Source organism: Lynx rufus, unplaced genomic scaffold (assembly GCF_022079265.1).
Source record: "Lynx rufus isolate CCGP_SWC_20201006 ecotype Redwood Valley unplaced genomic scaffold, mLynRuf1.p SCAF_3, whole genome shotgun sequence".
NCBI lineage: Eukaryota > Metazoa > Chordata > Mammalia > Carnivora > Felidae > Lynx > Lynx rufus.
This window is the reverse complement of record NW_025814845.1, coordinates 176,942,404-177,014,492: the sequence shown is the minus strand read 5'-3', so window position 1 is coordinate 177,014,492 and position 72,089 is coordinate 176,942,404. Positions and strand designations below refer to the sequence as shown.

The window sequence follows — 72,089 nt, the reverse complement described above, 5'->3', positions numbered from 1 at the left end:
CTTCTGCAGGGATTCAGAGAGAGCCCCCATGTGTTTGGCCAAGCCCTCTCTAAGAATTTACAACACTTACAACTTGATGGGGGAACTATCCTCCAATATGTGGATGATTTGCTCATTTGCTCCCACACTCAAGCATTGGCCATCCAACATACTGTCCAAATCCTAAACTTTTTGACAAATCTAAAGCTCAATTGGTACAGCAACAGGTGTCCTACCTGGGAGTTATCATAACCCCTGGGAGACACCAGTCTTTCCCCAGAACTAATCCAAGCCATAATTAACTTATCCATGCCTACCACCCGTAAGCAAATGAGGGCCTTCCTGGGCTTTACAGGATACTGCAGAATCTGGATTCCCAACTATGGACATATTGTCCAACCTCTCTATGAGGCCCTGAAAGGCAAATCAGACTCCACTCCTCTTAATTGGGGATCTTGGCAACAGTTGGCTCTTAAGCAAGACACCTGCAATAGGTCTGCCCAACCCAGCCAAGACTATCCAACTTTATACCCATGAAAAAGAGGGCATCACTCTGGGAGTTTTAACAAAAAACTTGGGATCACTCTGCATCCCATGGCTTATGTTTCTAAATGGCTTGACCCCATAGCCAGAGGATGGCCACCCTGCCTCTGAGTCCTCAGGGCCCTACCCTTACTAACAGAAGTAGCTCTCAAAGTAACATTGGGAACACCCATATAAATCTTCACCACTCATCAAATTCCAGACCTCATAACTAATCAGGCATCAAATTGGCTCTCTGACAGCAGACTTCTAAAATACCAAATTCTACTAAAAACCCCTCAGCGTGCCTGGGTGTTTCAGTCAGTTAAGCGTCAAACTCTTGATTGCAGCCCAGGTCATGATCCCATGGTCGTGAGATGGAACCTGGTGTGGGGATCTGCACTGAGTATGGAGCCTGCTTAAGATTCTCTCTCCCCCTCCCTGTCTCTACCCCTTCCCCGCTTACATTTTCACTCTCTCTCTCCCTCTCAGAATAAATATTAAAAAAAAAAAAAACCCTCAAATATCAGTCTGCAATTGCAGGGTTGTCAACCCCACGACCTTATTACCAATCTGAAAGCATGACACAAAAGCCTTCCATTCAGGCACAAAGATCCTTTCCACGTCCACAAAGCCTCGGCCTGACCTCACCAACAACCTTTACAAAATCCTGATGAAATACGGTTCACTGATTGTAGTAGCTTCAAGGAAGAGGGCAAGAGAAAAGCTGGTTATGCCATAGTGCCTATTCTACCATAGAGGCATAAGCCCTCCCAAACAGCTCATCAGCTCAACTAACTGAACTCATTGCTCTTACTAGAGTACTAGAGCTGGCTAGGGATAAGAGGGTTACCATCTACACTGACTCCAAATATGCCTTCTTAGTCTTCCATGTCCACGCAGCCATTTGGGCAGAAAAAGGATCCCTCACATGCAAAAATATGCCCACCAAACATGCAACCCTCATAACCCACATGCTTGAGACTGTACACTAAGCCAAGGACGTGGCAGTGGTCCACTGCAAGGGTCATCAAAGAGGGGACTCAGAAATAATTCAGGGCAACCAGGCCACAGACTGGGCTGCCAAGGAGGCAGCCCAACAAGAGCCTCCCCTACAGGGGCCTTCATACCCAGCCCTCTGCCACTGCCACTGACCAAATACACAGAAAAGGACAGAGTCTGGACAAACAAAAAGGGATTTTTCCCAGACGACAGCAGATGGTATTCATTAGATGGCATCTTGGCCGTTCCTTAAAATCTTCAGTGGAAACTAGTTAAAGCCCTTCATGACCCCACTGACTTAGGGGGAGATGCTTTACAAACTCTCATTTCTAGAACATTCCCAGGTAAAGGACTCTCCCAGATGGCTCAACAAATAATCTCCTCTTGCCCCACCTGCACATATAACAACCCCCAGGGCACCCGTCGGCCTCAACTAATCCAGCCGATAGAGAGGCATGGATCCCACCCTAGGGAAGCCTGGCAGATGGAGTTCACTCAGATGCCACCCTGCAGAGGAAACAAACACCTCCTCAGGCTTGTTGACACTTCCATAGGGTTGATAGAGGCATTCCCTACATCGGCTGAAAGAGCAATTGAAGTAGTCAACAAACTTCTCCATGAAAGCATCCCTCGATTTGATCTCCTAAAGTCACTTCAGAGCGACAGCGGGCCCTCCTTTGTGGCCATCATGGTTCAATCCATCTCCAAAGCACTGAGTATCAAATACCACCTCCACTGTGCTTGGAGGCCACAGTCCTCTGGGAAGTAGAAAGGGCCAACCAATACCTAAGTGATATTATTTAAAAACTCACACAAGATACACCAGCAAACTGGAAAGAAGCCTTGCCAATCACCCTTCTCTATCATTGCATACTCCCAAGGAGGCCCTGGGTCTGAGTCCTTTTGAGGCCCTCTATGGATGACTTTTCCTAACTACAGACTTCCTGGTGGATCCAGAGACTCTAGGGATACAAACTCATGTTATCTCTCTATCCAAAGACCAACGGGCTTTAAAGGAATATGGCCTAACAGTTTCCACCACCAAACAAAAGGCACCACCTCTATATGAACCCGGTGACCAGGTTCTAATCAAGGTCTGGAAAGGTGGCTCTCTTGCACAGTTGTTCTCCAAAACAGACATGCCCCGGATCTGCTAACAGCAGCACAAGGAGGAACCTGTCCATTCTTGCACGAGGAATGTTGCTTTTATGTCAATAAACCCCTCGAAGTCCAACAAGACATACGGGAACTTGTAACCGGGGCCACCAAACTTGAAAACAAATACACACAAACCCCCTGGTGGAATCCCTCCTCTTCCACATGGCAATGGGTTATATATACCTTTTATTCCCCTCCTTCTGGGGCCTCTCTTGATATTACTCTTTGGACCCAGACTAATCAATGTATTAGTATCCTTTGTCTCCTCCAGATTACAAGCCATCAATATTCAATTGGTCCTCAATCAAGGATGTCAACCTTTAGATGCCTGCAACTCTTTCCCTTTCAGGAGTGCCTTGGATGGACACGGCCAGACACCATTGCCTTCTCTCCTCAACAGTCCGCAAGTGATGGGCTCACTAAATCTGCCCAACTCCTCCTAACAGTTCAAAGAAGTCACAGTGGTAATCTTCCCAATGCCCAATGATATGGGGTCCAGTCATTTGATGGGGGGCGGGGAACGTTAGGCAGTCAGGTGTGAGTGAGAAGGGATAAAGCAGGTGCTGGCCACACCCTCCGAGCCATCCTGTAGGGTTAACCGAACAGGAGAGGCCTAACCACAGAGCCTCTGTGCAACAGCCACAAGGGGACTTCCAAAGAGGTGAACATGTGCACAAAAAGTGCGACTCGCCCTTAGGTAACTCTGAGCCACAACAAAGCCTATTAGAAACTCATAAATATGCAATACACAAGTAAATACAATTATAACAGAATGCATCATGGGTAGGCACATGCACAGAAGCCAGTGTGTATAACCACCAGCTGTCCATCAAAAATGTCAAAGCCAAATTTACATACGCAAAAAGCTAGGGCTTCTTGGGGCCGTTGTCACCCGCGCTGTGACATTGGCCCGCTTTCTCTTTTGCAAGTGCACTATACTTATTTATTCAATAAACTCTATCTCCCTGTTACAGTCTCAGGTCCCCAATTCTTTGGTGCATCAGGGACAAGAACTGAGCGACCCAGTAACAGTTGTTAAATGGTGATTTTTGGTCTATCATTCCTTCAATATATATGAGCCGGCATTCTTCTGAAAAAAACCTTTCTATCACCAGCAACTGATGATAATTACAATTCCTCTCAAAAAGACATGGTAAAGGGTTATTTATTTTTTTCACTAAAAAATGTCAGAGTAAGATGTTTGCATAATAATAGGCTCTAGTGGTGGTAAGCACTTCGTTTTCTCCCTCCCTCCCCTCCTCCCTTCCTTCCTTTCTTCCTTCCTTTCTTCTTTCCTTCCTCCTCCCTCCCTCTCCCCTCCCTCCCTTCCTTCCTATTATTGTGGACTCATGGATTCTTATTTATTCATTGAGTTACTATTAAAGTCACAATTTTCTTGAACTTCAAAGAAGTCTAAAATGTGGCCAGTCGCAGGCCCTTCAAACTGTGTCTCTTGTATTTGTTTTACTTTTTATTTGAAATAATTTCAAACTTACAGAAAAGTTGCAAGAACAACACAAAAGGCTTTTTCATTTGTCACCTAGTCATTAACATTTTACATTTGATCTCTCATTCTCTCTCTCTTTCTGCTGTTTTTTTCCCTGAGCCATTTGAGTAAATTGTAGTCATGATACCCATTAACTATAAACACTTTAGTGTGCATTACCCTAAAACAAGGCACTGTCCTAGGTCTCTGCAGGACAGCTACCAAATCTGGAAATCAACAGTAATACAAGATTACCGTCATCTCTAACTGCTTCAGTGGCCTCCTCACTCAGAAAGAAGTTTAGTGCCCAGTTCTTGGTAGATGGGAGGCATTTAGAATGTTACAATATGCGATCTAAAAACGAAATATCTGTTTCCTATGTAGTGTTTGCACTTCTGGTAACTGTCTCTAGAAATGGAACATTATTTCACTGAAAATTCTTGGATTAAGGTCTGGTGGAAGAAGATAATTGAGAGAAGTTAGCCATAAATCCAGTTCATTACTGTTGTTCTTCTCCAGCAAAATACATTCTTTTTCCATATAAGGACATAAACAACCACAAATAGTTACAGATTTACTTAAGAGCAAGGCTTAAAAAGAAGATTCCCAAGCATATGTGGGGCCTTGCTGACTTTAAAACTGCTTTTACTGTACTTGATCTTTTGAGATGCAAACTTAGAAGTCGTGTTAAAGTTTTTGGATATTGTAAATGGGTTCCAGGTCTTGGTCTGTGCATAGCAAAAGTGACTTCTTGAGATAAGGGTGTGAGATTTTCAAAACAGTCTCGAGCTCTCAAGGGTCTGTAAAATATGAATACTGGTGCTTGCTCCCCCCGCCTTGATGCTAATGGGATTTTTATTATTTTTTTCTGTCTCCCACATGCTGTTTTAAAAAAGGGTTATTTTCTATTTAGTTTTTGGAAGTAATTTTTTAACAATGAGACCCAGTCTAAATAAACTGTGAGGTGGCTTAATTACTTATTAATATAATCTTGTGAGATTCTTAAGTTACAACTGATATATGTAGTGAAAGATACATACATATATTACGGACATGTATCACTATATGCAGTTATACTATATGTGGCATAGATAACTAATATAGATATGTAAGTGATATATACATATATAGTTATACCGTATGTGACACATTATGATGATCACTTTCAAATCAAAACATATCACATATCACTCATGGATAAAATAGTTACATGCCGTAGATTCTAGGGCCATTCTATTTTAAACCCCTCCCATGATTTGTTACCTTCGGAGCTGGTATGTTACCTTTGGAGCTGGAATAGACTTCAGGTTTAAGGATTTGTGGCTTTCGTGGTCTTCTGTTTCTAGTGGCCATAGCAGGGTTATACCAGAAGCTTGGACTATCCTCTCTTCCTTCATCCCTTCCTTTCCTTCATGTGCTTACCCAAAGATCATAAACATGTCAATTCTTGACATGTAAGAGGCAACTGTCTTGCTGGCTTTCCTCATGGGCTTCTCTCTTCAGGAGTTTGCATTCCAATACATTCCTTCCATGAATAATTAGGTCCCCAACCCTCCCGTCCCTGCACTCCCAATCAGGATCTGAGAAACAGCCTTCTTTTGGTGGCTTACTGGTTGAACTGCTTTCCATGTGAGTTTGACCTTAGTCCTTTCCTTCTGGTCCTCGGGTCATTAAGCATTTTATGATCGTTTCCCATTCTCAGGCCTGTCCGCTCTTTTTCCCCACTGTATCTGAGGTGCGAGATAAGCCACATGATTTTTCCTTTTGTAAACACTTAGAAGTATGTTCTGAACATGCACAGGGTAAACAATACCTTTGATAGAAAGTATAAATATTTTCTCAATATATGTTTACATACCTATTGCTTAGCCATATGATTTATTTGCACTCGACGAATGAGGAAGCCAGTGTGCATCTCTGTTTAAAAAGCCTCGTGAATTTTTTCTCCTGGAAATCCTACTCTTTATAAGGGACACAGGCCCATTATGAAAATGTGCTGTAAAAACCCTAACCAGTGATCTCCGGTCATTGCCAAAGTGAAGGGACAGCTCCCATTTCGTGAAATGAATTTGTTTTGATAGCAGCCGCTTGGATTACATGCTGTTTACAACCCTTTGTTAGACGGAGAAGAGGGCCATATGCGAGCAGTGTGACCCACGTGACCACAGAAGAGCGTCAGTCCTTTCCATGTGCATAAATATGTCCAGCCAGTCTGCCTGGCAGGCATGCGAACTCGCGCTTCCCCACTTCCGGACCAACCAACGACTATTTTTACTTATTTATGACAGCCTATCTCCAAAAAGAATGTGAGGCAGCTTGCAAAATTGATTAATAGCCATCAGAAAAACAGACTTCAGGGCCAAAGTCGGATTTTTTATCTGGAAGAAAGTTTCACCACACTCAGCATCACAGTTGATCAATGCCAGGAGCGAGCTAAAAATTGCATGGGAAGACTCATTAATGCTCATTATGTACTTTCTGAGCTCCGGAAATACAAATGCACTTCAAATATTACATAATATCTCAGGTTACATCAACCTAGACCACTTGCCATCATGGAAATGTTGTTGACAGCTTCAGAAAATAAAGGACATCTGTGTAACAAAACATACAACGCTTGTCTTTAATGAGGGCCACTCCTTGCCCAAATAAAAATCCGGTCCAGCTACAAACACACTTTTCTTATAAAAGAAAATAGGAGGTTTGGTGATTTGCTTTTTGCCAACCTGAAGAACTACCATACCCAGGAAGAGTTTTTTTTTTTAAACACATACAAAGATTTCCTCTAAATAAGACCTAAAACTTTGGGATGATACTGTATTTCCCAGTATGAATCTTTCAGTGTGGGGATCTTGAGCTGTTTTGGATTTTCCAAAAATGCATGTTGTAAAATATGTCCCAAATCTGAATACCCGTGTCCAGCCCTCACCATTTCTTGCTTGGACTATTACAGTGGCCTTCCAATAGGTCTCCTTTTTTCTAAGCTCATGGAACTAAGGTCTGGCCTCTACAAGGCAGACACCGTAATCTCTGAAGATGGAAATCACATCACAAGTGCCTCTGTTCAGACTTTTCAAAGGCTTGCCATCTCACCCAGTTTTGTGATTTCGTTACATCCCCGACCTCTCCCTCTTAGCTGCTACTCTGATTCTAGCTCCTGCTCATTCCTTTTGCTCACTCTGTTGCTATTTATTATACTTCCAACATGCTGAGCCACTCCTCCCTCAGGTTCTTTGTACTTCTGTTCTCTCTACCTAGAACATTCTTCTTCCAGTTATCCTAAAAGTTTCTGCCTCAACGCCTTCAGGATTCTACTCAAATGTCATCTCACCAAAGGGAACCTTCTCTGGTCACCTTATATGAAACAGCACACCCTTTCTCTCTGTCAATATCTTGCTTTATTTCTCCTCTAATACTTTATCATCGGTTGATATATTATAAATATTTTTATTAGTTTGTTTGCTGTCTCTCTCTCTCTCTCCCAACTAGAATGCAAGCTCTATGGAGGCAGGATTAAGTTTTTATCTTTCTATATTCTGAGCGTTTTGTATTCTAGAACGTTGCCTGGCAAAGTGCTCACTGTTTAATGAACAATTACATTTACCCACAAGCTAAGATATGGCATTTATTTGCTTTTGATTGAAATTCCAACTGAATGTGATAACACTGGTAAGGTCACACAGATCAAAAGTTCTGATCAGAAGTCATTTGGGGCGCTTGGTTGGCTCGGTTGGAAGAGCATACGACTCTTGATCTTGGGGTCGTGAGTCCAAGCCCTATGTTGGGGTAGAGACTACTTACAAAAATAAATAAACTTTTTAAAGAAAGTCATTTATAGCAGAACATCATTACCATTTTTTTTTATTGTCATCTCCCTAAGGGTATTTTTCAACATTTTTTCCCTAGTTACCCCTCATGAAATTTTAATACCACAGATATATTGAATGTTCTTATGTGGTGTATATATACCCACATATCTATATATCTGTGCTTTATGATTAAGAGTAAGATATTTTCACTCAGTCCATAAGAACTAATGTTTGCCCCTATTATGAATGCATGATCCATATCTACATTGCCTAAAATTGGGAAAGCCATTACTTAGTATACTGCAGTTAGGCTGGTGGATAAAATCATCTTAAATATGGGGTCCAGGGGTGCCTGGCTGATTCAGTCAGTAGAGCATGTGACTCTTAATCTCAGGGTATGAGTTCAATTTCCACATAGAGCTTCCTTTAAAAAAAGGGGGGGGAGGGTCCATAGAAGAACAAACAGTGGTCCTATTTGACTCTTTAAAAAAGTACAGAAACATGTGAATAGGTGCTAACTTCCACAGTTACCTCGCTGGGCTATGTCTTCTATGTGCCAATTCTATTCCTTCTTCCAAGTAATTGACAAACTGTGGAAAACACAGGAAATACACTGCACACAGAGCCCCTGCCTTTGGTTTCCTGACTAGCTTGCAGGCTATATTGATTTTGACTGTATGCCTACTCTGTGTGCACTCTTTGTATTATTCAATGCTTTAAGATATTTTCTCCTGCCACATTCATGAGTGAACTCAGACCAAAAGCATGCAAGAACCAAACAAAAAGCAATAATAAAATAATGCACATGAAACTATGAGAAGTGTGATATAATAAGGATTGTATATTTGCTCTTTATCAATGGTTCCTGACAGAGCCTCTAAAACCCTTGGAATATTCTGAGCGATAGGAGTGTTTCTGTTATTCATGACAAGCCCCTTTCAACCACAGGGGTTTATGTTGATCAAGTGGCTCTTGGTAGGTGCCTAGATAGCTATGGGATGGGGGCTGGTTGCCCGGAACCGTGTGATTGGACGGTTGGAACTCTCATCCTCAGCCCCAGGACATGCAGAGAGAAGAGAGGGGCTGGAGATTGAGTTCAATGATTTCATCCTATGTAGTGAAATCTCCACACAAATTCCTAAATGGCATGATCCGCAGAACTTCCGGGTTGGGGGATGTGTCAAGATAACGTGAGGGTGGCGCCCTGAGAGCCGGCATGGAAGCCCCACCCCCACGGTTATATGTCGCCCCATGAATCTCTTCCATCTGGCTTTTCCTGAGTTGTCTCCTTTATGGTCAACTGGTGAGTGTAGGGAAAGGGTTTCCTCGCATTCTCTGTAGCAAATTCATGGGAATCCCTGATTTATAGCCAGTCGGTTGGATGTACAAGTGGCACCCTGGAACTTGCAACTGGCATTTAAATGAGGGCAGCCTTATGGGACTGAACCTTTACCCTGTGCAGTCTAATACTACCTCCGGGCAGTATCAGAACTGAGTTGAATTGTAGGACACCCAGTTGGTGTCCAGAGACTTGGAGAACTGGTTGTTGGTGTGGAAAAAAACCCACACGTTTGGTGTCAGGATTGTTGTGAGGAAAAACACCCCAGAAGAAGATCTGGTGTCATCTTGGACAAGCACAAGGCAGTACAGAATTAAGTACCAGATGACTGGTCTAAGAGCCCATGATCTTCAGTGTCTCCTGAGAACCTCCGGAGAGGTGCCCGAGAGGCTGCTGCAGGGATAGAGAAAGGGCAGGGTGTATATTAAATAAATGAGAGGATTTTAACCCTACCTACTTTGTCTTCCAAGAAACATTCTGATAAAATTTCATTTGCAGCAGGATTTAGGAGAGCATTAAGATTTATAAAAAACTAAAAAATACATAAAAAAAAGGGGGCACCTGGGTGGCTCAGTCGGTTAAGCGTCCGACTCTCGATTTCAGCTCAGGTCAGGATCTCACGGTTTGTGAGTTTGAGCCCTGCATGGAGCTCCGTGCTGACAGCGGGGAGCCTGGTTGGGATTCTCTCTCTTCCTCTCTCTCTCTGCCTCTCCCCTGCTTACTTTCTCTCTCTCTCACTCTCAGAATAAAGAAGTAAACTTTAAACAATAGTTTAAAAATAAAAAAATAAGATGATTTAATGCGACATGAAACCACTTTTGGTGCTCACCCCAAGCGCTCCTGCACCTTCGTTTCCCCCGTCCCTGAGTTCTTGATTTTGCTTCATTATTAGTCAGTTTGATTGTATTGTCGAGGAATGTTTTTTTCCAAAACAGGACGTGAATGATACATTTTTGAAGTTGCTGCATTTCTGAACATATCTTTATGTTCACTACAGTTTATGTACAATACAGTTTGGCTGACTACGACAAGCTGGATCTCAAATGATTTTGTCTTCATAGGATATAGGAGTTTCTTCTCATTGCCAGCTGTCCACAGGTCAAGAGGCAGGTGAATCTTACCTGCTTTCCCTTTGTTTTGTAGGCGGCTTGTCTTTTGACCTGGGTAGGACTTATATTTTTTTCTATCCTTATAATTCAAAATATGTGCCAGGATGTGTCTCTTTGTATCTTTTACTTCACGTTTGCCTGGAATTAAATGGCTCTTAATCGCCACTTACAGCTATGCAATCGCCTTCGACAAGTATTTTTTTCAGGCCTTTTTTCCAAAACCAACTCACCTGCGTGACGAGCTCAGTTCTCTTTCTTGACATCTTTTCACATCTATCCACCTTATTTTTATTCTGTGATAATGCAAGTGTGTTTCCCTGGGCCTAATTCATCGTCTTCCACTCCAGTTGTGCCCTCTGCACTTCCAAAGATGATTTTAATTTTCCTATTGCGTTCTTAGTGCCCTTTCAGTCCTTCCCTGTGCCATTAATGACCCTCTCCCCCTTTCCTCTATGTTACAGTTCTCTCATCTTGGGCTATTTATTTCTTCCACAACTTTCGTTTCCTAGAAGCTTTGCTGTCTCTCATGCAACTAAGGGTGTTTTACTCCCAGTTTCTATAATAAATCGTGTTCAGAAGTTTGTCTTTCATTTGTCTTCCTGTGATATTTCCTTTCATTTTTTTCTTTTCTTCTTTTTTTTTTAACATTTGTTCATTTTTGAGAGACAGAGAGAGCGAGCACGGGTGGGGGAGGGGCAGAGAGAGAAGGAGGCACAGAATCCAAAGCAGGCTCCAGGCTCTGAACTGTCAGCACAGAGCCCGATGCAGGGCTCAAACTCATAAACTGTAAGATCATAACCTGAGTCGAGGTCAGAGGCTTAACCGACTGAGCCACCGGGGTGCCCTTCCTTTCATTTTTTGCAGGAAAAATTTTTATAAGCCCCATTTAGTTTTTGACTTTACTTGTAATCAGTAGAGACTCATTCAGTGTTTGCCAATAGAAACATACCATAGATGAATCGCTGTTGTTCCCTGACCCTGAATGTAGATAATGAATGAATTCCCTGCTTAGATTATTAGAGGAGATAAGTTGATAGCTATTTCAGATTTCTAACTGATATTCATCTACTGAAAAATAAAAAATTATTTTTTCCATCCCCAATTTCTCATTCTCTGTGTGAGAAAATGACTACATAAAACAGTTTCCAGGGTTCCACTTTCTACTCCTACCCTTTGAGCTCTTTATGCACAAGAACCATAGCCTTCTCAAAGCGACGGAGGTGGCCGGTCTCCTCTTCTCCCTGGACACAGGCCAGTCTACCTATCTCAGTTCCCTTGCAGTTTGGATTCTAGCCACAGGAATGAGTGGAAGTGATGTCTAGTGCTCCTAGGTCTGACCGAGCAACAGCTTCCCTATGCAGCCCACTCTCCCTTCCCACATCTGCTCACTGGCTGTTGGGAAACAATAGAAGCCACATGTTTTTATTGAGGTATAATTGATATTCAAAAGACTGCATATGATGGATGTGTACAATTTGATAAGCATGGGCTTACACACACATCTGTGATACCAACACAATATATAATAAACATATCCTTCAAAAAAAATCCCAAAGCATATCCATCACCTCAGAAGGTTTCCATGTGTCCTTTTGCTTGTGTGTGTGTGTGTGTGTGTGTGATAAGAACATTTCACACGTGGGGTGCCTAGGTGGCTCAGTCGGTTAAGCGTCCAACTCTTGGTTTCAGCCCAGGTCGTGACTCACGGTTCATGAGTTCTAGCCCCACGTGGGGCTCTGCATAGCTGGTCTGGAGCCTGCTTGGGATTCTCTCTGTCTCTCTCTATGCCCTTCCCCCACTCTCTTTCTCCCTCTCAAAATAAGTAAATAAACTTTAAAAACAAAACAAAACACTTCACGTGAGATCTACCCTCTTAATACATTTCAAGGTGCACAATACCACATTGTTGACTCGAGGCTGTACGATGGAGCCCTAGAATTTATACATCTTGTATAACTGTTGACTTTACACCCTCTGAACTGCTTCCCATTCCCCCTACCTTTCTCCTCAAGAAGCCACATATTTAAGAGGGCAGAGCCTGTGGCACCTTGGATCCCTGAATCGCTGTGCGCAGACCTTGCCTCACCTCCTCATCACCGTCTTGCAACTCAATTTTGACTACGGTGCGAGGGAGGGAAAAGCTCTACTCTATCAACTGAAATGTCAGCGTTTATTTGTTTCAACAGTGAACATACTTAAACCAATATACGTTCTCCTCCTTCTCTTCCTTCCCATCGCAGTTATTTCCTGTGAGTGGCTGGATCTGGAGAGACATAGGCTTGGAGAAGAGGGTGGGACTCCCGTAGGTAGGATGACAGTGCGTAGGCTACCTGCCAAACCACAAGCCTGCGGATAGGGACACAAGTCCTGTTTTCTGCTGTGTACAGCCTGCGGGTTTTGAGTCCTGTTCCATCATGAGGTATTTCCTTATACTTTAGGTGATTTTTGCTCTTTGAAGTGAAGACTGAAGAGGGAGTGAGGGAAACAGTGCCACCTGCATCTTCTCAATGTACCTTCATTTTCACTATTGGTCATGGGAGTTTGGTCCTCATTCCATGTGTGTTTTCCGCCAGGCCTTGGTTTTGGTGATTCCAGTATTAAATTTTTATTTATTTGTTTGTTTGTTTGTTTGTTTGTTTTTAGTGTTGAAGCGGACACCTCTTGGAGTATGTGGCCTGTTCCAGAGACGTGCTGTTTCTTCACGAACCTCCAATTTGATGCTCATCAGCCAGGGAAGAATTGGATGTTTCAAATAAGATGAAAGGGAAGACAACATCGACCTCGGATGGTAAGACAAGAATCAGTACTTTAGAACATGTTTTGAGCCAGTGAAATATTGTTTAGAGTGTTCTTACCATGATAATTAAATAACAACAATAGTGACACATTACCTATGAGTCATGTTAGACGGCCTATAGGTTATAGCTTTACCATAAATGACCTCTTTGGTCAAAAAACATTCCCTAAAAATTCAGGAAAAATACAAGAGAAAGCAAGTTAAAGAGTAGCAGAGTAGAAAACGCAAGAAAAAAAAAATCAGATGCATATAGTGAAACAATTATCAGTGGATGTACGTTGCATTTATTTTACCTGAAACATTTAATGCCCTTTGTGTTTTAAAGGACAATTTAGGGGGCGCCTGGGTGGCTCAGTCGGTTAAGCGTCCGACTTCGGCTCAGGTCATGATCTCGCGGTCCGTGAGTTTGAGCCCCGCGTCGGGCTCTGTGCTGACAGCTCGGAGCCTGGAGCCTGTTTCAGATTCTGTGTCTCCTTCTCTCTCTGACCCTCCCCCGTTTATGCTCTGTCTCTCCCTGTCTCAAAAATAAATAAACGTTAAAAAAAAATAAATAAATAAAATAAAATAAAATAAAATAAAATAAAATAAAATAAAAATAAAGGACAATTTAGGGGCACTTGGGTGGTTCAGTTGGTTAAGCATCTGACTCCTGGTTTTGGCTCAGGTCATGATCTCACGGTTCATGAGATCGAGCCCCACATCGGGCTCCACTCTGACAGCGTAGAGCCTGCTTGGGATTCTCTCTTTCCCTCTCTCTCTCTGCCCCTCCCTTGTTCACACTCTCTCTCAAAATAAATAAATAAACTTTAAAAATAAATAGATAAATAAATAAATAAATAAATAAAGGCAAATTATATTTTTAGACTCAAATAGTTCATCATTTATTGTTTCTACTTTCCCTCTTCAATGCATTATCTTTACTACAGTCGGGATTGGTTTTTTTTGTTGTTGTTGTTGTTTTCTATAAATAAGATCACATCAATCCCCAACTTAAAACCTTTTGGTGGCTTTCCTTTCACTTGGAATAAACTCCAAATCCCTCTTACCTGCAAGATCTGGAATCTGACTCCTTTCCAATTTCTTATCATTTCACATTTTTCTCCACCCCTGCATTTCTTCAGCCACACTGGCCTTTTGTCAGTTGCTCAAATACACTGAATTCTTTCCCACCTTAGATCCTTTGCCCACGCCGATCCCTTGACGGTGAAGCCCTTCCCTGCACGCTTCCGATGGCTACACACATCTCATGTTAATGTCCCTCCTGACGTCAGGCCTCCTCTGAGCCCCTGTGTATAAATTAGGTCTCGACTGCTAGATATTTGATTGTAGCAACGTATGTTTCAGAGCACAAGGCCACATTTGTTGCATTACTTGGTCAGTGCACTAGACAATCCCACTAGAGCAGAAGGGCCACGTGGTCAGCGAAGAGAACTCAATGCCATGGCCATGGCATTTAGCACCGTGCAAGCACGCCGTAACTCCATAATATATATTTTTTAATTGTGGTGAAATACACCGAAAATGACCATCTCAGTCACTTTTAAGTGCACAGTTCAGTGGCAGTAAGTACTTTCACATTGTCGTGTTGTCATTCAGAGAACTCTTTCTATCTCACAGATGGGCTCAATACCTGGTCCCTTTAGTAAAGAGAAAAAATCCTTTGTAATGTAAAAAAAAAAAAAATCCCTCCCAATTTAACCATTAGAGAAGTTCAGACTTTAATATACCTGATTTTATTTTTTGGGTTTTTTTAGTCAAATTCTTTTTTTTTTTTAATGTTTATTTTTGAGAGAGAGCGAGAGGGGGAGGGGCAGAGAGAAGGGAGAGACAAAAAATTCCAAGCAGGCTCCATGCTGTCAGCACAGAGTGCAATGTGGGGTTTGATCTTACAACCTTGAGATCATGACCTGAGCCTTAATCAAGAGTTGGATGCTAAGCCAACCGAGCCACCCAGGCGCCCCCTATATATCTGATTTTCTTAACTAAGAAACACCTGTCAGGTAACCAGTGCATACAAAAGAGCTCTAGGAATATTTATAGGGATAGACTGGGAAAATCAAATGTCACAGATAGCTCTGAGCAAAAAGGCTGAGAAAAATAATGTAAATAGGAAACTAGGTACATTAGTAGGTAAATAACGTAGAAGCAGCATATACATTTAAACTATCTTTGGCCTGTAGATGCAGGAAGATCTTTTACAAATGAATCCTTGTTTAGATGCTGAATTTCCTTCTAATGTGGGTTCTCTGAGGAGCATGTGGCCATTTGATTACATAAACACGTAATTGGAAGTGTTTTTACTCTAAGACAAGAAACTACCCAAGAGATCACTTGTATCTGGGAAGAGTCAGTTTGGTTTGATTCCTATGAGAGGCTTGCAAAGCTGCGAGATCGTTAATTGCTTTGGAACTCGTACTGCCAGACGAAATCCTGTAGTGTGCGTCCACAATGCTCAGAATATTCAACTAGGACTTTTGAGACTTGGAGAGGAGGGAGACATAAATGCATCTGAAAAAAATTTTTTTCAATGTAATAAAAGGGATCAAAGCAAATTAGAGGCCATAGAGCAGATATGTACAAACAATTATATATTTATATAGTGTGCATAAATACTAAATAAAGTAAGTGGTGAAGGAGTGAGGGGAACTAACCTAATCTGGTTGGAAGAGAATGTCCCCAAAAACAGTGATTTCATGGCCATGTAAATACTTTTCGGAACTAACACAATTATCAGGCATGTAGCTCAGATTACATACTTGACAAGGGAATCCTTCAGACCCGCCAGTAAGCTCTGTAAATGCCCTTATAAATCATTATGTCTAAAATATGTCATCGCAATGAATTTTTATAAGAGATCTTCACGAAGGTCACCACATATTCAGCCAGGTCAGTTCTTTTAAGCTCCAGGGGATTTTATCGTGGCTTAAATCAAACCCTAACTAATCAATGGGAATTAAAGACAGGCTACAATCAACCCAAGAGAGGCAGTAAAAGTAAATGAACTGAGTGCACATCTCCAGGAGGTATGTTCTCCAGGTGGAGAGTTTCTCATTACTAGATACCATCGGAAGGCAGCGCTGTCCTAAAGTGCTGAGCTCTGCAGTACTTTTCTGTTCCCATCAGTTAGCATAACATCATCTGGCTGCTGCTCTGGGTATTGATGTTATGTAAACATGCTTACGTAAGGAAAGGAGAAATAAACACGCAACCAACGCGGCCCGGGCTGCTGATCGATGCCAGAGCACGCATGTTTGGAATTGTGCTTTATACGCAACACAAAGCACTACTCTGATAAATTGGTACAATAAGTTGCAAGCTGTTTAGAAAATGGCATCAAAATACACAGCGTGGTTATGCATCTATTCCGTCTTAACTGGCTTGTCACTTCCTACGTAGATCCATCTGTATTCCAACTAGGCCCTAATGGTTTATGCTTATGGGACACCTGGTTGATTTCTTTCTCTAATGCAAAATTGTGTCTGTAGTAGAGCCATGTCTCTTTGTTAACATTGTACTTGGAGATGATTGTCCTAGAGAGCCACTCCGTCTCTCTAGTTCCTTCTCCCCAGAAATGCCCAGACGCATCCTGGTTGCTATGAAGAACCGTGGCTCCGGGTTTGAATCTAGACTCCACCTCTTGTTAGCTGTGCAACACTGAAGAAATGACTTAACTGCGGTTTCCTCATGGGTAAAATGTGGGATAGTACCTATCTCAAAAGAGTGGTTAGCAGATTAAAGGAGATAAGGTAGCAGGGCCTGGCACACAGTAGCTAATAAGTGGTAGCTACTTTGATAATAGAACACCCCGCTGCATTTGATGATGTGCACACCAGCCTTCATGGTCCACTCCAGGGGGGCGCTGTGAAGGAGCTCTCTCGCAAACATGAGCAGAGGAAGCCCCTCAGCCACAGCGCTGCCTTTGGTAGGTCCAAGGCCGCTTCCCCGTTCTTACTGGCCTCACCTCCCAGGCCATCCTTTTTTTTTTTTTTTAAGTTTATTTATTTTGAGAGAGACAGAGAGGGAGGGGGAAAGGGCAGAGAGAGAGAGGGAGAGAGAGAATCCCAAGCAGGCTCCACACTGTCAGCACGGAGCCTGACATACGACTTGAGCCTACAAACCATAAGATCATGACCCGAGCCAAAATCAAGAGTTGGACGCTTAACCAATGGAGCCCCCCAGGCGCCCCAGGCCATTCTTCATATAACATAAGCCTGAGTGGACCTTCATTGCTTTGCCACCAGTCACTTACGGGTGGAAACCATCCCTGGGCAGAAATCACGAAGAGCCCCTGTGCCCCTACTGGGCATGTGCAGTTGGGTCAGAACACTGACTCAGTGACACACCCCCTCTTCCCTTCTTTCCCACTCACACCTTCTTCTGGAGCCCTGATGTCTGCTGTGCTGCCCGCCCCTTGGGAGCTTAGCTCTTATGTGTGGTTAAGTAAGCAACAGCTATGAATCATACTCCTAACCTACACATAAATTTGGGGAGGCTTGTTTCTTGTATTTGCTTAGCTTGCTTCCTGAGAAATGATGTCTCCCTCCTTTATCCCATATTGACTAATTTCTGGGCTCGCTGTGGCCATGATAACCTGTGGCCCTTGCAGACACTGTATAATTGGCCAGTTCTGTTCTTACTGCCGATCTATCCCAAGGACAGTCTATGATGAAAAGAAAGTATCCAAGTTGGTCACTTTTTTTGACCTTGGTCTTGTTGTTGGTGAAAAAAGACTTGAGTTCCAATGCCTTCTAAAATTACTCCCAGGCATATTTTATTTAGACGTATAGAGGTTTGTTTTGTTTTAACAAAGATCCTAGTCAGTGAATGAAACATGTTTTAATTTACCTCCTACGCCCTAGGGTTATAGGGATGGCCAAACATAGGACATGGATACTGGACAGATGAGACCCGCAGAAGAATCGTGAGTCACATATACTCACGGCCTAGAGGAGGACACTGATGTCATGCGGGACCACACAGGAACAGAATGAGTAGCTAAGGGCTGTGGCAGGCAGACTTCGTAGTGTTGAGAGAGTGGGATGGCACCTGGTTCCCTCGGTGGCTTGTTTGAATAATTCTGCCAGTTGACAGATGACTGAAACCCATTCCTTCCAGATAAGCAGGAACTGCCTCTGGTTTCCTTGATAAGGATGGTTATTTGGCTGGGGACCTTATCCATGAGGTCCACTGGGACAGTCAAGCCCCCTCCCCCAATTTTACCAGATGGCAAGGTGGTCCATAATATAGGGCCTTCATTTTAGGTCTTATACCAGATCTGTCAACATTGTGAACCTCTCATTCTGTTGGTGAAGAACACCAGAGCGAATGGATTTCCTAATGGTGACCATAATTTGCTACAGGACCTTATTTTTTCCTACATGTGACCCAAGACTATGACGAGGTAATATTGTGAGAAAGCAGCAATCATTTGGTATCTTAAGGCAATAAGGCATACTATTTCATTTCCTTAAATATGTATGTTGTTCTATTCCTTCGATCTAGTTCCCAGTCATTAAGAGGGGAGGAAGAGAAGTTTAGGTTTCCCAATTTGGATGCCTTCTCAAAACAACAGAAAGGTATGTCATTTTCTTTTGTATTGTGTATCCTCTGCTTCACAACCTCCCCCCAACCAACCCAGTGCCGATAAACAATTGTCTTTTCTTACATATTTCATGGCATATTTGTATTTCTATTTTTGGCAAAATTATAAAGCCATGGAGGCTCAGTGCATGCCCTATATTTTGCAAAGGTAATTATCAGAAGGATAAGAACAAGGGGCCATTGTCTCTCTTCTCTGTGCCTTAGGTTATACAGCACTCTCCATGCAATACAGCCTCTAAAAGAATAAGGTAGACTGTATATAGCATTATAAAAAACATCTTTAAAAAATCAAAAGGTTCGGGGCACCTGAGTGGCTCAGACAGTTAAATGTCCAACTCTTGATTTTGGCTCAGGTCGTGATCACCGTTTGTGAGTTTGAGCCCCACATTGGGCCCCTGGCCTGCTTGGGTTTCTCTCTCTCCCTCTCTCTCTGCCCCTCCCCGTTTGTGTGCTCTGTCTCTCAAAAATAAATAAACTTAAAATAAAAAAAAATAGTAAAATTTTTAAAATGAATAAGAAAAAGTTTCAACTGGTAGACACCTAAAACAGTTCCTGGCATACTGTAGCTCTTATTCCAACATTTGTTAATAAGTGAATGTCTGCAGTAGGTATGATTGAAATGAACCAGCACAGAGTTCAAAGAGATGAGCGCATCTCCGTGAAAAACCTACAGGGCTTACTTGCTGACTCTCAAGGTCAATTCTTTTCATGTGTGTTTGGTTGGTTTTTTTAATTTTTGAAAGAGAGACAGAGCACCAGCGGGGGAGGGGCAGAAGGGGGAGACATAGAATCCGAAGCAGGCTCCAGGCTCCGAGCTGTCAGCACACAGCTCCGTGTGGGGCTCAAACTCACAAGCCATGAGGTCATGACACCAGCCGAAGTTGGAGGCTTAGTTAATGGAGACGTCTAAGCGCCCGTAGGTCATTTCTTAAATTGGACCACATACCAGTGTTCTTCTGAGTGAAGATCGTGAATCATCTCCATCAGAATAACTTAAGATGGTTCTAGCTCAGTTTGTCTAAGGCCAAGAATCAGCATTTCAAGGAGCACCCCTGGGGATTCTTAAGTCCACTGCAGTTTGAGAATCTCTAGGCTACACTAGTAATTAAACATGTGCATCATGGCGAAAAGGAAGGACTGCACTAGAGATTTTTTTCTGCTTGTGTCCCTTGAATATTCTTATGTTGAAATCCTACCCTACAAAGTGACGATATTCGGAGATGAGGTCTTTGAGAGGTGATGAGGCCCTCGTGACTGTATTTAGTGCCCTTATAAAAGACGCCCCAGAGTGACCCCTTGTCCCTTCTGCCATGGGAGGTTCCAATGTGAAGACAGCCATAAATGAGGAAGGGGACTCTCAACAGACACTGAATCTGCTGGTGCCGGTGATCTTGGATTTCTGAGCCTCCAGAACTGTGAAAAATAATGTATATTTATAAGCCAGTCAGTTTATGATATTTTTGTTACAGCAGTCCAAACAGTAAGAAAGGAGGTAAGAGATTCCTCTTCTGACCAGCATAGGCCCACGGAATCACTGTTTCAGTCTCAGTGTGAATATAAGTATTTTCAGATTCTTTCATCACCTACCAGACTCTTCTCACCAACACACATATACATGAATTTCATGAAGAAAACAGATGTGCCTTTGAAGTGTGCTTTATGGTGGTGGTGTTTTTCTAATTCTTAGGATTAGAAATTCTCAGGGGGCGCCTAGGTGACTCAGTCGGTTAAGCGTCTGACTCTTAATTGTGGCTCAGCTCGTGATCTCACGGTTGTGGGACCAAGCCCCGTGTCGGACTCTGCACGGAGTGTGGAGCCTGCTTGGGATTTTCTCTCTCTCCCTCTCTCTGCCCCTCCTCGGCTTGTGCATGCTCTCTCTCTCTCAAAAAATAAACATTTTTCTTTCTTAAAAACAGAAATTCTTAGAATGTGTCTTATTCACTGTTTTAAGTTATTTACTTAAATCTAAGGCAAGCTAAACTGGAGACACCTAGGTCTCCATGCTCTAACTCATTTGTCTTTTATCATTTGGATACAGATAATTTTTTAATAACACTATACATTTCCTGTTTCCTCAAGTAGTGTGTGCCACATCTAATTTGACTCCTGCTTTGAAAATTCAAATATTGTACAGGACAGTAGGGTACTGTTGACCTCACAGCCTTTTGAGGTATTCTTCGCCCCTAGACAAACGGCCCCAGAATGATGAGTATCTGTAGGTCTTACGCCCGTGTCTTGTGCGGTTTAGGCCACTTCTGTTGTCAGACTTTCAGCTCTCACTTTTTCCTGTGGGCCAGTCTCTTATCTCCTCCAAATGTGTCGAAATGAGGGAATGTGTTAGACGCATTAATTCCAGTTTTGTGAAAAACGAGGATAAAGAGAGGCAGAATTGGGGACGAAAAGGTCCTGCTTCTCACCTGGGCTTTGGAATCTGGCCTTGGGCACTCCTGCTTTTTGTGTTCTTGGTCTCAGATACGGTTGCAGGGGTCCCCAGCCCCTGCCACACTGAGATGGCAGTGGCCGCCGTGCTGTCTCCTCTGCCATGTTGGATTTGGTGTCCACCTCTCTACTCTGTCCAGAAAGGCAGGCTTTGAAGTTCACCAAGAAGCATTTCTGCGTGAAGACCCCGAACTAGTTGGTGGTTCAGCTCCTCCCAGTTTGGGGGATAACCTGTACACCTTTGCGGTAGGGCTGAGACTGGTGTTTTCATGGGGGAGGAGCCTCCCGAGCTGTTGGAGGTTTTTCCTTTTCTTCACTCCTACTGTTAGGGAGCTAAAGAGCAGAAGAGGCTGATACTAGGGTTGTCTTGTCCTCCCCTATGGTGCTGAGGCTGACTTCCGGTGGAATTCTGTCCTTTTCCTTTCTCTCCCTCCAGGCTTCAGCCCTGGGCTGGGGGACTCCCTGGCTTCTGTCCCATTCATTGCGAAGCCTTTAACTTCTGCCACAGGCTTGCTGGTCGTCTCTGCCCTGTAGTCACCACGCATGTGCTGCCCGCAGGTGAGGGACCTGCGGCTCTTGGTCACAGGCTGCAATTATGCACTGGGATCAAGCACTTGCTCTACGTGAAGACCTCTGAGGCCACATCAGAAGCACTTGCATTGGCCGTGCAGGTTCCACTTCCTGCTGGATCCATGAAAGCCATTCCTGATGTATGAATGTGCCCAGCCTGTGCTCAGATGCCCCCCTGTCTACAGCACCGACCATGGTGCCTGTCATGACCACTGCTGCCCCTTTGTCAGGCACTGTAGACGCTCTGATTAGGAAAGACAGTGTGCTTTCATGAACATGGTATGTGCAGGAGGCATGTCGGATTCCTTCCCCCTCCGAATAATGAAAGGAGGTAGCCCCAAACACCTCAGGGATGATGGGGGAGGCTCCTGATGTGGACCTGACGGTGACCCTCTTGTCCACGTGGCTCCATAAGCACTGGGCTCTGCCTCAAACACAGGTATGTCCACTGTGACCTCCGCCGGCATGGCCTGGGTACAGCTGTAAGCCTCCACTGGTGGTCTTGAGGGGATAAACAAAGTTTTCCTAAGGGAAAAAAAGAAGAAAAGATCACTTTCACCTGAAGGGGACACAGCTAAAAGTTCAAAATGTAGCCACAATGGCAAGCTCCGGGGGGGCTGTTGTTTGTCAAGACTGATGTTGAGGGAAGCTGCCTGGTTAGCTCAAAGGTCTGTGTAGGTCTGTGACCTCTTCCCTGGGTGTCTCCACATCTGGCCTGCTTCTCGTAGCTCGCAGCTGCTGGGGCCAGCAGATAGTATCAGGTGTTGCTGGGCTGGTGGATATGAGGCTCAAGGTCACCACTAACACACCGTGCATACATCAATCCCTTCTCTTCTGCTGATCTGGATAAAGTCTCTCTCAAAGATCGGTGGCTACTTGAATGAAGCACATTCTCCCTTGTGTGGTTGTCACCGCAGGGTCCCCATGGAGGTGATAAAAATCCTCACTGAACACTCTTTCTGCTTTGTCATATCGGAGCACAGATTCGCGGCTCCTGGCTATCTTTTATCACGACAGCGCTCCGTGGCTCCTCCACACCCCCCTCACCACCCTCGCAAGCAGCCCACCCGTGCTCCCCAGGCCTCAATGACAGGTGGCCGGGTCTGGTCTGCGCAGATTCCGTTTTGCTCCAGAACACCTCGAGGGGAGCAGCCAGGAAGCTCTGGGGGTGCTTTGCAGCCTGCTGGGGACGAGCCTGACATGCTTTGCCAGAGCAGGAGATGTAGGGCATGCTCAAGAGGGGCCTCCCCCCCTGGCCCCCCAGGTCACCTCCACTTCTGCTTTGAAGCTGAAACCAAATGCCTGCTTCCTGAACCTCCCATTCAACCAACCCACCTTTAACCCGCTCCTGCCCATTGTGACCTAACACCGTCACACCGCCCTCGCCCTCGGTCCTCCACCTGCAACTCTGGGCCGCTCAGGGTAGGGACTCCACCCCCCAAACTCAGAGACCCGCCCAGGAGGAAGCACATTGCACATGCGTAGACACCGACGCCCCAGGAACTGGGAAACCTTAGTGGCGGGGGAGGTTCTAAGTAGAAAATTAAAGATTTCACATGTTGGCCCAAACGGCGTGGTTTTCCACTGGAAAATTATCAAAGGGCAGGAGATGTATTTGTTCAGCAATTACAGCCTCCCTGAGCTGGAAGGGACTTCAGAAACTAGGCATTACAACCGCTCATCGCACACAGAGTTGGAAGAACTTTCCCCGTAGGTACACAGAATCCCGGCGGCTTAGCCTCTGGGTGAGATGGGTTTTGGCATCACTGTGTTTATCACCGTGTACAATACAGTGCCCTTCAATTCGCACCGTCCCCACACTCGCAGACTTTTCTTGTACATATATGTGACTCTTATATGTCACTTATATGACTCTTACATGTCAGGGAGAAGTGCTGACTCCTGCCTGGTGAAAAATCCGAGTATAACTTTTGACTCCCTCAACGCTTAACTACTGAGACCCTACTGATAATGCAAACAGTCTGTTAACACACATTTTGTATGTTATCTGTGTTATATACTGTGTTCTTACAATAAAGGAAGTAGAGAAAAAATGTTATTTAGGGTTTTTTGTTTGTTTTTGTTTTTGTCTTTGTTTTTGTTTTTGTCTTTGTTTTTGAGAGCGAGAGACAGAACATGAGCAGGGGAGGGGCAAAGAAAGAGGGAGACACAGAACCCGAGGCAGGCTCCAGGCTCTGAGCTGACAGCCTGGAGCCGGATGCCAGGCTCGAACCCACAAACCTTGAGATCATGACTTGAGCTGAAGTCAATACTTAACTGACTGAGCCACCCAGGCGCCCCAGAAAAGAAAATGTTATGAAGAAAATTGTCAGGAAGAGAAAATACATTTACAATACCTTACTGAATCTGTGGAAAAGAAGCTGCCTGTATGTGGAACTTCACAGTCCAAACCTGTGTTATTCAAGGGTCAACTGTAGATGGGAGCTTAGTAAAAGCAGCTCTTGCTAGCTGCATTGAGCTGTCTAGTTACATTTGGAGCCGAATAACTTGGCTACATCAAATTTAGGAGAAACAAAAATGGAGCTGTTCTATTACTCAAAATGCCTCTTCTGGTCAGAAAGTTTTGATCTAAATCTGGAGAAGCACTTTCTATGGGATAGGCCTAATTCTTTTAGGCCTGAGTTGATGTAATAGGGAGAATGATAAAGTGATACCTGGACAAATAAATCCTCTAAAGCCAAAGGCACTTGTAGCAACGTTACCCTGGTAATAAATGCCTTTTCGAGAAGCTTTGGTTCCCTCCACCCTGGATCAGAAGCACTGTCACCTAACAAATGAGTCAGAGTCAGAGATCTCAGGTTCTGAATTTTATAGAGATCGGGGTCAGAATCAGATTAAATTAGTGGCCAGAATTCTCGGAATTCATTTGAGCTAGTCAGTTAGGAATGAGAAGAAATTAACATCAACCAATACATGTGCTGATAAATATGAACATATTCCTGTATTTTACAATCTGCTAACAGCTCAAGTCAAGACATTTTTGATTGCAAGGCATTTTATTCGAAGCTATTATGTGTTTGTGATTTGGTTTCCTAAGGGTGTTGATGGGACTTATTAGAACAACACATAAGAATGCAGGAACCAGGGGCACCTGGGTGGCTCAGTGGGTGAAGACTGTGACTTCAGCTCAGGTCAGGATCTCGTGGTTCATGAGTTCGAGCCCCAAATAGGGGCTCTGTGCTGACAGCTCAGAGCCTGGAGCATGTTTTGGATTCTGTGTCTTCCTCTCTCTCTCTGCCCCTCCCCTGTTCATGCTCTGTCTCTCTCTGTCTCTCAATAATAAATAAATGTTAAAAAAAAAAAAAAAGAAAAAGAATGTAGGAACTAACTTACCGGATTAGGTCCTTGGACCCTCCAGCCCAGTATTCTCTTATTGACAAAAGCACCAAAGGACGCATCATGGGAAAGCATCACTGTCTTTCTTGCTAACCTAAAGCTCCACTTGAGTCTGACTTCCCTCAGTAGTATTTTAATGTATCCATCATTCTTAAATTTGTTCAAAACCCTTTATTTTTGTGACAGTTTTCCATGCTGGATGACAAGAGTCTATGTTGTCATAGACTCAATTTATTTCACTTAAGTTTGAAAGAATGTGACTTCATCTAGCTATTTCAGAATTGGAAAGGGGATAGAAAGAGATCCTTCCCCATTGTCCAAGGCCCCAAGCCAGCCTGGCCTAAAGCATGCACTTCACCCTGAATAAAGATGGTTTGTAATGCACATCCACCTGAGCATTCCATATCTTCCTCTTCCTCTGGTTTTCTCTTAACCCGAACCCTCCAACCTGTTGCTCATTCCACCATTACGTCCTTGCTCTGGCTCTCTCATCTGTACATTTTCATCTCCTGGTTGTGAACTCTTCCGTCATCCGAGGTCCTTATCTCTCCTTCTTTGGAGAACGTGTGGACCAAATTGGGACACAGATCATCTGGCCTAATCTAGTCACATGTATTTTCCTACCTAATCTAGCGGATCTCCTTCACCAGCTTAAAAGCCCACCCCGCCCAGATAACTTCCTCCAGCATTTCCCTTTATACACATCAGCCATTCTTTTACGAATTACAATCTTGAATTTTTGCAATTTAATAACTCAGATTCTGAAACAGCCACACAGGAGCTGAAAATGAGCCAGGGAAAAGTGCGTTGCACTTCTGGCTACATTCTGAAGGTAGAAGCAAAGGATTTGTGAGCCTAGTGTATGTGAAATATGAAAGAAAGAGCAGAGCTGAGGGTGGCTCCAGGATCTTTTGGCCCATACAGGCTTCCCACCGTGCCTTCTCAAATCTTCAAAGGCTTTCTGCTATTCCCACTTTAGCAAGCATTTCTAAATAATAACAGTAGTAATAATGCTAGATTCAATCCAGATTATTAGTGCTTTTCAAATTATTAAAGCTTCATTTGCTATGTGAGGTGGGTACACAGTTGCCTCTTGAACAATGCAGGGGACAGAGGCACTGACACCCGCCCCCCATGCCGTCCAAAACCCACGTGTAACTTTTGACTTCCCCAAAACGTAATTACTGAGGGCCTACTGTTGACCAGAAGCCTTACCATTAACATAAACATTTGCTTAACATATATACTGTATATTATATGTATTATATACTATATTATTACAATAAAGTAAGCTAGAGAAAATAGTATGAAGAAAACCATAAGAAAAAACACATTTAGAGTACTGTATTGTATTTATTGGGAAAAAAATCCACGTGGAAATGGACGTGCACAGTTCAAATTTGTGTTGTTCGACTGTATATTTCTTTGATTTCTTGACTTGTGTATACGTATATATAGTTGAACATAATTTTCTTTTTATCTGTTTCCATTTGCAAAACTATTTCTCTTATTCTAAAGAATACCACAACTCAGGGCACCTGGGTGGATCAGTCGGTTAAGTGGCCCATTCTTGATTTTGGCTCAGGTCCTGATCTCACAGTTTGTGGGGTTGAGCCCTGCGTTGGGCTCTGTGCTGACAGCATGGAGTCTGCGTGGGATTCTCTCTTTTTCCTTTTTTCATCTCCCCTGCTTGCTAGCTCTGCTCTCTCCCTCTTAAATAAATAAATAAATAAACAAACAAACAAACAAACAAACACTTTTTTAAAAATACCCAAACTGGTTACTTTAGGAGGAGAAATGTTGATAGCCTGCGCCAGGGTGACTGCGGGGAGTGTGGAGGGGGTGTGGGAGGGAGCAAAAGGTTAGGGAGCAGAGTGAGCAGTGAGGAGGGGTCAGATTGTCAATACAGTCTGCAGGCAGAACCCAAAAACTTTTCTGGCAGACCAGGTGGGAGGTATGAGGGAAGGAGAGGAGAAATGAAGAAAATAAATTGTCCTAGTGTCTTAGTGGTAAATGTGTGTCCATCACTACCAAGAATGAAGAATATTAGGTGGCATCATAATTTGTCGGTGACTCATTCAACAGTGACTAGCTAGGGTCTTTTCAGTGCCTTAGGTGTTAGAGACACATCAGTGAACAGGATGGGCAGAAAATCCTAGCTCTTGAGGAGTTTACATTCTCCAGGATAGAGACAAATAATATAGATCTCTATATAAATATAACATGTCAGATGATGGTAAGTGCTAAGTGCGTGGGGGCAGGGTGCGGACAAGGGAGGAGGAGAGAAAGTACCGGAGGAATTCATATGTGGTTAATTCTTAGAACTTGTTGAATAATACATGGCATTTATTCCTGCATCTATTTCTTTTTTAACAGCTTGATACTGGGAAATACATTCATTTTATCAATTTGACTACCATGAAATGGAATATGGGTTACATACTTGGTATTTCTAGATTCTTTTGAGTATTGGAAAGAAGAATTAAGAATGGTGCCCGTGGTAAGGGTGGTGCCCCTTTGGCACACTGACAGTGTTCCCCATGAGGATAGCAGAATATTTTAATAATCAGTAGTAAACTGCACTTGGTTAAGACAGTAGTCATTGCAGACGATTGGGTTTCGGCATCTACTTAGCATCACCTCTATTTAACCTACTCAGGTTGTCCTCATTAGGGCTTTTCACTTAGAACACCATTATAGCAATCATATACTGTATTTTTAGCATCTTATATAAACTTCCCCACAAATGCCCAAGTTATATAACCACCCCCCCCCCAGACTTTCCTCCAGCCTCTCACGGAATTACAGTAGGGGCGAGGAAGTGCGTGTGTTGGGGGCATCCCTGTCTTGTGACAAAAAGTGTTCATGTCCCAGAGACTGGTTCCCCCTCCCCTGGACAGGGCTGGGCGTGTATCAACAAAGTGTGCTTCCTGATACCCTCCTCTTCTATTCTCAGCCTTCCCTCTGCTATTACATTTTCATCAGGTGTCACGTTGCTGTGTTCCTGAGCTTGGAAGGCTCTCTGCCTCCTCTCATTGTGTTCAAACAAACCCCTGGGGCTCAGCTCCAGAAGTAGAGGCACCCAAGAGATCGTTCCATTCCCTCATTTTACGGATGGCAAATGAGGCTCTCTCGGGGCAGCCAGACGACTTCCTCCCAGACACAGAGGGACAAATACGGTCAGCACCAGGTCTCTGCATTGCCTCTCCATTATGACTTCCATTAAACCAGGAGCTTCTCAGATCTCAGTGTTCTCATCCACATAAAAATAAGGGGTAGGAGAGGTGATCTCTGAAGACCTTTTCTTCTGTGCATTATGTACAGATATGCTATTAGGTGTATACTGATTATATTGGACTTTAGAGTTTATGGTTTCCAATGCATTGACTAGGATGTAACCAGATGAAATAAATCAGGAAGAGGACATCATTTTGCTTGGCTCTTTAAAGCTCAAATTCAGTCTTTTTTAATGGTAAGAATGTGAAGAAACAAATGGTAAATTCACCCACGGCAAAAAAAAAAAAAAAAAAAAAAGGCTCAAATACACATCTTCAGCTGACTCGTGTCCAGGAAAAGCACTATGTTACGTTATTCTTAAATAGGAGTTTACCTAACTATATCAGGAAAAGTCTCCTTCTGGTGTGGCGGGGGGAGGGCAGGGATATGAACGGAATGATGGTGATAAGCATTTTCCAAATTAGGAAACAGATATGCTTTTCTTCTTACTCTCTTACATAACTGATCTATTTTAGAAGACAACACTAAAAAACTGAAATGAAATACAAATCTCATGATTTTACTACTTGGTTAGCTGAGACAGAAGCAAGTAATGCTCGGTGGAAGAGAGAGGAGAACTTCACCCTTAGTGTTCTCCTCCTGGCCCCCGGGGGGGTATTTCACCGGCTCCCTCTTCTCCAACTGCAGCCTGCAGGGTGAGCCAGAGACCAAAGTCCGAATTTTAGAACGTGAATGAAGAAAGGTACTAATTTTCCTCTCCTCTTAATCTAAAAAGCAGTCACATCAAAGTGCATATCCTCTTGTGGTGGCACGGAATGATGGAAGAAGGACCTGTCTCGAGCCGGTGATTGTCTTGCCCCAGACTTCCTGTTTCAGAGGGAAACTGTGCAGCACACAAAGGCCACAGAGGCAGTACAGCCTCTTACATAAATAAGTTACATAAATGAGAACCAGTTATGTAAATGTATAAACCAGCAAACATGAATTATAACCATTCACAAATGCCAAGGAGATCACGGCAAGATTCCTCCCACAGTCCCATTTTTTTTTTCCCCTCTCACATTATTGTAATTGTACCACTTCATTTCACACCAGAATCAGATGTGGTTATCTGTCACATTTATTAGGGAGAGAAGCTCCAAAGGACAAATGATACTTCACACTATTTTCTGAACCATACATTTTACTTTTGGGGGAAATTCCCTAATAAAACCAGATTTGAACTGTATGTGATAAGAAATATAAGCATATTTATGAATTTGTTATACTTTGTGTATAATCATGAACTTATGTATGAAGTATTTACTATTGTACATTTTGCAAGCTGTTGTTAAGGACCGGAATGTATCACAAAAACTCGATATCCACCTACATATGGATATTTGTTTAACCACTTAGGGTTTCAAGTCTTAAATGAGTATGTGAGCATCTGTGTGAAGTCATTCTTCTGCTTATCGAAGGGGGGTAGTACCATGGTAGGGAGGTTAGCATTAAATTCAAGGTTATGCTTATGAATTAATCCCAATATTCCCCACCTCAAATGATGAGGAGTTGCTCCTGTATCTTGGCCACAGTTTGTTTCAGGTGCCATGTGGATGGTACATGAACCTGTTTGCTTCTGTGTCCTGTTGGAACAGAAGCCTCAATTTTTCCTCAGCTAGCTTTTTCCTTGTTCCTTTTAGGGCAATAGATCTACATCTTTTCTGAAGTTACAGGATTTGCTCATTGTGTAGTAAAAACATATGTAACTCAAAGCAGTTTTGAGCCCAACTGCCTGTTCCATATAAAGAAGGCTGTTAATTAAACGTTAGCCAATTTCAGGCATAGCATGCTCAGGTTAACATTCCATTTACCAACTTCCTTTATTTTGAAAATCTCATGTAATATATTTCTAAGATCTAACATAGTAGTAACCCAACAATGAAATGAGAGAAGAGAGCAGGGCCTCTGTATATTATTAGCTGTGTGATTTGAGACAGGTAACCTTCCCTCTCTGGGCCATTGTTTCTAACCATTTGAAAAAGGACTAAAAGTTCTAAGTCACTTCCAGCATTAACACTCTAGGAGCCTATAATTAAATCTGTATTTTCAGCTGAGAGCTTTACACTCGCTGACATCAAGTTTAAAGGAAATATAATCCATTATACAAAACCCAGATTGTCTTTTTTCTTCTGTTGGCAATACTTGGGGTGTAGTGGTATTGTGACCGCCCTATGAAAACTATTCATCCTGGTGTCTTCTCTTTAAAAATGCCAAACATAGGACTTAGCCAGCTGTGGAGCCCCGAATGAGATGTAAAGAGTACGTCTGATACCTTGGGAACCTGTGGGCTTTCTTCCTCGAGGTGGGGGTGGGTTTTAAAGTGGAAAAGCAGCAGTAACTTGCCACCATAGAAAACTGTCTTGCCCTCTGGAGGGAGTCGGCTCAGAAACATGGGTGGGGTTATTTTGTTTCTAAAGTTGACCTAGTCTAGACTTGAGGAGTCACAAAGTCATCAGACTGACTTTGCGCATTCCTAGGCCCTCTGCCTCTACATGTCCATCTGTAACTTGGGCATAAAAAAATGCAGACGTGCACCTGACTACTACTCCGGGAGGCTCCCACCGGCCAGGAAAAGGGGGCGAGTCGCCACTCAGGAAGCCCGGTGTGTCAGGAGACTGTTGGTGATCTGGGCTTTAGTCCCGGGAGGCCAGACGCCTGGCAGAAAAACCGCCCACCAAGCAAGCATCAGGAGAGAAGCCTTGGCAGGTGAGGGTAGTTGTCCCGCGGATTGGCGACAGGGGCGGAGGCCTGGGTTCCAAGAGGCTTTGTTCAATTACAAGCCAGGCCCCAGTTTCGGGAGAAGCCAATTAGATCCCCGCTGGGGGATCATCTGACCTCGCGTTCCTCCCCAGGAGGGGCTTCGTAGGGGGCGGGGCCAGGCGCGAGGCTCCTCCGGGACCGGGGCGCCGGCCGTGCGGGGGAGTCCCGGGCGCTTTAGCGAAGCCCCGCCCCGCCCCGCGCCCGCCAGGCCCCGCCCCCGGGGCTTCCCGGGCGCGCGCCGCCCCGCTGTGTCCGCGCGCCACGCCCCCCAGCTCGCGGGCCGCGTGCGGAGCCGCGCGCCCCGGAGGCTCCGCGACCGTGGCGGCGGGCGGCGGCGGAGGAGCAGCCCTCCGCGGGCCATGTCTTCTCCGGTCGTGGCGAGGAGCTCCCCCGGAGGGAGCCGGGAGATGGCCCCCACGCCGCGGAGCCGGGGCCGGTTCTGGGAAGTGGGCGGCGGCAGCGGCGACCGGCTGGAGCGCGCGGCGGCGGAGTCGGAGCGCTGGGAGCTGCTGCTCCGCCGCGGCGAGCTGCTGGCGCTGGGCGGCCACCTGAAGGGAGCGCTGGAGGCGTACGCGGCGGCGCTGCGCCGCGGGGCCCCGGTCAGGCCCGAGTGCCTCGGCACCTTGGTGGACTGCCTGGTGCTCAACTACCGGCTTCGCCACGGGCTGGGCTGGAGCGCGACCCTCGGAGCGAGCGCGGACCCCGGCGCAGGCGGGCTGCTCAGCTGCCTGGGCTGCCGGGGCTTCCTGAGCGAGCCGGTGACCGTGCCCTGCGGCCACAGCTACTGCCGTCGCTGCCTGCGGAGAGAGCTCCGCGCCCGCTGCCGCCTCTGCCGGGACCGGCTGCCGCCCGCCGCCGCCACAGATGCTGAGGGCACCACCCCGCGGCCGCCGCCTCTGGCCGCCGCCATCGCCGCCTCGGGCTTCAGAACCAGCGTCGTCCTCAACCACCTGGCCGAGAAGTGGTTCCCGGGCCAGCGGGAGCGAGCCCGCGCGGCCGGCCGGCTCGGGGAGCTGCTGCACCAGGGGCGCTACCGGGAGGCCCTGGCCGCCGCCTGCGAGGCGCTTCGAGCAGGTGACCGCGCGGGGATGCGGCGTGGGCCCGGGCGACCCCACCCTCCTTTCCCCGACGGGCTGGCTGCCCGGCGTCTCTGCCTCCCCGAGGCTGCCTGACTCCCGTGCGTGGGGTTTCGGGGTCCTCGAGGGTGTGGGAGGGGGCGGCGCCCCGGGGTGCTTCGGTCACAATGGGGATCGCCTTCGGAGCCGACTGTGACGCGGCGCGGGGAGGGGCGCGCAAGGCTCGGGGTTCCCTTGGCCGCGGCCCTGCGGTCTGAAGCGGGCGTCCCGAGCGGAGCGGGTGGCCCGGTGGAGGCCGCCGGAGCGCGGGATGGGGTGGAAGTTGGGCGAGCCCGAGCGGCCGCTCGCTTCCTGCCTCGCTCTTTCCGGTAATTGGCCGGCCGGGCCGGGCCGGGCCCGCCGCCGGCAAACGACAGCCGGGGCGGGGAGAGGATCTCCCCACCGGAGGATAGGCGTGCAACGTTTACCGTCGTCTCGCACGAAAGTCATTGGGGCAATTGAAGCCGCGGGAGGGCAGAATTGCATAAGCTGGGTGGGGGGGGGGGGTTGTGTAACGGGTGACGTCCGGTGGGCGTGGCGGGAGCTCGGCGCCCGCACCCAGCTCCGGGAGGCCCCGCCGGCCACTGGGCTTGGGGCGGGTGTCGGAGCTGCCCGGGGGTGTTAGGTCTTACCTGAAACGTCTGCAACCTTGGTTGCTCTTGATGGTTTACCTGCCTATTTCAAATAATACTTATTTCATAAACACACGTGTGCTTACTTTCCGAGCACTGCTAGTTCTCGGTAAAGAAAAAGAGGTAGTCTCTGATCGAGTTCTTTGACACGCTTTTGTTTGCCTTTCCACTCTTGATCAAGCTGTGGGGAAAAGCCTTTTAGGTCTTTTGTTTGTTTCTTTGCCTCCAAGAAGCAGCATTGGCTTCCTAACCTAGGTTAGCACTCCTTAAGGTGGTTTCGGGCTGCCAAAGGGGACCCTGCCGGACTTACCTAGGTGAAATGAAGACTACTTTAAGTCAATCGGTGGTTCTCTACCAGAGGTATTTTAGCAGCCCCCCCGCCCCGGGGGACATTATCGAGAGCAATATCTGGTGATAACTGGAGACACCCCTTGTGGGTGTAGTGCTGGTTGGTACATGTGGTGGGTAGAGGCTAGGGATGCTAACATCCTACAGCGCACAGGACAGCCTCCCGCACAGTTGTCAGGCCCAAAATGTCAATAGTGTCTCTGTTAAACCTTGTGTTAAATAAGTATATTGCAAGAGTAGTGTCTTTATTGGCATGAAATAATGCTTGAGGGAATTATCCCCGAGAAAACAGACGTCTAAAATATAAACCGGTATTAGGTAAATTTATAAACTGTGTCACCAAAACGATCTTTTTGCAGGTCTTTTATCCTAAGTGCTTAGTCATTTTGAACTAGTGACAATACATTGAGTTACTTAATACCTTTGGACTTCAAAGCATAAACTTGGCACATGTTCATAGTCTTTCAGTATCTTTATGGGAAGTGTAGGCAGTTATAAAATGGAATAGAATGATAGAAGGAAAGAGAACAACAGTATTTGGAATACAGAATTCTAATACAGACAGCTCTGCCTCTCTGGGTAAATGGAGCATGAGTAAGGAAGCACAAACCATCTAGGCCATGGGCCTCATTTCAACAATGAAGCAGAAGCTAGGGCAGTGAAATGACTTGTCCAAAGTCACACAGCTAGCTGGTCTTAGAGGCAACATCATATTCTCCATTTCTCCTAAATGTTGCACCAGGGCCCATTCTGCCCTTATAGCTCACCCAATGAAAGTGTTTGATATAAATTTCCAGGGAAGTTTCTTTCTCTCTCTCTCTCTCTCTCTCTCTCTCTTTCTTTCTTTCTTTCTTTCTCTTTCCTTCCTTCCTTCCTTCCTTCCTTCCTTCCTTCCTTCCTTCCTTCCTGTCACTCGTATAAAACAAAGGATGAAACTTATGGACAGCACTATGCGGTATTAATTACTAATTTGACCTCTTAAATTAGACACTTCATAAAAATTCATATCCTAATCTACAGAACAGTGAGCACATTTACTAATTAAGGTCTGGCTTAATATTCTCTAACCAGTAATCTTTTAATTAAGGAAGACTCTGGGCCTTGGGTTAAAGACATTTTTTTTAACAGAAAAAAAAAAAAAAAGACCTTTCTCTCCTTTTTCCAATTTGCATGGACTGCCCACGGGGATTTTGCCTATTTAGCTACTTAAGTCTTACTTTGGCAGAACTAGAACTCAAGTCTTTTGACTTTCACCTCATTAGCTTCTTTTCCCTTATTCTCTGAGGTCTTTCAAAAGTCATGAATTCCATACTGAAAAGTGTGTCTGAATGTTACTAATGAAGAAAAATTTTTTTCATCCCTTAAATTTTTAGTGCAAAGTGGGAAGGAAAAAAAAAAAACCTTACAGCTAACAAATTGCAGTTGGTCAACTATAGATACCAAGTGTTTAACAATATATGGGGTAAATGAAAATGTTTAGTAGAGTTATATATCTGTATTATTAGGCTTTGACTTTTCAGAGTCAGCTAGTTCACTAGATAGGCATTTGAAATGTGTTTATATAATTGTACAGTTCTGTGGTTACTAATGATAGATACTTTTCATTATTGCTGATGAGAAGAAAGACCACTATAATTTCTTCATAGAATTCTTATGATGAAAGAACTAAATACTATTAACTAGAGAAAGATAATCTAGTCTACAGTTAGCCCACACCCGTCCAAATTTATCCCTGTTGACAAGAAAGGCAAGCTTGAAAACCTTTGCCAAAATCAGAAGTTTCCCATTGAGATTACATAAGTTTCTGTTGAATTGAAATATATTTAGATAACATTTAATCTATTGATCTTTTGGTATTAACTCTCAGATGTTTCATAACTTTGTCTCTTTAGTATTCAGGAATATTATGTAAAAGTCTTTTCTACATGGAATCTTTATACATAAGAGCCTATTGAAGTGATCTCACTTTGCTATGCTATTTTCCTTTTATTTTTAATAAATTTGTATGCTGGCTTGCCTCTTCCCTGTGTACACCCGTCTCACCCAAAGAACCATATAAGTAACAGTTTGAACTGATTAAAAGAAAAAAATAAAGGTCATAAGGGGGAGAATAGTGTATTTAAAATACTTGTAAATTTTTGTCTTTAAAATTAATTATGTAGTTCTTAACCTGTTAAGCATTTAAAAAAAATTTTTTATAGGGGCGCCTGGGTGGCGCAGTCGGTTAAGCGTCCGACTTCAGCCAGGTCACGATCTCGCGGTCCGTGAGTTCGAGCCCCGCGTCGGGCTCTGGGCTGATGGCTCAGAGCCTGGAGCCTGTTTCCGATTCTGTGTCTCCCTCTCTCTCTGCCCCTCGCCCGTTCATGCTCTGTCTCTCTCTGTCCCAAAAATAAATAAACGTTGAAAAAAAAAATTTTTTTTATATCATTTGGTCTTCACAAAGAATCCTCGGAAGGAAACTGAGGCATCTAGAAGTGGAGGTGCAGTGTGGCCTAGTGGTTAAAGCTAGCTGACTGCCTCGGTTTGAATCCCAGGGCAACCTTCCACTTACTCTCTGACCTTGGGCCTGTTGTCTAACCTGTCTGTTTTGGTTTCCTTATCTGAAAAAGCGAGAATGGTATCTGCAAGATAGATACCAGTAGTAACAGCTACCTAGGGCTGTTGGGAGAATAAATGCCTAGTAAATAGTAACAAAAATGTTTTTAAAATATGAAAGTTGTGCTACAGCCAGAAGGCGATTTGGCTAAAATTAAAATCTAAACTTTGTAATGTCAAGTCCTGTTCTTTTCTGTCTACCACATTAATAATAGTACCCGAGTGAGGGTTGAATCTTGATTCTAGCCTGTATATGTGAATTAGTAACATTTTTAGCATACATTGATAAAATACAGATACTGCAAGGCTTTAGTTATAAAAAGAATAGTCAGATTATACGTATCTACTGAATACATTTAAAGAAGATATGAAGGTGTTTAATATCTTAACTAGGTTAATGTGAAGAAATTTCAATTTATTTTATCAGTAAACTTCTGCGTGTCCTAACTTAATCTGTAAGACACTTGAAACTGTAAACACTTGGACGTTTATATGATGTTTCCTAGTTGACAAAATATTTTCATTTCCATTATCTTAACTGATCCTTAGGAAAGCTCATGTGATTTAGGAGGGCAGCTTTCGCATTGCTAATTCACAGACTGAAGATGGGAGCTCCAAGACTTTTCAGTGACTTTCTTGAGGCAAGTAAATAACCAAGTTGGAACTGAAAGGTAGAAGCAGTGGATATTGCTTCTAAGACTAAAACTTATATAAAAAATTAGCATATAGGGGCCCCTGGGTGGGTCAGTTGGTTGAAAATCTAACTCTTGATTTCAGCTCAGGTCACGATCCCGGGGCCCTGGAATCCAGCCCTGGGTCGGACACCCTTGGGCTCCGCACTTAGTGTGGAGCCTGCTTAAGATTCTCTCTCCCTCTGTCCCTCTCCCTCTTTCAAAAAAAAATTAGCATAAAATCAAATCTCAAGTATCCATACTGTCTTTTCAGCAGATACTTACTGAGTACTTAGTACATAAACGGCATTGTTTTAGGTGCTGGAAATATAGAAGTGAACAAAATAAAATATCTGTCCTTACAGAATGTGTATTTTTTTGTGTGTTTCCTTTAAAATTGTAGCAAATCGGTATTTATTGAAAATCACTACAACAGGGGTTTATATTGCTAAATTGACTTCTAACAAACAGACCCTATAACGGGGTAGATCTTTGATTCATCCTTTCTTTAAGGATGTTACTTTAACTTAAGTTTGAGGATTTTTGCAGTGCCTCAGCATCACTACAAGGATCAGTTAAATGGCATACTCTTATTGGTACAGAAGATGGGAAAAGGGGTTATGTAAATATTATATTTTCTGTTTTAAATAATGCCATTTTTTATCTTTTTTGATTCATCAGACAATGAAAAATTTACCAAAACTCCATTGTCTTAGATTTCTAGTTATTTGTACATTAACCTTTGGTATATTCAGAATTGTTTTTCTGTTTAGTGGAATATTTCTAAGAGGCTTAGATATATTCGTGTGAAATTTTAAATGAATTTATATAGTATTCTACCACTCGCATTGGAGAGATATTTTTCAAAATTGTACTGTGTTTTACTGTACAAGATGAATGACTTAGACTCTAAAATGCAATATGGAAACTTCTGTTCAGATTTCCCCCACTTTGGTAGGATAGGATCAGTCTTTTTTTTTCTTCTCCTCCCTCTCTTTTTTTTTTTCTTCACCTTCCTCTCTCTATCTCTCTCTTTTTTTTTTTAATGTTTATTTATTTTTGAGAGAGAGAGAGCACGAGTCAGGGAGGGGCAGAGAGAGAGGGTCTCAAAGAATCTGAAACAGGCCCCAGGCTCTGAGCTGTCAGCACAGAGCCCGACACAGGGCTCGAACTCACCAACCATGAGATCATGACCTGAGCTGAAGTTGGACTCTTAACCGAGTGAGCCACCCAGGCATCCCTCTTTTTTTTTAACTTATTTATTTTGAGAGAGTGTGTGTGTGCATGCCACGTACATACATTAGGGTTTGGGGCAGAGAGAGAGACAGAATCCCAAGCAGGTTCCATGCTGCCAGTGCAGAGCCAGATGCGGGCCGAACTCCCAGACCCAGAGATCATGACCTGAGCCAAGATCAAGGGTCTGGCGCTTAACTGACCGAGCCACCCAGGCGCCCCTCTTCTCCTTTTGTTCAGTCTGCACTACTGATCCCTAAAGATGTTGCTCACTGGCAAAGATCTATTTGGATAAAAGAAAGTACTTTTCCTAATGCCTTGTATCAAGAGCAAATCTCACTGCTATCCAACTTATTTAGAAATGTTTTGTAATACTAACGTTTATTGAGCATTTGTGTGGCAGGCATTGTGTTGTCAACATGTGTGGTCTTACGTAGTCTTCACGACAGTCAGAAGATGTGTCACCAGCATTCTCTAGGTCCTCGAGGAGACTGAGGTTTAAAGAGTAAGATAGACTGTCCAAAGTGGATCTCAACCAGATGTTCTGAATCCAGTGGTTATGATCTTAAGTATGCCAGTTACTATTCCTGGACTTTATTAATCACTGCCTAATAACTTGTCAATTGGCAGCTTTTAGTTTATGATAACAAAGTCCTACTATACTGAACTTGAAAAAGTAATCAAAGCAAAGAAATTTGGCATTTTGGTTAGCTGCTGAAATTGTTGAAATAGCTCAATACAGAAATCCAAGAAAAAAAACACTCCGAAGAACAAGTAAAAGATTATGAACATGGAAGGTTTATTCTTATGCATACACAATCTAAGTAATCAATAAGTATATATTGTAAAGGTCAAACTTATTAAAGTTTAAGCCCATTAAAATAAATTTTTTTGTATTTTTCCAGGAAACAAAAATACATAGCTTGTGGGAATATAAAATAAGTTTTTATTAAAGGAGGGTTAGCAGAATGTATTGAAAACTTTGCCATTCATGTTTGTAGACTGTGACTAAGGAAATAAGCAGATAACGTAAAGGCATACAGATAGATGTTCATGATAGTACTTTTTATATTAGCAAACATTGGAAGTAAATGCCGAGTTGGACATTTTTAAATTGTGAGCATGGTAGAATACTTTGCGACCATTAAAAATCATGTGAATTTAATGACATTGGCAAAAAAGCAGGTTATAAACTGTATATATGGTAGATTTCATAAAACTATAAAATTACAAATGTAATCTACACACAGAGGAGAAAGGTATGTTTTATGCCAATACTAGTTATTTCTTTATGATGGGGAGAAAGGTTTTTATTTCTTAATATTGTATATTTTTCAAATTTTTATAAGTAAACATTTTATAACTTTTATAATCTGAAACAAAGTTTCTTGAAGATGAACTAAGGAAACAACCCATAGACCCATTACTGACCATTTACCCCTAAGGATTAGAACAAAGATGAGGAATTGGAACTCCAGAGAACATTCCTCAGCCCATGAAATTCCTCAGATTGCTAAAGACCTGATTTCCTCAGATGTGTAGCAGAATTTTATTTCATTTTTTTAATTTGCCTGATGACTCATGATATTACTAGGTCTAAGAGAAAATGGGAGCCATGAATTAAGGAGCATAAGGGGACAGATTTTAATGAATTTCCCCTTGTTCGGCAAACATTTAGCAAAGCCGGGATTTGAGAACACAAAGACAGGAAATAATGGAGGGAGCTCAAAAATAGATTTTAAAATGAATGCAGTGCACATAGAGTGAAGGAACATGATCATACAGCGAACACTTGCAAGGTACCAAGTCTGTTGTGTTTTGCATACATTAACTTGCACTGGAGTAGTCCTGGGAGGTAAATGCCGTTGTCTGCATAGAAGTGCAAGCGAGTACTCTGGAGCCAGACTGCCTGAGAGAATCTTGAATCCTCCACTTCTCAGTTTTTATATCATGGGCCAGGTACTTAAATTCTGTGCTTGGTTTCCTTATCTATGAGAATGTGGATAATGCTAGACCCAACTAGGATTGTTCTGAAGGTGTAAGTCATCTAGAATAGTATACACCAAGTGGTGTTTCTTAAACACAAATAATTTTTTTTTAAAAATCCTCAATTTCATAGCTGAGGAAACAGTACAGAGGTGTTTGGCAGTTTGTCCCAGTCATGCCGAGCAAGTGGAGGAGCCTGGAGTTGAACCCAGGCGGTGTGACCTCAGGGCTGCCGCTCCTGATCCTTGCGATGTGCCAAGTGAAGGCGGGCTCAGGCTAAAGCATCTTGAGAAGAGACTGCTGAGCGGAGTCGTGCTGGATGAGAAACCGTTCCCCAGACCATGGGGCAGCAGAGTGGCACTGAAGCAGAGCTGTGACAAGGAGGGACTTCTGTGAGCAAAGGAAGGAGGCATGAAATAGAATGGCACGTGTGGGGCAGGGTGAGCTTAGGTATTACTGGAGCCCAAAGGGGGAGGTTGACCATGCAGGAAGAAAGGCTGGAGGGATGGGCAGATGCCGGGTGTGTAGGGATTGGTCTGTTGTACTAAATACCCATCTGATCTTGTGGATGGTGAGGATATAGTAGGGTAAAACCGGATGGAGGCAATGAGAGCAGTTAGCAAGCTGTTGCAAAAATCATAGAGATGTGGGTCTGGATCCTTAACAAAAGCTGTTAGCAGTAAGATTGGAAAAGACCAGGGTCAGATTGAAGAAATGAAGGATGTAAAGTTGGCAAAGTCAAGGATTTGCAACAGTGAACTCCCTCTCTCTGAGGTGCTGGAGCAGAGGAGGGGGTCTTAAGGAGGCTACTGGAAGCACCCCAGCTCTGGGTGAGCAGTCCTTTGCGGCTCGGGGTTTTAGATGCTTTTGCGTTGACTACTCATTCTTGGACTATTTTGGCACGCTGCTCTCCGTTTTCTGAACTCCAGTTGTGTTTGTCAAATGAGGATTACATGATCCCATTTCACAATAAAATAAACATTTCTAATTAGATTGTAAGCTCTTCAAGGGATAAAATGGGGATAAAACAAAATCTTTTGAACACCTACAGGGTCAAGCCTTGTGCCAGGACTCTTCATTCTTGCCTGATGATGAATCATACTGAGCTTTCACTTTCCATGTGCTTTTGTTCAGAGATAATGGTTTCCAATTATGTTACTTTAAGAAACAAAAGACAAAATATTCTAGACATGTCTTTTTTATTTGGGAAGCATGAAATATTTTCCTGAGATACTTAGTTCCAATTCTTAAGCATCAGCTGAAAAAGGCCAATTTCATTGTTGAGACTTACCTGTAGGAAAGCAGTCCCTTAAAAACTAGAGTAAACCAAGGAGCTCTTGGGGAGTTTTATTAGTGGGGTTTTTTTGTCTTTTTAATGAGGCATTATGGGTCTTTATGCCCTTTTCATGATGAAAGCTTTAGTTGGTAAGCATACATTTTTGAAGGCTTCAAAGATGAATAGCTTTAAAAGAAAAGTCAGATTAATTTTGTCTAGATGCACTGAAAATTAGTTTCTGGCTCAGACTTCAGTTTTACGATCTGTGTACCTACAGTAATTGATTATAGTATCATATAGGTGAACCAGCCAACCAAAATTCTGAATGCTATTGAATACTACTTTGGTTTCTCAGGTAAAGATGTAGAGGGTAGTAGTGAAATTATCGACAAAGCTTTTTTCCTCAGAAATACTTGAAATTAAATCTGTTTTGGGATGATCCAATACCAGTGTTTGCAAATGGCAGGAATTCAAATTTTGACCTCTTAAATTCTCACCCCATTTCCTCCAGAATCAGGACCAGTGTATACCCTCCTAAGTTTGAGCCTTGGTTAGTCTTTGTTACTAGTTTGAGCCTAAGACAGTCTTGGTCAGTCTTTGTACAGTGTGCACTAGTTACATATATGGTTGTTTATAAGTAAGGACTTAGAATTTAAGGTATAAAAAAATTAAGATTTATCATAGCATAAGATTTATCATTGAAAGATAAATCTTTAAACATCTAAGACCCGTTTTTCAAATTTGTATAGAATGCCCTATTTTAAGAAAACATTCATTTTCTTTAAGGTGATTATTCATATTATAAAATATTTCCAGTACTTAAAAACCATCATTTCCTGTGCTCACAATGTCTACTTAATAGTCATGTGATAAAACTTCCAGGTAAAACTCAACATATAAGTGGGTTGCACCTGTATTGTACTTTGGTGGTTATTGGCTGGAATCACTAAGTCAGTTCTTAATCTGGTATGTATTTTGTAGATTATACAATAATATTTTTAAAATAAACCTTTATAAAACATGTGTTTCAGAGCCCAGCGATGTGACTCTCAAAATTTACCGAGCGGAATCATATGCTGGTCTCCAAGAGTTTAAAGCAGCCATAGAAGATTTAAATGCAGTTCTCTTGGAACTGCCAAATTGGCCTGAGGTAAAGTTACTGTTTCACATTTGCATACGTTTCAAGTTTAACCTGTAGGGAGCATGCATTAAGTTATGGTTATAAGTTTTAACAGAATAGATTGATTGACTCTTAAAGTATATGGAGCTCTAGAAATCTAGGGTTAATATTTTGAGTGGATGGCTATCTAACAATTTTTTTAATTATAAGAGACCTCTATTTCCTAACTAAAGAACAGCCTGAATTCAGGCACAGAGGGAAAAAAAAAATAAGAGATCTTGTTATACAGAATTTCGTCACATAAAACTGGTCACATTGTAAAGGTGGAGCCAAACTGAAAACTGATGAAGGAAGTTTATTGATGGAAAGAGAAGAGGTCCTTCAGGCTGTAATTTGAGGCATAACGATGAGGATCAGATTAGGCAGTGATTTAATGCAGTAAATGGGAACAATGGAGGTTGCCTTGCCCATATGGTTTTAAAAAAGACTTGAGGCAAGTATATTATAAGTAATCAGTTTATTAATTCTCCTTTTTATTAAATTGCCAAGGCAAATCAGTTCATGTCTCATATATGTCCTTTTAAGCCGGAAGTTACTATTTTATATGATTTCTTCCCGTTCAAAACCATGCTTTTGAGGACACAATAGTAAGGATGTTGTAAAAATTCTAAATTAATAAGGAAAGTGATACAGAATCCCATGATGCCCAAGGCAAATACATATTAACAAGGGAAATAATCTGTATGCACAACTTTAAAACTGTTAAAAAAAAAAAAAGAATCTCTAGATTTATTACTGAAGTGATATAATTAGAAATTTGATTTTGAAGTCATTTTCCCAGAAGTGCTTCTCCAGGGAAGTGTGTAAATATACCTTTGAAATGCTTCGGACTCTCAGAGTCATTTAGAGTTTCAAAATGCACATTTCCAAGCAGACCATTTTTATTTTCCTTGATATGGATTTCTAAGAAATAATTCTGTTAGTAAAGGTTGTGTATGTGTGCTTTCATTGAAGGTCTACTTCAGGAAAGGAAAAGTACTCCATGATGCTGGTTTTTTAGGTGATGCCTTACAACTCTTTCTTCAATGCTTAGCCCTTGATGAAGATTTTGCACCTGCAAAGCTAGAAGTAGAAAAGGTAACTGGTTTACCAACTATAATAGTTCAAGGCACGTCTAAGACATAGGTCTTTTTAAAAATGCTTTTTTGGAATCTTGGGAAAGAGCATAAGGAGTCCATGAGTCAACTTTAGTAGCAGTTTGACAAGTGGTTTTAAGGTTCATATACTTAGTATATTGAGTTTTTACTGAAATCAAACTATTTCATTCACAGATATTTAAAAGCATTATTTTTGCTTAAATTTAGGTGTTTTTAATAGTTTGTTTGCAGCCAGACTAACCATCCTTAATTAAATATTGTTATCATGATATTCCTGCTCAGAAATTTTTTTTAATTGAAATAAAATGGGTATATAACATATATAAGTTTCAGTGTACAACATTATAATCCAACATTAGTATACACTACAAAGAGATCACCACTAAAAGTCTATTTACCATTCATCACCATACAGTGCCTCCTTCTCTCATTTTATCCAGACCCCTTCCTCTCTGGTAACCACCAATCTGTTCTCCATATCTGGGAATTTGTTTTCCTTTTGTTTTGTGTGTTCATGTCTGTCTGTTTTTTGTTTTTTTTGTTTTTTGTTATTTTAAGATTCCACATTTGAGTGAAGTCATACAATGTTGACATTTCTCCATCTGACTTATTTCACTTACCATAATACCTTCATGGTCCATTGATGTCACAAATGGCAAGATATCATTTTTTTTTGGCTAAGTGGTAGTCCATCGCATATGTATACTGTATCTTCATTCATCTATTAATGGACATTTAAGTTGTTTCCGTTTCTCAGCTATTGTAAATAATGCTACATGTACATAGGAATGCATATGTACATAGGATGCTATGTAAAGAATGCTATGTAAAGAATGCTACATGTACATAGGAATGCATAACAATGTACATAGGAATGCAAATCTTTTCAAATCAGTGTTTTTGCATTCTAAAGATACATACCCAGAAGTAGAATAGCTGCATGATGTGGTATTCTGTTCTTAATTTGTCAAGGAATCTCCATACTGTTTTCCATAGTGGCTTTACCACCAACAGTTCACTTTTCTTTACATCCTCTCTAACACTTGTTATTTCGTGTCTTTTTGATAGTAGCCATTCTAACCATTGTGAGATGATACCTCATTGTGGTTTTGATTTATATCTCCCTGATTAGTGATACTGAGCACCTTTTTATGTTCCTGTTGGCCATCTGTATGTCTGTGGAAAAATGTCTATTCAGATCCTCTGCCCATTTTCTAATTAGGTTTTTTTGTTGTTGAGTTGTAGGAGTTCTTTATATATCTTGGATATTAATCCCTTGTCAGATACATGATTTGCAAAAATCTCCCATTCGGTAGGTTGCCTTTTTGTTTTGATGATTCCTTATACTGTGCAGAAGCTCTTTAGTTTGATGCAATCCCATTTGTTTATTATTGCTCTTTTTCTTGCTTTTGGAGTCAGATCCACAAAAATACTGCTAAAACCTGTCTTGAGGAGTTAACCATCTATGTTTTCTCTTAGGAATTTGTGATTTCAGGTCTTAAATTCACATTTTTAATCCATTTTGAGTTAATTTCTATGTATGGTGAAAGATACTGGTCTAGTTTCATTCTTTTGCCTGTGTCTATCCAGCTTTCCCAGCACCATTTATTAAAGAGACTCATTCAGGGGCGCCTGGGTGGCGCAGTCGGTTAAGCGTCCGACTTCAGCCAGGTCACGATCTTGCGGTCCGTGGGTTCGAGCCCCGCGTCGGGCTCTGGGCTGATGGCTCAGAGCCTGGAGCCTGTTTCCGATTCTGTGTCTCCCTCTCTCTCTGCCCCTCCCCTGTTCATGCTCTGTCTCTCTCTGTCCCAAAAATAAATAAAAAAACGTTGAAAAAAAAAAATTTAAAAAAAATAAAAATAAAAAAAAAAATAAAGAGACTCATTCATTCTCCATTGCATGTTCTTGGCTCCTTTGTTGTAAATTAATTGTCCATATATGTATGGGTTTGATTCATTTCTGGCCCATCAGTGTGTGTGTGTCCGTTTTTATGCCGCCATTGTACTGTTTTGATTACTGTAGTTTTGTCCTGTAGTTTGAAATCAGGGAGCATGCTCCAGCATTTTTCTCCTTTCTTAAGATTGCTTTGGCTATTTGGGATCTTTTGTGGTTTTCTACGATTTTAGGATTACTTGGTCTAATTGGATGGAAAAATGCCATTGGGATTTTGATAGGGATTACATTCAATCTGTAGATTGCTTTGGGGAGTATGGATATTTTAATAATATTATTCTTCCAATCCATGATCATGGTATATCTTCCCATTTATTTGTTTCTTTCTTTTATCAGGGTCTTAGAGTGTATAGATCTTTCACCTCCTTGGTTAAATTTATTCCCCAATATTTTATTTTTGATGCAATTGTAAATTGGATTATTTTCTTATTTTCTCTTTCTGATAAATCCTAATTAATTTATAGAAATGCCACAAATTTCTGTATGTTGGTTTTGTATCTTGCTAAGTTACTGAATTCTTTTATTAGTTCTAACACGTCTTTTGTGGAATCTTTAGTTTTTTGTATGTAGTACCATGTCATCTACAAATAGTGACATTTTATTTCTTTCTTTCCAATTTGGATGCCTTTTATTTCTTTTTCTTGCCTAATAGCTGTGACTAGGATTTCCAGTACTGTGATCAGTAAAGTGGTGAGAATGGGCATCCTTATCTTATTCCTGATCATAGAGGAAATGCTCTCAGGTTTTTGCCACTGAGTATGATGCTAGCTACAGGTCTGTCATATGTGGCCTCTTTATGTTTAAGTGCATTCCCTCCGTATCTACTTTAACAGTTTTTGTCATACATGGATGTTGACTTTTGTCAAACCCATATCTAATGAGATTATCATATGATTTTTATCCTGTTTTGTTAATGTGGTGTATCATGTTGATTGGATTGATTGGTTGTTTAATCATCCCTGCATCCCTGGAATAAATCCCATTTGATCATCATGCATGAACCTTTTACTGTATTGTTGAATTCAGTTAAATAATATTTTGTTGAGGATTTTTGCATTAATTTTAATCACTGATAATGGCCTGTAATTTTCTTTTTCTGTGGTGTTCTTGTCAGCTTGGTGGCATCATAAAATTATTTTGGAAGTGTTCCTTCTTCAAGTTTTTGGAAGAGTTGAGAAGGACAAGTATTAAATCTTCTTTAAATGTTTGGTAGAATTCACCAGTAAGCCATCTGGTCCTAGACTTTTGTTTGTTGGGAGGTTCTGATTACTGATTCAATCTTCTTACTAGTGATTGATCTATTCAAATTTTCTGTTTCTTCATGACTCAGTCTTGGAGGAATGCATATGTCTACAAAGTTACTCATTTCTTCTAGGTTGTCCAATTTGTTGGCATATAATTGTTTGTAGTAGTGTCTTGTTATTGGGTGTGTCATTTGTAACGTCTCATTTCTCATTTTGTTTCTCTGAGCCCTCTTTTTTTGGATTTGACAGATTTTTTTTTTTTTTTTACTATTTTTTATTCTAGTAAAATTGACATACAGTTATATTGGTTTCATGTGTACACTATAGTGATTTAACAATTCTATACATTATTTAGAGCTCATCATGATAATGTATTCTTAACCCCTTTATCTGTTTCACCTCCACCCCACCAACCTCCCCTCTGGCAATCACCAGTTCTCTATATTTAAGAATCTGTGTTTTGTTTCTTTTTTTCTTTGTTCATTTGTTTTGTTTCTTAAATTCCACGTATGAGTGAAATCATATGGTATTTGTCTTTCTGTGACTGATTTATTTCCCTTAGCATTATAACTTGTAGATCCATATTGTTGCAAATGGCACGATATCATTCTTTTTTATGGCCAAGTGATATTCCATTATATATGTGTGTGTATACACACATCTTTATCCACTCATCTGTTGTTTCCATAGCTTGCCTATTACGAATACTGCAGTAAACATAGGGGTGCATCTGTCTTTTCAAATTACTGTTTTCATTTTGGGTAAATAACCAGTAGTGGAATTACTAGATCACAGGTATTTCTATTTTAATTTTTTGAGTGACCTACACAGTTTTCACAGTAGTTGCACCGGCTTGTATTCCTACCAACAATGCCTAAGGGTTCTTTTTTTCTCCACATCCTTGCCAACACCTGTTATTTCTTGTGTTTTTTATTTAGCCATTTGACAGGTGTGAGGCAATATCTGATTATGGTTTTGATTTTCATTTCCCTGATGATTAGTGATGTTGAGCATCTTTTCATGTATCTGTTGGCCAGGTTTATGTCTTCTTTGGAAAAATGTCTATTCATGTACTTGCTCATTTTTAATTGGATTACATTTTAGGGGGTGGTGAACTGTAGAAATTCTTTATATGTTTTGGATATTAACCCCTTATTGGATATGTTATTTGCAAATATTTTCTCTCATTCAGGAGGTTGTCTTTTTGTTTTGTTGATGGCTTCCTTCGCTGTGCAGAAGCTACTTATTTAGATGTAGTCTCAATAGTTTATTTTTGCTTGTGTTTCCCTTACCTCAGGAGACATATCTGGAAAAATGTTGCTATGACCAGTGTCAGAGATATTGTTGCCTGTGCTGTCTTCTAGGATTTTTATGGCTTCAGGTCTCACATTTAGGTCTTGAATCCATTTGGAATTTATTTTTGTGTATGGTGTAAGAAAGTGGTCCAGTTTTCCCAACACCATTTGTTGAAGAGACTGTCTTTTTTCCAACTGGATATTCTTTCCTGCTTTGTCGAAGATTAATTGACCAAGAAATCATGTATTTATTTTTGAGTATTCTATTGTGCTCCATTAATCTGTTGTCTTGTTTTTGTGCCAGTACCATACTGCTTTGATTACTACAGCTTTGTAATAGATCTTGAAGTCTGGAATTGTGATTCCTCTAGCTTGCTTTTCTTTTTCAAAATTGCTTTGGCTGTTCGAGGTCTTTTGTGGTTGCTTACAAATTTTTGAATTGTTTGTCCCAGTTCTGTGAAAATAGCTGTTGGTATTTTGATAAGGATTGTATTAAATCTGTAGATTGCTTTGAGTAGTATAGACATTTTAATAATACTTGTTCGTCAGCCTATGAGCATGGAATGTCTTTCCATTTGTGTTGTCTTCAGTTTCTTTCCTCCATGTTTTATAGTTTATAGAGTACGGGTCTTTCACCTCTTTGGTTAGGTTTATTCCTGGTATCTTATTACTTTAGTAAGATTATCAATTATCAATAAATTATTTGTAAGTGGGATTGTTTTCCTGATTTCTTTCTGCTGCTTATTAGTATATAGAAGTGCAACAGATTTCTGCACATTGATTTTGTATCCTATGACTCTACTGAATTCATTTGTCTGTTCTAGTAGTTTTTTGGTGGAGTCTTTAGGGTTTTCTATATAGAGTATCATGTCATCTACAAATAGTGAAAGTTTTACTTCTTCCTTACCAATTTGGATACTTTTTATTCCTTTTTCTTGTCGGTTATGTGGCTAGGAATTCCAATACTATGTCAAAAGTGTTGAGAGTGGATATCCTTGCCTATCCCTGACCTTAGGGGAAAAGCTCTCAATTTTTCATTACTGAGTATGTTGTTAGCTCTGGTTTCATATATGGTCTTTATTATGTTGAAGTGTATTTCCTCTAAACCTACTTTTTTGAGGGTTTTCATCATGAATTGTCAATTGTTTTTACTGCCTCTATTGAAATGGTTCTGTGGCTTTTATCCTTTCTCTTATTGATGTGATGTATCACGTTGATTGATTTGTGAATATTGAACCACCCTTGTATCCCAGGAATAAATCCCACATGATTGTGATGAGTGATTTTTTTTAATGTGCTATTGGATTCTGTTTGCTAATATTTTATTGAGGATTTGTGGATCTGTATTCATCAGAGATATTTGCCTATAGTTTTCTTTTTTTGTATTGTCTTCATCTGGTTTTGGTATCAGAATAATGTTGGCCTCATAGAATGAATTTGGAATCTTTCCTTTCTTTTGATTTTTTGGAATAGTTTGAGAATAGACATTAACTCTTATTTAAATATTTGGTTAGAATTCCTCTATGTAGCCATCTGCTCCTGGACTTTTGTTTGTTGGGACGTTTTTGTTTACTAATTCAATTTTTTTAAACAACCTTATACAATGTTTTATTTATTTTTAAAAGTTTATTTATTTTCAGAGAACGTGCACAAGTAGGGGAGAGGCAGAGAGAGAGAGGGAGAGAGAATTCCAAGCAGGCTCTGCACTGATAGATGTGGGGCTCTAACTCAGGAACCATGAGATCATGACCTGAACCAAAATCAGGAGTTGGACACTTAACTAACTGAGCCCCCCCAGGCGCTCCTACTGATTTAATTTCATTGCCAGGAATTGGGCTGTCCAAATTTTCTATTTCTTTCTAAGTCAAGAGCCCTCTCTCTCTCTCTTTTTTTTTTTTTTCGTTAGTCTAGCTAAACATTTGTCCATCTTATTTATTAGTTCAAAGATCCAGCTCTTAATTTTTTGACCTTCCCTCTTTTTGTCTCTATTTCATTTATTTCTGCTATGATCTTTATTATTTCCTTTCTTCTATGACTTTGGGCTTTGTTCCTCTTTTTTAGCTTCTTTAGATATAAAATTAGATTGTTTATTTGAGATTTTTCTTATTTCTTGAGGTATACTTCTTAGAACATCTTTTCCTGCATCCTAAAGATTTCAGTACGTTGTATTTCTATTTTCATTTGTCTCTAGCTGTTTTTTTTTTAATTGATTTCTTTGATGAGTAATTTGTTGTTTAGTAGCATGATGTTTAATCTCCACATTTTGGGTTGTTTTTATTCAGTTTTATTTCCCCCTTGTAATGGCTAGTGTAATACCATTGTGGTTCTAGAAGATGCTTGATAGGATTTCAGTATTCTTGAATTTGAGACTTGTTTCAACATGATCTGTTCTGCAGAATGTTTCATGTGCTCTTGAGAAGAATGTGTATTCTGCTGCTTTGGGATGCAACGTTCTGTATATACCTGTTAAGTCCATCTGGTCTAATGTGTCATTTGAGACCAATTGTTCCTTATTAGTTTTCTATCAGGATGATCTATCCATTGATGTAAATGGGGTGTTAAAGTCCCTCATTATTATTGCTGTCAGTTTCTCCCTTTAGGTTCATTTTATTTGCTGCATATTTTGGTACTCCTGTGTTGCATGTACATATGCTTATAGATGTTGTTTCCTTGTTGAATCTTGTTTATTATTATGTGCTGCCCTTCTTTTAAAGTCTTCGTTTTAAAGTCTCTTGTCTGCTATGAGTACAGCGTGTAACTTTCTTTTCATTTCCATTTGCTTGGAACGTCTATCCTTTCACTTTCACAATGTGTGTATCCTGAAGTAAGTGGCTCGTAGGCAGCATGTAGATGGATCTGGGTTTTTTATCTGTTTAGCCACCCTTTGTCTTTAGATTAGAAAGTATAGTCTGTTTTCACTTAAATATTGATAGTTATGTGCCTGTTGCCATTTTGTTAATTATTGTTTGCCTGTTTTCATCATTCCTCTCTCTTCTCCTTTTTCTCTCCTTGTAGTTTGATGGTTTCCTTTAGTGTTATGCTTCGATTCTTTTCTCATTTTCTTTTGCATATTTACTGTCAGTTTTTGTGTGGTCACTGTAAGGCTCACATATAACTTACTTTGTAATGGTCTGTTTTGAGTTGATGGCAACTTAAGTTTGAACACATTCCAAAACTACATTTTTCTCCCCCTTCACCTTTTATATTTTTGATGTCACCTTATACATCTCTTTATTTTAGACATCTCTTAACCAATTATTGTAATTTCAGTTAATTTTACTATTTCTGTCTTTTAACCTTCATATTTGCTTTATTTATAAGTGGTTGCTCTACTCACATTTACTGTATATTTATGTTTCCCCCTGAGATTTTTCCTTTGATATGTTTTCTTGTTAATATTAGTGCCACTTCTTTTCAGTTTAGAGAAGTCCCTTTAACATGTCTTGTAGGGCCAGTTTAGTGGTGATGAATTCCATTAGCTTTTGCTTGCCTGGAACACTCTTAATCTTTTTGTTTTTTTCTAATTCTGAATGATAATCTTTCTGGGTAGAGAACTCTTGGTGGACGGTTTTTCCTTTCAGCTTCAGCATTTTGAATATGTCATGCCATTTTCCTTCTGGCCTGCAAAGGTTCTGGTAATAAATCTGCTAATGGCCATATGGGGTTTCCCTTTTGTGTAATAAGTTTTTTCTTTTGCTGCTCTTAGGATTCTCTCTTTAAACTGTCCCGTTTGAGCTATAATGTGTCTTGGTTTAGATCTCTTTAGGTTCATCTGATTTGCAACTCTGTGCTTCCTGAATCTGGAAATTCTGTTTTCTTCCCCAGGTTAGAGAAGTTTTCAGCCACTACTTCTTCAAATAAGTTTTCCTACTCTTTCTTTTCTCACTTTGGGACTCCTATTCAGGAATTTTTGTTGACTTGCTTTTTTCATTTAATTTCCAGTCTAAGTTTTGCTTATTTTCCATGGTTGCCCATAGTATTGCCCTGGTTCGTTCTTCCTTAATTTTTTCAGTAATCCATCTATCACTTTCCAGAGTTTGTTTTGTGGTGTGTTAGTTGGTGTTAAGAAAAAAGGGAGGAGGTTCTCTGATTAAATGACTTTGGGAAACATTGGGTTAAACCAGGTTAAACAGGTTTGTTCAGAAATTCTCAGTTTTTGCTGTACTAACATGACGGTAGCATTCAACTTTTGTCAAACTTATTTAGAGTATCTGGAAAGACTAGAGCCTTTGAAAAGTGTTTTTGGAAAATCTACCCCGATACAATTGCAGTGCCCAATCACGATGTTCTCCTCAATATCTTTAAAACATGCCGTGTTATTTATCACCTCTATAGTGTTTTTTACATCGTGGCTTTATTTAGAATCACCTTAGGGGCATGGTAAGTATAAAGATTCCTGGACTTCACCACAGGCCTTTGGAATTAGAATCTCTGGAATTCAGGCATAGTTTTACAAACACCTAGGAAAATTCTTGTGCACTTTGAAGTATGAGAATTTTGAAAATTTTCTCAGGTCCCGGATGCCTCATACATACAGCTAACCTCTGCGTATATTCTCTGAGGCTTGCTTGCATATACCTTCCAGCCCATCGATTTAACAAAAAATCGTTTACTCTCATGTGTTTTCCAACTGTTTTATATTTGTTAGTGGTATCTCCCTGGGGACACTGCCGACCTTTTTAAGGGCTTATAATTTTGCATTTTCTATGCTACTAGACATCCTTATATTTCTGTAAACATTTGTTTGTTGTTTAATAAGGTCAGGTAAATGCAAAACAAGTGATACTTTGAAATATTTGGTTTTCTCCCAGTACGCTTTTTGTAAATTGTGGTATGATTTACATATAATAAACTGCATGGATTTTACAGTCTGGTGAGTTTTGAGAAATTAAACATCCATGTAACAGCACGATATAGACTATTGTCACCATGCTGGAAAGTCCAGTCATTCCCTTTTCAGCAAATCGCCTCTGTCCCTGCTCCCAGAGACAACTACTGTTTAGATCTTTATTACCACAGAGTAGTTTTGCCTATTTTAGAACTTCGTACAAGTGAAACCACACAGTGTGTGCTCTTTTGTGGCTGGCTTTTTTTGCAGAACATCATAGTTTTGGGATCTATCCAACAATTTTTTCTTGTTCACTAAGTATTCCATCGTAGGAACATACCACAATTTGTGGTATTCACAGTTAATAGTGATTTTCATTTGGATTGTTACCAGCTGCTGCTATGAATTAACATTCTTGAACAAGTTGTTTTGTGAACATAAGTTTTATATCTCTTTGGTAAATACTTAGTGGAGTTGCTGGGTTCTAGAGTAGTTGAGTGTTTAATGCATTTTTTTAAGCCAGGAGAAAAGTAAAAACATACAAATTTTAAAGGGAATATTGTTTGTTCATTAAAGGAGATATTGCTTGAGCTCCTACCAGATAAGCACTTTTATGTACATTGAATATATCTCCTATTTATTTACCTTATAGCAATGATTCAGGAGTAATCTGATTTTTGTGAGTTTGAGAGGTAATGCAACTGAAAAACTAAACATCCACGTTTAGACTTTAAGAAATGCTCTGCTGTTCATTTAATATAGTTTATTCGACAATAACAACCATTTGGGTCCTACTCATTTCCTTCTAGCCAGGTTCTTCCCTCGCTTAATCTACCATGGTTTTGTTTAAGATGTATTCCTGATAGAAGCACCCAGAAATTCTGATGGGACAGCTGCCTCCCAGGTTAACTCACAGCTGTTAAGGGACAGCTGCCATATGGTGCTCCCAACCGAGAGAGCTGGGCAATCGTGGCTACCCGTGTAGGTTACTCAGTGAGAAGCTAAATTCAGGGTAAATAAGTGGAATTTTAAGAGTTTTGTAATTAGAATTACAAGTTCTTTAATTCACTTAAACACTCTAAGTCCAGTCTTAAAGTATACTTTGGGGTGAACTGTGAACTTGATAAGCTGGGACTCACTAATGTTGAGAGGTAAATATTTTCTACTTCTCTTGAGATCTCTTCTTTTTACAGGGCACCTGGGTGGCTCAGTCGGTTAAGTGTCTGACTCTTGGTTTCAGCTCAGGTCATGATCTCATGGTTCATGAGTTCAAGCTTGTGCTGGGCTCTGCTCTGACAGCGCGGAGGCTGCTTGGGATTCTCTCTCTCCCTCTGTCTGCCCTTCCCATAGTCCTTCTCTCTCTCTCTCATTCAAAAATCTCTTTATAATCCTCCATTAAAAAGTCAGTTTTAATTTTGGGTAACTTCTAGGCTGGTAGTCTAGCCACTCCAATGCTTTTCTTTTGAATTATTTCTTTGACGTGATCTGACCCCATTCAGGCACACCGTGGTTTTACAAGACTTTTGAATGGTTTGGCATTTCTGTTTATTGCTTAATCTCTTCCTCCTCTGCTCATTAAAAACAATGTCTGCTGTGAATTTTCTAAAATTTCTTAGATAACTTTATATTAAATTATCCCTAATCATACATTTTCCATTACCTTTACATTTCTCTTACAGATTTTATGTGATTTATTGTCACCTGAAAACTTAAAAGAAGGCCTGAAGGACTCTTCCTGGAGTTCATTGCCATGTATTAAAAACAAACCTTTTGGTTTTCCTGTAGTAATGGAAGAGTCTCACTCTGCCACAGAGCTTAGCCCAGAGCAGGTAAGGGGTGAGAAAAGATTTTCATGGGTTGAGTGCATCTGTTTTTTTTACAGGTTAAGATTTTCACTTTCTGGGTTTCAAGAAATAGAATCTATTAAGCATGGTCTGAATTAGATTTTTTTGTCTGTAGCCTTTTACACTAAACTTTTATGTAAAATATGTGTTCATTAATCACAATTTTAGGTCACCTGAATATCAGAAAACTTTAGTCTCATGGGAAATGTAGAACATGGTATTTATTTTAGTTTCTTCAGGGTTGTAACAACTATATTAGCATAACTGCATCGACCTCATTATAACATGTCAGCTTGATGTCTAAGGCTATATTGTAATTACTAGTAAAATGACTTATTTATCAGGGTTTTAGAATTAAAAGTTGGTGCTTTTAAATGAATGGTAAAAAGAACATTCTGAGACAGTGGAATTTCATTTCAGTTTGGTTCGTGGTGAGAGCCGCAATACAGTTACCCTTGTTTATTGTACTTTTGTAGAATGAAGAAATACCAGAGGTCACTTCAGAGCTTATCAAAGGAAGCTTAAACCGTGCATGGTCAGCACAGGCTATAAATTCAACAGAAATGCCTGCCAGAGAGGACTGTTTAAAAAGAGTGTCCTCGGAACCTCTACTCTCTGTTCAAGAAAAAGGTGCTCTGCTGAAAAGAAAGTTGTCTCTTTTAGACCAGGATGTGATTGTAGACGAAGACGGAAGAAATAAGCTTAAAAAACAAGGAGGTAAAAATGTCACTACACTCACTTAGAACACATTTATTTATTTAGAATGGTCTTTAAACTTTTTCCTAAAGATGATAACTCTCTTTGTTTTAATAGAAACTCGCAATGAAGTCTGTACGTTTTCATTAACTTACGGTGACATCCCAGAAGAATTAATAGATGTTGCAGATTTTGAGTGTTCTCTCTGCATGAGGTAAGTGTATAAAATTTTATAAAGATGCATATTTTACATTACCAAAATAAAATACAGAGTACATAAAGGTAATCTACTCTAAAGTGACAGAATACTGGGCTAAAAATCAAAAGATATGAATTTTAGTTCTCGGCTTACCTTTCACAACTTGGGCAGGTAATCTCTGAACATTATTTGGATTTTCGTTACTTACAAAGTGGGGTATTTCCATAGCCTATATTGCAGGTGTTGTAAGAATCTAATGACTTACATATTGTAAAGGACTATAAAAGTTATACATATTATTGAAACTTAGACACATACATGGTTTTAGATTTGGGTAAAAATGCTAACAACGTGTTGTATATATATGATTCTGTCTTGTTTTAACTATAAAGTCCTTTTTAAGTCAAGTTGGATAAAGGTTTCCGTTGTGTGGAAATGCAAGCTGGCGCAGCCACTCTGGAAAACAGGATGGAGGTTCCTCAAAAAACTAAAAATAGAACCACCCTACCACCCAGCAATTGCACTACTAGGCATTTATCCAGGGGATACAGGTGTGCTGTTTCGAAGGGACACACGCACCCCCATGTTTATAGCAGCACTATCAGCAATAGCCAAAGTATGGAAAGAGCCCAAATGTCCATCGATGGATGAATGGATAAAGATGATGTGGTGTGTGTATATATATATACACACACACACACACACACAATGGAGTATTACTCGGCAATCAAAAAGAATGAAATCTTGCCATTTACAACTACTTGGATGGAGCTGGAGGGTATTATGCTGAGTGAAATTAGGAAGACAAAAATCATCTGACTTCACTCACATGAGGACTTTAAGAGACCAAAGAGATGAACATAAGGGAAGGGAAACAAAAAGAATATAAAAACAGGGAAGGGGACAAAACAGAAGAGACTCCTAAATATGGAGAACAAACTGAGGGTTACTGAAGGGGTTGTGGGAGGGGGGATGGGCTAAATGGATAAGGGGCACTAAGGAATCTACTCCTGAAATCATTGCTGCACTAGATGCTAACTAATTTGGATGTAAATTTAAAACAAATTAAAAAAATAAAAATAATTGAAAAAAGATTTCCATTGTGTAGAATGCTTGTAATTCTAGAAGACTAATAGTTTTGAAAGACATGTTCCATTTACTTGAGTTGTGGTGGAGTCAGAGGAACAGTGCACGGAGACCTGGTGGCTGGCCACATCAGGCTGGTAAGAACGAGCTGTGTTCTGAGCAGGTCCCTTATCTCTGAGCCTAGACTGCTTCATCCACCTGTGAGGTGAGGGCATTAGGCCAGATGATTTCTCAAGTACCTTTTTATCTAGGAAATTCCGAAGTATCATGTTTCAGGAAATAATTATCATGTAAGTAAAATTAGTATTTCTATATTGTTCATTACTTACTGGTATTAAGCCTAATATTTCTTTACGAATTAACTGTAAAGTTTATTGGGTTATTCTTTTTCATGGATTTTATATAGTAAGGCTTTTATAGGCTTATTAAGAAATAATCTAGTCAACAATAATTATATATTTCATATTGTTTATTTTACACACCAAGTTTCAGAGACTATGTGCATTTTACATTTATTGCACTTGTCAGTTTGGACCAGCCAGATATCAAATGTTTAGTAGCTCCCATGTGGGCTGTTCCATTGGTCAGTATAGCTTTCACCCCTTGGCAGAGTAGTACCCCTGTTGATGGAGAACTTTTAAAAGGTTCAGGAGGGGATAATTGTATGTATCACTGCCCCTTCCTTCCTCTCCTGACCACTAGACCCTCCTTCTTCCTCAAATAGAGATTAGTCTTATGGTTCCATTATTTCTTCACTTTTTCCCATGGATAGTTTAATGTGAAAACATGTATTTTGGTTGATTTCAGGTTGTTTTTTGAGCCAGTAACAACCCCTTGTGGACACTCCTTCTGTAAGAATTGCCTTGAGCGCTGTTTAGATCATACACCGTATTGTCCTCTCTGCAAAGAAAGCTTAAAAGAGGTAAACATTTGCATATTTATCTGTTTATTGATCTTAAGCTTGGCAATACTGATTTGTATTTAGCCCATAGAAATAGAGTGATTATCATGTTCAGAATAAATTACATTATATATGCTGACTGACCAAGAAGGAAAACATTACATTACCCAAAATGCTAGTGCTGGAGAAATGTGAATTTGGAGAGCACAGGGGAAAGGAGGGCCATTCTGGAGGCCAAGCCCCATGTATTTTTTTTTTTTTTAACAAAGGGGGGTATGGTCAAGTACCTGGCCTAGACTTGGTTCAGTTTTAATGATGACAGACAGTATTGGGAAAACCCAACTGCCTTGCCTTCCACCCTCAATAATACCCTGGATTTCAGCCCTAGTCCTGCCTCCTTAACATACGGAACAACTAATAGAATTTTTTGCATTGATGGAAATTCTCCATAACTATGCTGTCCAACATGGTAGTCACATGTGGCAATTGAGCACTTGAAATGTGGCTAGTGTGGCTGAAGACCTGTATTTTAAATTTTCATTTTCATTTAAGTGGACACATGTGACTGGTAGCTACCATTTGGGCAGCACAGCTCTAGAAAGTGGTGTACTTACTGGAGGCACAGCTTCCCACACCCCTTGTACAGTCAGTGATCAATGCTATTCATAACCTGTGTTAGGGAAATAGCTGGATCTCAGGTACATATCTTTTGTAACCAATGGGAAGACAGCATTTTCCCAATCCTGCTTGGGTGTCCTTAGCCATCAGGTGAGGCCCCAGTGTTATAATTCTAGGTCCCAATTACGACCGTAGCATTGATCACGAGAATGATTCTATCTCAGGGGGGTCACAGCATTGCTTAAAAAAAAGTCTTCCAAATATGAATAAAAAATAAGCCATTTTGCATTTGAACGTACATAGTTAATTCCTATGCAGAAAAAAACAACTCTGTACAGATATTATAATAGCATATGTGTATTAAATACATGGATAGGAGTCTTACATAACAAGCCAATATGTCAAACATAAAACCATATATAGAATTTTCACAAAGTCCAAAAACCTAAGACAAACTCGTTCTTAAAAAGTTTATTAATTACATTTCCGCCTATATACTTCATGTTTTCAGGTGAAGTACTCTAATCATGTTTTTTTTCTGTGTTTCCAGAGTTTTTAAATATTCTGTAGTATATTGTGTTTTTTTTTTCAAATTAACAATTAGATACGTGGCTTTAAATTTAGAGCTACCTCACCTTAAAAAATGTCTGGAGTTTGAAGGAAAACAAGCATTATTTAAAAATACAGCCAGCATACTGTTTGAAAATAACTTTATCCTGTGTCCTAAAGGTATCCTGTATAATAGGTAAAATCTAAGTATATATTTAAAAAAACAAATTGATACGCTCTATCATTTTATGCTTTTCTTGTCATTTTCTTTTGTTCTTCTTTCATCGGAATGTATTTAAGATTTTTTTATAGCAGAATAATCCATTGATTTAACATTTCCCTATTGTTGGGTATGTAAGTTGTTTTGTTCTTTTTTTTATATACCATGATTTGCGTCTTGACTATTTCCTTAGGATAAATTTCTGGAAGGTGAATGGCTGATCCAAAACCATGTATTTATAAGACTCTTAAAACCAAATGCTGGGTTACCTACATCCCCCAGAAATATTGTACAATTTAGATTCCTATTCCCCCCAAGTTAATACACGAGTATTATATCTACTATTTAGCCCATTGGTTTTCAAAATGTGTTCCCCTGATGAGCAGCATCTGTATTACCTGAGAACTTGTTACAAATTCTCAGACCCCACCTCAGAGCCACGACATCACGAACTCTGGGGTGGGGCTCAGCCATCTGCTTTTCAACAAGCCTGATTTCATGCTAAAGTTTGAAACCCACTCCTGTTACCCTTTCCCAACCTCTCCCCCTTCCTCCTCCTCCATTCTTCCTTGGATAATGACAAACCCTTATTTTTGCTGCAACTGCAGATTAAAAGTATGGGGCTTCTCTTTATCTTCTGATTGTCTCCCAAGAGTCGTTCCTAACTTTATTATATGGGTTTTTGTTCCAAAATTCTGTACCCACGTCCTGACCTGGTCCCAGCCTTATGCAGTTTTTTAACTTACCTACAGAAACATGTCTTTTTGTCCATGGAATACAGTGCGGTGTGTGGTAACTGCCTTTTATGGGATAAAGGCAGTAAAATTGGGCTTCTCGGGAGACAGAAAAATTAAGGCAGACTTCATGAAAAAGGTAAAGTTGGAGCCAGACCTTGCAGGCTAGGCAGGCTTACAGGCTGGAAGGAGAGGGATGGCTTTTAGCAGTTGGAATAATGACGCGGAAATGCGAGTGGCGGTTTTCCGGAGTTTTAAGGGAGTGGTACAAATGTACCATTTTATATAGAGTTGGGGGGTGGATCGTGTAGGAAAAGCAACCTCTTGATAAGGGTCTGAGTGACAGTGGGTGACATGGGAAGGAAAATCGTCAAGAAAAATGATCTGGAGACTCGGCCACCAAAACTGGGACAAAAAGAATAGTTTCACTTTTCCTAAATAAGGCAAGTGTATTATTTTCTTTATTCCTTAGCTTATTTTTTTGGTTCTCAGTTAAAATGCTAGTCTGAAGTACCCACGAGCTGTCAGATAGAAATTGGCCTTTGGTGTGGGAGAGGGCAGGGCCTCCTGCTGCCCAGAAAGGATTTGAGGTCGTAGCAGGACAAGGGTCTTCTGGACGGTGGTAGTCTCCACCGCAGCCACGTGTCTTCAGTGCTTTGGGGCAAAGCCTGCGCAGATTGACCTGTGTGGCATCATCACTTGTCACGTTCTTCCTCACAAATTAATTCAGAATCGACTGTATAAATATGTAATAAAGGCTTTACTATGAACTGTTTTGCCTGTTTTCTGCTGTAGGAAAAGTACTGGAGTGTGAAATAACACTGTCTTTTAGTATCTAGCAGATAGGAGGTACTGTGTGACACAGCTGTTGGAAGAATTGATAGTGAAGTATCTGCCTGATGAGCTGTCTGAGAGAAAACAAATATATGATGAAGAAACTGCTGAGCTGTCACAGTAAGTTTCTTCTCATAAAGCTAATGTGATCAAGCCCCGAGCCACCACCCTTTAACACAGTAAGGAGAGACCTTCTCGCAGCCAGCTGGATCCTGTCTCGAGTTCAACCTAGTGTAGCCCCAGGCGATTTTCAACAAACACGGGTCAGGTTCCCCTCTCCTCAACAGACAGAAGTTTTTAAAAGTTCATTTGGTAACTTCCAGATGTTCCACTGGGGGTTGTTGACTCAAGCCCTTTGCACCGCAGTGGCAGTTTCGGTGGAGGAGGAATTTCCTACGGGACCTCAGGCAGTGGAGTTGGGAAATGAACCCTCGGGTACCAGGCAGGGTTAGCAGGAAGGTGGAGCATAAACGGCCTGGACTGGCAGCTGCTTTAGCCAATGAGAGGTCGGGAAGTGGGTGGGACCTTGAGGCTGAAATTGGTAGGAGTGGCTTAGGGGCCAAAGTCTCAATTAGTCAAGATTACCGGTAGCAGATTTAGTGTCGGGAGGTAATTTAGGGATAGAGTGGTACAGACCACTACTGAGAGCGAGCACGCACTGGCTAGTTGGGGCTGGGTAGGTTGGACCTGGTTTTGGTGCTCTGTATTCTTTCTTCCTTGTCCTTTTCTGACATTCTTTTCCCTTCCTGTCTTTCCCTCTTGCTCGAGTCACAGGAGTCTCTTTAAATTTCTTTCCTGCGTAATTTCTTAACTTTCTCTTTCTCTTTCACTGGACACACCAAAGAAACAGAACTGCACATTTTACATGCCGTGTTTATGTAATAGATTTTGGAAAATAATGGAAACAAAAAGTTATTTTTTTCTTACTTTCTAAGAAAAAATTGTGCTTGCAAACTTAGTATGTGTCCACCAAATGTCTTCACTGGGCCAGTGCCCTTTGATAGAAGAACGGTGTCCATTCTTCTAAGTTGGTACTGATTCGTCTTCCATGATACTGATATTTCATTGTGATTTTGATAGAAAATGTCCTGATATGAGGATTATGAACTTTCTTGATCAACACTGCCAAAAGCTGGTTACCGGAAAGCCGCAGATATGCTTTTGAAATCTTAAGTATAGTGACTGCAACCAGACTCCCGGCAGACGAGTGGAATCGGCAAATGACAGATGAAGTCATCACATGAGGGGGGCTCAGTGTGATGCAGAGAAGCTTGAGGGAGTCTTGGTTACTTACTACCAGGGCTGTTTTATGGGGTGCTCATCTTAAGTACTCATCCCCTGGTACTTCAGAGTTTTGCTGATCAATATTTGTCGGCAGAAGAACTGAAAAAGACCAAATGGAATGCTTAGTCATGGTAGATTACACATTTTTTAAAAGGAGCTAATACTTGTATTACTTTCACATAATTATGTCATTTTGAAGAAAAGCTAGAAGATCCTGTAAATAAGCAGGGGTGGCAAAGGTCATCTATAACCCAAAAGGAATCACCGTTGGCATTTCGGCATGTATCCTTCCAGATTTTAAGATGTGTAAATACATTTTCAACAAAAGTGGGATCTTTTTTTCCAAGTCAACGTGTGTATGTGCACACACACACATACGTATATCTTCATTTTATGGTTATGTCAGTTTATTTTACTAGTCCCCTCTTCTAAGTTTTGGTTACTGTACACAATGTTACAGTGAGCTTTCCTTTCAAGTACTTGTACAAGTTTTTCTAGGAGTTTAAAGGATATGAACTTTTTAAAGGGTCGGCCAGATTCTTCCTCAGTTTGGTTGTACTGTTTGAAACTGCCCTCAGCCCTGCCAGTTTTTCCCATGCCCATGCCAGAACTGGGCGGTACTGTTGTCCTCCTTCTTTCCTGCCAATCTGGCAGTGAAAAATAATCTATAATTTTAATTACCTAGAAAAAATGTTACTGAGTTATGTTTTTGATCGTGAATTTGAAAATATTTTAATGCACTAGGAATTTTAATGATTTGCCTTTTGTGGACTGTGGGAGCCCATTTTTTTCTTGTTATCTATAAGGAAGAGTATTTGATGGATAAAAGACTAACTGTTCTAAATATTTTAAACAGATTAATACAAAATACAAACAAAAGTTTGTATTAATACTAACTGTACTCCTGATTCATAAAGATACTTAGCTCTGTATGACAAGCTGGTATCTTAAATTCAGATTTAGTTTTGTAAATAGATGCTGATGAGTGTTGCAAGCTTCAGTCATTTTTGTGGTACGTTCTGATGGATGATAATGAGACTTTTTTCCTCTTCAGCTTGACCAAGAATGTTCCAATATTTGTTTGCACTATGGCCTACCCTACTGTGCCTTGCCCTCTTCATGTATTTGAGCCAAGATACAGACTGATGATTCGAAGAAGTATACAAACTGGAACTAAACAGTTTGGGATGTGTGTTAGTGATACCCAGAATAGGTATGTTTTTGTACAGAAACATTTTTGTTTACGTTGGAACTTGCTTTGAATATTGAGAATTTGCATGCTTGTTACTTGAACTTTGATATTAATCAGAAGTTTTCTTTTAGTTTTGCAGATTATGGGTGTATGCTACAAATTCGGAATGTACATTTCTTACCTGACGGGAGGTCTGTGGTTGACACAGTTGGAGGAAAGCGGTTTAGGGTCTTAAAGAGAGGAATGAAAGATGGATATTGCACTGCAGACATTGAATATCTGGAAGACGTTAAGGTATTAAATGCTTCTTGAGCACACCTCGGGGTACTCTGTCCTTGGCATTGCACAGGCTGATAGTCTAGGCGCATACAACAGTTCTTTGTCCCAGAGACTCTGGTCGATACTTACACACGTTAGCTCCCAGTTAGCTTTTGCTTATCTTGCTCTTACTCACGGTGTGTCAACTTGGAAGAGTCCAGAGCACAGATCCTCTTCATTTCTGCAGGCTCCCCAACCAACGTGGTGCCTAGAGTGTACGTGGGCATGGTGGGCACTTAACACCAGCGATGGATTGAATTGAACTTAGAACCCATCTAGGTTATGAAAGCTGCTAATCCCTGCCCTTTTTAATCGAATCTATTAGTAGGCAAACACATGAAAGCCTTTAAAAACTGTTCTGTATGTATCTGACATAGCCTTAATGACAACATGGACACAGTGAGAGGAGAGGTGTTCAAACTCTAGGGCATCACAGAGAAAGTACTGTCACTAGCCTCACTGGTGAGATCTTTCCTGGAGTGCGTTGTGATAACCTTCTTGCAAAGGGTTAATGTGGGCCTTTTGATGATTCCAGTAAGTCACCATCTGCAGTTAGTTTAGGTACCAAAAAAATGATTTGTGATGCTATGAGTATCAGATGAAAGGCAGTTTCTTTTGGAAAGGCATGATAAAACCATTGATCATATGATCTCCCTGTTCATTGATTTGGGCCCTTCATTTTAATCGTTTATTGAATGCTGGCATTACAAACATTAGCTCTTTGAATTTTCAGAACTCTAAGATCCTTAGATGAGGAAAGTCAGATCCAAAAGTGGTAATAAATATACCTTAGATCCCCTAGGTAGAGTCATAGAAATGATTTAAAGCTAGCTCTCTGGCCCCAAGTGCTGTGCTTCATCATTATGCCATATTGCCTCTCTGATCAACTTGATTGGGCTGATATTTCCTGTCCTGTCTTATGATTAAGATGCTATGGGGAGACTTGTTTGTGCAGTAGGCCAAAAGTGTTGTGGAAGTTGAAATTTTGAGCTGATTGATAGTTTCTGTGCCTTAGGCATGCTTAGTTAATGGAATCATTTGCTAAAGGCAATATTCTTTGTAAGTTTACATCTTTACATTTGGATTTGATGACACAATCCCTTGAGTATATGGCCAACCATATGCCTAGATAGAAATATAGGACAATAGAATAGCATCTTGAAAGCATTATGAGTTTGGTGTTTAGAAACTGTTTGCTGTCTTTGCAGTCTTAGGAATGTCTAATAATTTTTCCTCATCTTAATGTCTCATCTTTGTAATGATTTCTTGTCCCTTCCTTCTGGAAAAGCTTCTCAAATTTTCTTTATAAGCAGTCTTTTTTTCCCTTAAAGTTCTGCCTGCTTTTTAGCCAGCTCCTTTTTCCACGTCAGACACTTGTCATTTGTGTCGTTCCTTGTTTTCTACAGCCCATGGTTTGTTTCCTTGAATTCTGTAAGGGTGCAACGTAGAGGTTTTCTTTAATAGTTTTAACAAGTCACAAGTTTATTTCCAGCTCATGTCAAGACCAACGTGTGTTAGCAGGGGACTGAATCTTGTATAGTCATTGCAAGAGCAGAAGTCTTCAACTGGCTCCTCTACCTTTTCATTAACCCAATTTACCAGTTTAATCATAGCTAAGTATTTAGCTCAGTGGTATTAAGTACATTCACAGTATTGTGCAAAAGGCAGGTGCTTTTTAGTTTTATAGTGAGTCATTCTTGAAGTATGAAAGGCTGAGTCAGGCCTGGTATTTGTTCAGATGAGTTAATGTATGTGAACCAGAGCCCTCCCCGGCACATAGCGAGTGGGCCAGAAGAGCGTGCTACAGAAATCAATAGAAGATGGAGGAGTTAATGCTCTATTTCATCTCCTGTGTCCTGTGAGACTACTTCTTCTGGATCTGAGGCTGCAAAGCTGATGCATTTAATTTTATGTTTGTAGTTTGGTGATCTGAAGGGTGCAAGAAGGAATGATGGAGGTAGCCACAGCCTTGCCTTTATAGAACTTCCTCCTTGCATAATTTCTTCTCTTGTCTTTTGATATACTGGTTTTCTATGCTAAGATTCTTGTTGTGTTTTGACTCAGTTCCCTGGTAAAAGGTGTACTTATGCTTATTGTCCCTCCTGTTACCTGCTTTCTGCCATGTTCTCTCTGCCTGAAACCTCTCCCAGTCTTCCCTCTTATTGTAGTGACGATATTCCTTTCTTGTCCCACTGCTTTCAAAAACCATCAATGCAGAGAGACAAAAAGGAATTCCCAACTCACTGTCAGTTGTACCCCTCCCAGCTGGAGGCCGAGAGTAGGGTTCCGCAGTATTGCATTGCTTTGGTGACGAGGCCAGGTGGCGGTCACACCTTGGTGTCTGTTTAGTCTGGCCATTGGCGCTTTGTGAGGCAGAAGCACAGGATGTGTATTGCGTAAGAATACCCTGATCCAGCACTGAAATTGGGATTGCCTCTTTTTACATTTTTATTTTTGCATTTCTGTTGGGTTAGTGATCTGGACCAGGGGAACTAGATGCAAGTCTTACTGTTTTGTTTCTAGGTTGAGAATGACGAGGAGATCAAGAATCTCAGACAGCTTCATGACTTGGTATACTCACAAGCCTGCAGCTGGTTTCAGAATTTAAGAGACAGATTTCGAAGCCAAATTCTTCAGCACTTTGGCTCAATGCCCGGGAGGGAGGAAAACCTTCAGGTATGATGGCTTTGATGTTGTTTCCAAAAGTCTCACTTTTTTTTTTAGCAATGGGTTTTTAAGTTTTTTTGTTTTCCTTTTTGCACAGCCTTTCCATTGTCCCCACTGTCTTTACAGTGATGACTGTATTTCCAGAGCAGTGCTGTCTGCTGCTATCTGTAGGGGAAGGGGATGGACAGAGCTGGGAGCTGAGGGGTCCATAGCTGTGACCGCACAGAAGGAGAAAGCCCTTCACTGAGGATTTGCTCAAAGGCGGGATAAGGAAATTAACAATGGGACACTACAGTAAATTATTGGGAGATCTTTTTTTCACCTCTCCTTTTCTCTCCAGCTTTTTCCCTTGTGTCTCTTCATGTTTAATGCTTCACTCCTCATGAAATTATTGTTCTGATGGTCTTGTTCAAGTGCTTAGGGGTGACGCTTAACTTTCTGTGCAAGCAGATCGGTGTGGTAGGCACTGTAAGACGCACAGAAAGACGACTCTGGAAAATCTGATAGACTGATCAAAGCGCTAACTTTTAGACAAGCATTTTGAATTGAAAATGGTTATGGTCAGAAGGTAGATTACATAATGGAATGGCTATAAATATACGGAGATGGAGAGAAAACAGCCCACTGTGATGGACACTGCCTCTCATTCTGGTTTTCAAAGGTTGGCCTCAGTCTGTCTGAATCCCAATTGAGTCCTTCACCTGAACTTGAAATTATAACATCAGATCATCTCTAAACTGAGCACTCATTCGGTGTCGTACATATTATCAGTGGCTCATGTTTGTTTTATTCTGGCTTCCTAAATCTGATTAAACTTGATAGAAATAGCCTTTGCCAAGCATAAAATTGAGTAAGTACATCTTAAATGTAAAAACTTTCACCACTCTTGCCTCTTATGATTCAGCCCTCTACCACTGCTTTGTTGGTAGTATTGTGAGTCAGGACTTGGTCAGTGAAACAAAAGCAGCCACTCTTGCATAATCCAGGCACGGAGGGTGTGCTGTGGGATGGAGGGCTGACGCAGCTGTTTGCAGAGCTGGAGGAGTGAGGATGAGGGTCATCACGGAAGGAGGATGGGGTACCTGACACAGGGGAGCACTGTGCTTTTTAAGAACTTGCAGGGAAAATTTCGTATTTCTTAGGAGTACGAGGGAGGTACCCACCAGTATCTCTCAGTCTGGAGCAGTGTAGCAGGTGGTTAAGAATTCTCTGGAAGGCTCCTGCAAATCTGCCGACACTTGGCAACAGTCTCCAGTGAACAATGGCTTCTTCTCTTCCAGCTTCCACATTTCACGGGATTATGCCTCTCCTAGGCCAAGTCTAACCCAGAACCATGTGAGGGAGAGGATTCTGGGAAATGTTTCTGACCTCTCTGAAATGCAAGAAGGATGGCATAGTGATGCTGAGTGGACAACAGATGGTACACAACTACAGAAATCTAGTGTGATTCTAGAGGGAGCTTACTGAGATCAGGAGCTCCTTTTGTCATTCTGAAACTTCAGGTTTCAGGTTCAATAAAAACCAATTCGGTGTACAACAGAGATGGCTTAAAAATTCTTTTGTATAAATTCCAAGTTCTTTCAATGGCCACTAGTCAGCCTTTGCAACATCAGAAGGACTTCTTTGCTGGAAATGTTTATTTTTCAAACAAAACTAGAGGCTGAGACCTCTTCTCATGTCTTGCCTAGGATCTTACGTCTTGCCATGGTTCCTTGGAGACATTTTTAAATATTAATTAACTTAATGCTTTAAATATGTGTTTTCAGAAAGTTGTTCTGAATTAGGGCAGTTTTGCCCCCCTGGCATATTTGGCAGTGTCTTGTTCTTTGACAGTTGGGAGATGCATCATTTCCTATACTTTTAGCAAGTCTTTTCTAACTTTCTTCCCTTGCTGCTTCAATTTATTTGTGGCTCTATCAATGTTTCACTCCTCATGAAATTGAAGATATTTTGCACTGTCACAACTGGGAGGTGCCATTGGCATCTTATTGGATAGAGGTCAGAGATACTGCTCAACATGCTTCAGGAGCACAGGACAGTTCCCGCATCGAAGAATTATCCAGCCCCAAATGTGAGCAGCCTGAAGTCGAGGAACCCTGCATTCAGGCAGTGCAGGGGACAGAGTGTTAGTCATGGAAGTCAGGTCTGGATTTCAGTCTTGGACAATTCACATTTCTGGTCTTTAGTTTCCCCATTTTATAGGGACATAATAGCCTTCCTTCCATGATCGCTAAGAGTTTGAGATAGGATCGGATATATGAGCACTGTTTTTGTTACATAGATGTATATTGTATTAATACTGTAAACTGTTGTTTATTTTTAGGCGACCCCTAATGGGCCCGCGTGGTGTTGGTGGCTTCTTGCAGTTCTTCCCGTAGATCCCCGATACCAGCTATCGGTTTTGTCAATGAAGTCTTTGAAAGAACGGTTGACAAAGATACAGCATATACTGACCTATTTTTCTAGAGACCAATCTAAGTAACTAACTGCTTGGATCTTCCTTTAAAGTTACCCTAATCTGGCTGTGTTGACAGCCAGATTGTCTGCTGCCTTTTGCACATCCAGTGCTGGTTTGAGAAACGTAACGAAACTTTTTTTTTCCTTCAACCTCCTGAATCATGTGGTTCTGCAAATGATTACCTTCAACTAGGACTTAGACCACTAAGAACTTGCACAGAAAAACACGCACTGAATGTGTGTTAAACCTCTACATTGTGATGAAGTTGCACTATGTACCATATTCTAAAACGAAATGAGAACTGTGTGTATGTGGGGTGTGTGTGTGTGTGCGCGCGCGTGCATTTTCTCTGGCTTTAAAATTTTAAAAGAAAAAAAGCCATAGAGAGCAGAACTTGCTGAGGGTTTTTATTGCCCAAGTTTACAACAATAGCGATACAAGTTTTTGCAAGTTGAATTTGCCTCAGATTTATCTGTCCTAATGCTTATATTTGCACAAGTATGTAAACTATGGTATTGAGTATCACTCTTTGTTGGAAATACTGCTCTTGCTGAACTGTCTTGACCATTGACTATGACACAGTTTCTTATTTATGTAAATACTTGCATCCTAGCGGCCAACAGGCTTTGGATGCAGAACCTAGAGCCAGTTTTCAGGAACAATTGCAAACCTGCCATGGTACTGTGCATCTATTCATAAAACACTTAAAACTGTGAAAATATGGTTTACATTTAATTGTACATAAAGGTAAATGGAGAACTCAATTCAGTACCAGTTAGTTTGTGCATTTTAGGGGGCTTTTCACATCAACTGCCCATCAATATAATTTATAGTTTGACATGATGTGTTTAAAAAAAAAATATTACATAGTATAAACCCATTAAGGATCTGGGGGAAGAGAAGAAGCTTAATGTAGAAGTAAGCTTTTAAAGTATGTTTTATTTTTTAATTCTAGTCTTGGTGCAGATGTTAGTTATGCCTTATTCATATCACAATTAGATCACCATGCTGTGACATGGTTTATATTCATGCTGCCCTAGATACTTTTGTAATTATTTGTTGCAAACTTGTGACTGTCCCGATTAACTTTCTTTTATGTAAGTACTTTGTAAAAGTTTCTTAAACTTTTGCTTTTGCTTATTTAATTTTGAATAAAAGCTAAATTCATAATAATTTTTTTCTTAAATTTTAGGTCAGTATGAAAGATGAGTTTTGCTTACTGTTTACTTTTTTTTTCTTGGCAGTATCTTAAGGAGACTTCGGGCCCTAGAACAATCCTTGAAAGTACTATTGTTCAACATTTAGAAAAAAGCCATGTCCCTTTAGGAGAAAGGATAAAGAGGACATTTTTCATGTTACCCTTATTTGACACCATTAAACAGAACTGACCAGTTCAGGCTCCCATTTCCCAGCTAGGATTTTCCAGATATAAAGAAATCATTTTTTAATAGTGAATCTTTTTATAAAAATATATTAAGAAATGACTACCTGGAAGACCACCCTTTGCCCCCACAATTACACTATTGAAAAATCTCCAGAAAACGTGGTCTCAAGAGTGGGCCATTCCCCCCAAAGTTACCTTACCCATAGTCCTGCTGAAGTGTTCGACATTCTTATAACCAACTATTAAATGCCTGTTAAGTAGTGTTTGGGTAGTAGCATACATGCAAAGTTTACCTATAGTTCTCAAAGCATGTATGAGAAGGAAGTAGGATTTACCTGGTGCCCAATCTACATCTGTGGTATGTGCGTGCACCCACAAATGGGCATCAAATGATCTCTCTCTGTAGAGAGGATACATATGCTACTAATGGGAATTCATGACTTTTATCATTTGACCCTAATTTTGTGATGAATGTTCTGTTATTCTGTGTATAGATTTTCACATCTCCGAATAATTTTTTCCAGCTGCACCTTACATACCATGTAACTAGAAAGATACGTATCTGACAGAGTCTTACCCTTATCGCTTTAAGTGACTAAGTTCTCAGCATTTCAAGCCAGAGTCAAAGTAGCCAGTTGTTGCTTTTCTCATCTTAATACACCTGTCTCTACACGTCCGGATCTTCCTGTTAGAGGTCCAGTTCTGATGCCTTCACTTAGCTAGAACTCCGAACTCCACAGCTTCCTTGTACTTTGCACTTACAGGAGATAAGTGGCACTTACTTTGTACTTTGGCACTTACAGGAGATAAATGAATCATGCATGAGCCAACCCTCTTGTGAATATTATGACTGGTGTCTAGCACTTTCGACAGATTTAATAGGCTGACCACTGAACACAACCGAAATAAATGCCAATTCAGGAGGGAGACTAGATAAAGATGGTTAGACTGAGAAATAACCTTTGCCTTCTCTTCCTTCCACAAATCCAACAAAAATGACAGTGAAGTGAATGAAGTCTAATGACATTGTGAAGACAAAAACCCACCCATTGACAAATGCTTATGAGGAATTTTCTGAGATCTGTGTCAAATCCTGTTCCCCTAAGACTGAGGAGACCACAGCTTTGCAGAAGTGGAGGAATATACCCCACGCTAGGGGAAGGTCTTGGAAAACCCCAGAGGATTTCTTGGGGAGACTATACCTGACCTAGGTGGATCATCTGGCTTCTTCCCTACTTGGGCCAAGCAGTAGGCAGAAACAGCAATTGTTCTCAGACCAAATCACAGAATGTGGACATTGGGCCAGAGAAGACCCTGAACCATTAGCTACAGATGCCCAGTAGGATGGAGAACCCTCAAAGGACCACAAACTACTGACCTACCTCATGCAGCAGTGTGTTCCAGGGTTCTCCCACAATCAACAGAGGCAGACTACCTGTGATTGAAACAGCAACCCCAAAAGAATGAACAGGGATCCCAAATGACAAAGAGAAGTAGACAACCAAATCCTAGAAATTTGAGGAGAAACGAAACGAGACAAACCTCAGTATCCTTAGAATTGAGGATGTGCAATCCCAAAAAAGATCTAGAGATCTAAAAAATGTCCCAGTCTCTGGTACCACAAGCAGTCAATACAAGTTTGTCAGATTGGTGAATGAGTCATAAGAATAAGTAGATGAAATAAATAGAAGAATGAATGCCAAGAATGAGTTAATAAGGTAGAAGGTTGAATTACGGCCCTTTCCAGAACACAGTGAGAGACCAGTTAAGCCAAAGTATGAGAGAAAAATTGAGACATGGAAGGTATATTCAAAATTTTGACATCTAATAGAAGTTTCTTTTTTTTTATTATTTTTTTAATGTTTATTCATTTTTGAGACAGACAGAGACAGAGCATGACTGGGGGAAGGTCAGAGAGAGAGGGAGACACAGAATCTGAAACAGGCTCCAGGCTCTGAGCTGTCAGCACAGAGCCCGACACGGGGCTCGAACTCACGGACCGCGAGACCATGACCTGAGCTGAAGTCAGACGCCCAACCGACTGAGCCACCCAGGCGCCCCTCTAATAGAAGTTTCTTAAGGAAAGTGGAAAAGAATATCATTGTCTCCAACCTGAAGACAATAACCTACTTGCTTTCCCAGGGACCAAATTCATCCATTTAAAGGGAAACAAGGCAAACTTAGAGGACAAACACAGGTAGAGGACAAACAACAGTAATAACTCAGCTGTCTGGCATTGATCTACAACACAAGGAATGGCCCAATGATACGAGTTTGATATGATTTTTCTTCATAAACCAATGTTTAAATGCCAACATTTTAAAAATGTTAAACATTTCTTATAGATAAAACATTTATAATTCAACTTAATAAATGAGCTCTTTTGCCGACCTGCCTCCAAATAGCTTTTGGCTGTTCACCAAAATTAAATATATCCTTAAATAT

The 72,089-nt window shown here is 41.1% G+C and overlaps 1 protein-coding gene across 1 annotated transcript; it reads left to right on the top strand.

Moving 5' to 3' along the window:
- Positions 1–31,504: 31,504 nt before the first annotated feature.
- Positions 31,505–69,446, top strand: LONRF1 (LON peptidase N-terminal domain and ring finger 1). The gene is made up of 12 exons (XM_047091041.1): positions 31,505–32,281; positions 42,095–42,213; positions 43,198–43,320; positions 54,340–54,489; positions 54,981–55,221; positions 55,318–55,414; positions 57,293–57,407; positions 60,340–60,461; positions 62,680–62,838; positions 62,949–63,111; positions 65,659–65,811; positions 68,126–69,446. Exons 1-12 carry the CDS (start codon positions 31,567–31,569, stop codon positions 68,282–68,284), a joined length of 2,316 nt encoding a protein of 771 aa, XP_046946997.1. The 5' UTR covers positions 31,505–31,566; the 3' UTR covers positions 68,285–69,446.
- Positions 69,447–72,089: the final 2,643 nt, after the last annotated feature.

What these genes read in the sequence shown, in the direction of transcription:
- LONRF1 (XM_047091041.1), top strand. Translation starts at nt 31,567, where the DNA reads ATGTCTTCTCCGGTCGTGGCGAGGAGCTCCCCCGGAGGGAGCCGGGAG. An exon ending in CAAAGCTAGAAGTAGAAAAG is followed by an intron (nt 43,321 to 54,339) that starts GTAACTGGTTTA and finishes TTTCTCTTACAG; the next exon opens with ATTTTATGTGATTTATTGTC. An exon ending in TAAGCTTAAAAAACAAGGAG is followed by an intron (nt 55,222 to 55,317) that starts GTAAAAATGTCA and finishes TTGTTTTAATAG; the next exon opens with AAACTCGCAATGAAGTCTGT.